At 38.0% G+C, this 72,089-nt stretch overlaps 1 protein-coding gene and 1 pseudogene across 7 annotated transcripts; one reads left to right on the top strand and one right to left on the bottom strand.

Annotated features, from left to right (window-relative positions):
* Positions 1-8,599: 8,599 nt before the first annotated feature.
* LOC307184874 (small ribosomal subunit protein eS7-like) lies at positions 8,600-16,135 on the top strand (annotated as a pseudogene). The gene is made up of 4 exons: positions 8,600-8,791; positions 9,448-9,603; positions 10,589-10,681; positions 14,490-16,135. The product of its transcript is annotated as a small ribosomal subunit protein eS7-like (transcript).
* Positions 16,136-35,347: 19,212 nt separating this feature from the next.
* On the bottom strand, positions 35,348-64,270 carry ISOC1 (isochorismatase domain containing 1). Of its 6 annotated transcripts, XR_013827623.1 has the most exons (8): positions 63,524-64,270; positions 53,524-53,643; positions 53,221-53,424; positions 51,500-51,616; positions 45,920-46,027; positions 43,663-43,757; positions 42,212-42,329; positions 35,348-35,363 (listed from the first exon to the last, which is right to left on the bottom strand). XR_013827623.1 is itself a non-coding variant. In XM_079916982.1 (6 exons), the coding sequence occupies exons 1-6, from the start codon at positions 63,824-63,826 to the stop codon at positions 43,740-43,742; spliced, it is 870 nt and encodes a 289-aa protein (XP_079773108.1). In that variant the 5' UTR covers positions 63,827-64,270; the 3' UTR covers positions 43,568-43,739. The 6 variants fall into 6 exon arrangements, 4 of the variants coding, with proteins under 4 accessions (XP_079773108.1, XP_079773109.1, XP_079773107.1 ...); XR_013827624.1 differs by lacking the exon at positions 35,348-35,363 and having other exon boundaries at positions 41,244-42,329; XM_079916982.1 differs by lacking the exons at positions 35,348-35,363; positions 42,212-42,329 and having other exon boundaries at positions 43,568-43,757.
* Positions 64,271-72,089: the final 7,819 nt, after the last annotated feature.

Below are 72,089 nucleotides of genomic sequence, written 5' to 3'. Positions count from 1 at the left end.
CTGCATCGGCAGGCAGACTCTCAACCACTGTGCCACCAGGGAAGCCCAGGCAAACTTTTCTTGAAACACAATTATGCCCGTTTGTGTATTGACTATGGCAGCTTTCATACTAAAATGGCAAAGTTGAGTACTTGTAAATATCTGATCTGCAAAATTAAAAATGTTTACTGATTTTGTCCTTTACAAAAAAATCTTGCTGACTGCTAATCTAGAACTAGAGTAATCCAGGAATATCTTTTTTCATTTTTATGCCATTTTTGAGTAGTGACAGATTTTTGAGGAATGATAGATTTTTGACTTAAGTCTTTATTATAAATCTTATCCTTTATTGTTCACCTATATTAACTTTGAATTAAAACTTTTCTGATATTAATATTATGATCCATACTTTAGTTTTGGTTGCATTTAACTGATATGTTTTTGCCCATCCTAACTTTCATCCTTTCTAATTCAGGTGTCAATGCCCTTTGGCCAAAGAGACTAGGAATTCATGTATAGTTGAACAAAGTTAGTTTTATAATGTGTTATAATGAAGGAGACCACACATCGGGGAACCATGGAGTGTCTCAGTAAAAGGGTGTTATAGGATTTGCGTTTGTGTTAGGTGGTTTGGAAGAGGGATCAAGGAAGTATGGCTTGGTTAAGGATTAGATGATGTCATGAAGTGGAGAAAATTTTATGGTTATATCTTAAAATTTTTTTTATCTGCAAAATAGGAAGAATGAAACAAGAGTAACCTATAATTGGTGAAGCAGCAATAGTTACTCATATTAACCATGGGAGGGATATGTCTGAGCATTTTTGTGGTTTTGGCAATGTTTTCTTTTTCATCTGTGTTCAGACATGACTATACAATAATTTTGTTTTGATCTTGATCCATATGGTGACAGAGTGACTTTGTGATGCTGGTGCTCTGTGAAACTGTTACATTCAATAGGAGAATATCATGGACTACTTGTGAGAACCAGACCAGATCCTCCTAACAACACTAAGGCCTAGATGATATACAAAAGAAGGCAATCAAGAATTCTTTATTCAAACCATTCTTCCAAAAATGGTAAATGAAGACATTTCCAAATAACCAGACAGATAATTCATCGTTAGCAAACCTGCTTTACACAAAATACTAAAGGTAATCTTTGAGGCATAAAGGAAGTGTCATCAGACAGTAAGTTAAATCCATGGAGAAATAAAGAATACTAGGAAAGGTAATTACTTAGATAAATATAAGAGAAAGTAAGAATATTTTTTTCTTCTTTTGACTAATGTAAGGATAAAAGATTATTATAAAACTATATTTTATAACTTCTATCATATAATATTTAAGGGTAAATATATATGACAATAACATCACAAAGGATAAATGAGGGAAGGGAACTATACTAGAGCAAAATTCATTTTATTGCAATTAAGTTAGGAATAATCTGAAGATTATTTTTAATTAAGATGTTATAATCCCTAGGGAAAAAGCCATTGAGAAACTAACTCAAAAAAAAAAAAAAGTGATACTCCAGCAAAGATCTACTTAAAGCAAAATAAAGTAGTAAAGGAGGAAAAGTAAATAGCAAAGTGACTGACATTAATCCAACTATATCAATAATTACACTAAATGTAAATGGGTTAAACACTCCAATCAAAAGGCAGAGATTGGTAAATTGAGACCAAATAGATATGTAATACAACTGTACTCTATCCACAAGAGATAAACTTTAGATTGAATGGCACAAAGTGACTTAAAGTGAAAGAATGGGGAAAGCTGTACCAGGCAAACAGTAATCATAAGAGAGTTCGAATGACCATATCAGTGTCAGAAGAAAATATACATTAGACCAAAGAATGATAAAATGGTCAATTCAACAGAAAAATAAGGACTATCAAAACATGAGTACCGGGCTTCCCTGGTGGCGCAGTGGTTGAGAGTCCGCCTGCCGATGCAGGGGACACGGGTTCGTGCCCTGATCCGGGAAGATCCCACATGCCGCGGAGCGGCTGGGCCCGTGAGCCATGGCCGCTGAGCCTGCGCGTCCGGAGCCTGTGCTCCGCAACGGGAGAGGCCACAACAGTGAGAGGCCCGCGTAACGCAAAAAAAAAAAAAAAAACATGAGTACCGAACATCATATCCCCAAAATACATCTAGTAAAAAAAATGACAAAATTGAAGGGAGAAGTACAGATCTCAACAATAAAGATCGGACATTTCAATACTACATTCTCAATAATAAAAAGAGGAACTAGACAGAAAATCAGCAAAGATACAGAAGATTTGAATAACACTATCAACCAACCTGACATAACTGACATCTCTAGAATACTCCATCCACCACAAAAAACACACATCCTTCTCAGGTGTAGATACAACATTCTCCAGAACAAACTATACACCAAGCCATAAAACATGCTTCAGTAAATTTAAAAGAATTAAAATCATGCAAAGTACATGATTATAAATCAATAACAGAAAGAAATTCAGGAAATTCACAAATATTAGAAATTAAACAACATACCTCTAAATGACCCAGTATGTTTCTGTTGATACAAAATACACAGAAAAGGCAACTTTATAAAGATAGAATGTAGATTAGTGATTGTCAGGAGCTGGGAATGAAAACCAGTATTTACTGCAAATGGACATCAGGCAACTTTTTAGGTGATGGAAACGTCAAACTAGATTGTGGCTATGGTTGCATACCTAGATAAAAGTACAAAACAAGCCATTGAATTCTAAGACCTAAATGGGACCATTTTATGGTATGTAAGCCCATATAGTATATAACACTTCTAAATAGTTGATAGGTCAGAGAAGAAATCAAAAGGGCAATTACAAAGTATTTTTCTCTGAATGAAAATGAAAAGACAACATACCAAAATTGGTGACATGCTGCTAAAGCTGTTTTTCATGAAGACTTTATAGCAGTAAATGCTTATGTTAGATAAGAAAAAGGTCTTAAATATCAATGACTTAAGTTTCCAACTGAAGACTAGAAGAAGTCAATTAAAACCAAATTAGGAAGATAAAAAATTATCAGAGGGGAAAAAAAAATCAATGAAATAGAAAACAAAGAAAAAATAGAGAAAAATCAACTAAACCAAAAGCTGGTTTTTTGAAAAGTTCAATAAAATTTATAAACATTTGACCAGACTGAGCAAGAAAGGCATTTACCAATATCAGAAATGAGATATAGCATCAATATAGATTTACAGATATTAAGAGCAAAGGAAAAGTTTATGAAAAACTTCATGGAAATAAACTCAAAAACTTAGATGAAATGGACATATTCCTTGAAATATATAGGCAAACAAAGCTCACTAAAGATGAAATAGATAACTTGATTAGCCTTATATATACTGAAGAAATGTAACTTGTAATTAAAAACCTTCCTACATTGAAAATTCCACATCCGGTTTGCTTCAAAAGTGAATTCTACTAAACATTTAGGAAAAAATTAATTCCAATTCTACACAAGAATATTTCAAAAAATTGAAGAGGAGAGAATGCTTTCCAACTTATTCTGTGAGGTCCTGATACTAACATCAGAAAAAGACACTGAAAGAAAAAGAAGACTAATATCCCTCATGAACATATATGCAAAGGTTCTAAAATTTTCAACAGATCAAGCTATATGAAAAAGGTTAAGAATCATGACCAAGGGAAGTTTTTCTCAGGAACATCAGGTTGATTTAACATTCCAAAAAAAAAGAAAAAAAAAATCAATGAATGCAATTCATAGTATTTGTTAATTAAAAAGAAAAAATCATATGATCACCTCAATCGATGCACAAAAACTATTTTCCCAACTCCAACATCTATTCTAAACTTTTTAAGTCTCAGAAAATTAGAAATAGAGGCAAACTTTTATAAACTGATAAAGCACATCTATAAAACATCTATATCCAACATTGTAATTAACGATGAAAGAGTGAATGTATTCTCATAAGTGAAAGAGTCCCCAGCTGCCAAAGCTGGGAAAATGTGAGCAATCAAAATACATAATGTAGTATTACAATGATAACCCAAATTATAAAATAAAAACATGAGTCTATACTGATAAAATAAAGGCTTATATAAATAAATAAATAGGGGACAAGAGACAAATCTCCCTTACAGGAGATTTCCAAGTAATTTATATAGACACTCTCCCCTTAAAGAAGGTGAAGCATAAACTCACACTTAAGTACAGGCTATACTTGGTGACTTGCTTCTAGAGTACAGAATGGAAAGAGGGAAAAAGTGACTTTTCAGGGCAGAAAAACTAGCCAGATGATCAGAATCGTTACCGTAAGTGATAAATCATTTTGATATTATAAATTTAAAACTACTTCACTTCTTGGTTATACTCTGAAAAACCCTTAACCCTAGTCTAACCATGAGAAAACCACCAGACAAACCAAAACAAGATACTGTTTAAAATATCCAACTAGTACTCCTCAAAAAAGTCCAGGTTATCAATAAACAAGAAAAGTTTGAGGAACAGTTATAGCCCAAAAGAGTCTAAAGAGACATAACAACTAAATGTAATGTGATATTCTGGATTGGATCCTAGAAACATATATTATGGGAAAACTAATGAATTTCAAATAAAGTATGAAGTTCAGTCAATAACGAAAAACAAGGCACAAATTACTGATAGAGGCAACAATAAACTGAAGTGTAAAAGTAAGATGCTAAGAGAAAGAAATCAGATACAGAAGAATATATCCTGCATCATTCTGTTTATATGAAATCCTAGAAAAGTTATAGCTACAGAGACAGAAAGCACAATATTGATTGCCAGTGGCCAGAAGTGAGGAGAGGATTGACTGCAAAGGGACACTAAAGAATTTTTAGTGTCATGGAAATGTTCTACACAGGAACCACTACCATAGTGGTTACTAGAATGCATACATTTTGCAAAATTGGTGACTTTTTATAAATTAGATCTTAATAGTGCTATTTTCAATAGCTTTTTTATTGTCTTTAAGGCCTTTGGTTTTACTCAGGGTCACAGCCACCTCCAAAATGATAATACCAACACAGTGTTGTAAGCATGCTGGTAAAAGTAAGTGTGGCATATAACTCTGATATTGAGGATAATTGCCCAAAACAGCTATGGGGATAGGATCTTAGAGAAGTCTTCCTAGAGCCTCTGGAAGGAATTTTACTGTTTCATCTTTTTGCATGTTTTATGGGTGGTCAACTTGTTCCAGAGAGACATTCCATTCTCTTTACAAGGAAAACCTGGGGAAACTAAGTTTTTCTAAAGAACACAATAATTTAACAGAAAATGAGGTACCTGCTATTTGACATTACTGTACATGCCTCAGCCAGATACTAAATTAGTTATAATGTGTTAGTATCCGAATTATTAGTCAACTCATGTTGACTATGGGCCTGGGCAAAAGTTCTGCACAGGAAGGGGAAATTGCTCTTCCACGTTCATGTAAACAGAATTTGGCTTGCTGTGATGCTTATAAGTTTATCACTTTCCCAAATGTTCTATCAGATCCAAGGATAGTCTTTCTTAGCATATACTTATGTGATTTTTCTTTTTCCTTTTTTTTCTACTACCTTCAATCACCCTATAGCAGCTGGTTTCAATGAACACTTTCAAAGTCAGCAGACGATTCCCAACTGAAATGTCCAGCCTTGATCTTGGACCCTTCTGCTTGTTGTTGTGTGTTTTCTTACAGCCTCTTTCTCATGAGAATAAATATATTTGCTTTCCTCACACATAAAGAAACTGTCTCTTATTTTTGCCAAAGATACAACCATCCCCCTAATTCCCTAGGCTCAAGTTATTGGAATAACTTTTTAATCCTCTCTCTCCCTTGATCTCACCAAGTCTTTCCAAATGCTTTACTCAAATGTAACCTCATATGACCTCATATCCACACTCTTCAGATGACCTTCCTTCTGTTGCCTCCACCCCTTCTCTGTTCTAAAACACCTATACAAACTCCTATAACACCTTTTAAGTATCTTTTCACGGACATCTCTTTCTATACAAGAATCTACACTTCCCTTTGTCCGCTATAATAAATACAAACTTAAGTGTCCAGCATGCAGCGCCTTATATCAACTGCTCTTCTATATATTTTACACATCTCAAAAAACTCTGTTTGCTTCCCCATTTAGAGTTTACTGTACACTAATTTCCACATAGATTCTCACAATAACTCTATGAAACAGATGCACTATTATCACCTACATTTTACAGATGAAGAATCAAAAAATCAGAGTACCTTGCCAAAGGTCACTCAGTTTGTAAGTGGTAGAGTTATTACTTTATGTCAGATCATTCTGACCCAAAGACTGTAGTCTTAACTATTATACCCTATCACCTTCACATCAAATACCTGTCTCTGTAAGTATCATTTACGTCCACCTAGACTCTCTTCTCTCCTTCAATCTTGCCCAGGTTGGCTTTAATCTAAACCACCACCCAGTCGTGCATTTCCTTTCATGGTTCGTCTCCTGCCTTGTACTATATCTGTTTACTCTTGCTGATAGGTGATCTTCAACTCAACTATAGAAATTTCAACTTTGAGAATTATGTATGTCTTATACAGCCTGGATCCCCAGCATCTAGTAAATTTCCTTGTCTACTGATGGAGATCAGTAAGCATCTGTCGAAAAAAAAAAAAAGTTCTTCATTTTTGGAAGTCTCTGGATTCTGTAATCCTTTCAGTGGTTAGTACACTTCTCTGCACACAGTAAAGGTAAGTGCTGGCTCATTATGCTCCTTATACTTTAAATATGTTAACACATATTTCCTTGAAGTTATTTGCGTTCTCTTGGACTTTTCCTCTTTAGTTCACGCATTTACAAAGGTTAGGAAAGCAGTGGGTGTGCAAAGAAGGATTCAGAGGCTAGAGCTACTCTTCCTCAGACCCAACAAAATGGGTTTTGAGATCTTATCCCACATGGAAATGAACAGAAAAATGGTCAAAAAATAGTTGAACATATGACCAATGGGAAATCATTTTACATTCATGTTGGACCTTTTTAGGACTACCTTTGTTACTAGTAAGAACACATCTTAAAATTAATGCCTGGAAAATAAAGAAAAAACAGACAAAAAAATGAGAAATGATATTTGCATTTACACAGCATCCTACCTTTCCCTTAATGATTTTTACAATCAGTTTCTATTCCTAACCTTAAAACAGCAGAAGCCAAGGCAGTTGTTATTATACTAATTTTATTTATAGTGTTATTTAAACACTATGAGATTTATTTTTGCAAAGTGATGAGGCCAATAAGTAATACCACTGGGACCAGGACTTGGATTTTCTGGATCACAATCCACTATTCTGACATATTTGAATTTTGCTGCATTCGCAGCCAATAATTCAGTCACTTCGTGATCAGGGGTATATTTGTTAAACAGTGCTACCACCTGCTGGTAAGTTTTCCAATAATTCACAGTATAGCAAACCTAAAACAGGAAACAAATAAAAGGATAACCAATATAGCAATAGTTTACAATTACATTTACCTGCCACATTCTAACTGTACTTCGTAACTGTGCTATCATATCTGCTTAGGCGCTCCTTTACAGGTAGCCAATGAATCTTCCAACCTTAAATGTCCAAACATTTCTTTTCTCAAGATCTTATAATTACATTAATTTTGTCTACTTCTTAGAATATGCATATTTGGGAGAACATTTTACTAAACTCTTATACAATACGATAACAAACTTGGTGCCTACCAATAATGTAAGTCAGTAATACCCAAATCTGGGTACATAAAATCATCATCTGGTGAGGAGTGAGGGCTATTATGGTAGCAAAGGCCTGTCTCCCTACATAAAAAAATAGTAAGCCAAAAAATACCACCGCATTCCTGAAGGGATTGCGGAGATCAGTGCCATTATTGAGGACTTGAAAGATGCAGGAGTGGTGATTCCCACCACATCCCCACTCAACAGTCCTATTTTGGCCTGTGCAAAAGAAAGATGGATTTTGAAAAATGACAGTGGATTACCGTAAGCTTAACTGTGACAGTGAATCCAATTGCAGCTGCTGTACCAGATGTGGTTTCATTGCTTGAACAAATTAACACATTCCTTGGTATCAAGTATTCAGCTATTGACCTGGCAAATACCCTTTTCTCCATAAGGTCCACCAGGAGCAGACTTTTTTTTTTCAGCTGGCCAGGCTGGCATTATACCTTGACTGTCATATCTCAAGAGTATATCACAACTCTCTAGGCCTATATAATAACTTAGCCCAGAGATGTTGATCACTTTTCCTTCTATAAGATATCATACTGGTCCATTACATCAATGACATTACGCTGATTGGAACTAGTGAGCAAGAAATAACTAGTTTAGCCTAGGCATTATCTGATCCACCAAGCTACACAGTTGGGCATGCATAGAAACACTCCATAATCAAATGAAAGTGGTATATACTTGATTGGCCTCAAGCAGGCACACGGTTTTTCACTTTGCTTGGAAGGAGAAATGGCCAGATGTATGATTATAAGCTGGCTCATGGGTTGTGGTCAACGGTTTGGCTAGTCAGTCAGGGATTTGGAAGAAACATGATTGGAAAATTTATGAGGAGGAAATCTGGGGAAGAAGTACAGGGGTTGACCCCTCTGATTGGGCCAAAACATGAAGATATTTGTATCCCATGTAATTGTTCAGCAAAGGGTGACCTCAGCAGAGGAGAATTTTAATATTCAAGTGGATAAGATGAACTGTTTTGTGAATACCAGGCAGTCTCTTTCCCCAGCCACCCCTGTCATTGCCAAATGGGCTCATGAACAAAGTGGCCATGATGACAGGGACAGAGCTTATGCATGGGTTCAGCAATATGGCCTTCCATACACTGAGGCCAATCGGGCTATGACCACCACTGAGTGCCTCATCTGCTAGCAAGAGAGACCAATTCTGAGTCCCTAATATGGCACCAACTCCCTAGTAGTAGGTGGATTACACTGGACCACTTCCATTATGCAAGGGGCAGTGTTTTATGCTTATGGGAATAGACACTTACTCTGGGTACGAATTTGCCTTCCCTGCACTCAATGTTTCTTCCAAAACTACCATCATCCATAGACTTAAAGAATGGTTTATCCATCATCATGGTATTCCACACAGCATTGTTTCAGATCAAGAAAATCACTTCACAGCAAAAGAAGGGCAGCAATGGGCCAGTGCTCATGGAATTTATTGGTCTTACCATATTTCTCACCACACTGAAGCAGCTGGCTTGATTGAATGGTGTAATGGTCTTTTGAAGACTTAGTTACAGTGCCAGTAAGGTGGTGATACCTCACAGGGCTGTAGCAAGGTTCTGCAGAAGGCTGTACATGCTCTAAATCAACATCCTGTATATGGTGCTCTTTCTCCCGAAGCCAGGATTCACAGGTCCAGGAGTCAAGGAGTAGAAATGGCAATGGATCCACTCAATATTATCCCTGGTACCTCTAGCAAAATTTTTGCTTTGTGTTCTTCAGGCTATATACTCTGCTGGACTGGGGATTTTAGTTCCAGAGGAAGGAATGCTTACACCAGGAGATGATTCCACTGACCTTGAAGTTAATAATGCCAACACCCCACTGGCCACTTTGGGCTCCTCATGCTTCCAAATCACCAAAGAAGGGCGTTTCAGTGTAAGCTCGGGTAACTGATCTCATACCAAGAGGAAATTGGACTACTACTTTACAATGGCAGCAAGGAAGAGTAAGTCTTGAATATAGGCAATCTCTTAGGGTGTTACTTAATATTATCATATCGTGTGATTAAAGTCAATAGAAAACTACACTAACCAAATCCAGGCAGGACTACTAATGGTCCAGACCCTTCAGGAATGAAGGTTTGGGTCACTCCACCGGTTAAAGAACCATGACCAATTGAGGTGCTTGGTGAAGAAAAGGGGATAGAGAATGGATAGTGGATAAAGGTAGTTATAATTACTAGCTAAAACCATGTGGCCAGTTGCAGAAATTAGGCCTGTTTCTATACCACTCAAATATACACACACATAGGCATGCTTGTTCTCTTTCCCCTCTTATTTTCTTATAATGTAAGGTAAAATATATTGACTTTACAACATATATTTAAGTATTGTTAATTTAACATCATAGTATAAGTTATAGACTATCAAAGAGAAGACTAACCATCACTCAAGAACTCTACCTCCTTTACCGGAAAAGCAGTCAGTGCATTTTCAATTGTACACAGGAGAGTTGTAGCACAACAGGCAAAATTATGATCTTATTTTCACGAATTGCATCTTAAGTATGGTTTAAGGAGATGAGTATGGGTGCAAAGTTAACAAAAGGTGTAGTTGGGTTGGGTAATTTTATGTGTCAACATGAGTGAGGCATGGATGCCTGGATTATATCTTACTGGGGGAGTGTTTTGAGTAGATTTCTGGTTGACATTGGTACCTGAATCAGTGAACCCAATGAAGTAGAAGGCCCTGTACAATATGGTTGGGCATCATCCAATCTGCTGAGGGCTGACTAAAACAGAATGTGGAGGAAGGAGAAATTTGCCTCTTTGTTTCCTGCCTCACAAGTTGAGCTGGGACAGCTCATCTCATCTTCTCCAGCATCAGTCTGAATTCACATCATCATCTCCTCTTATTCTCAGGCTTTCAGACTTCGACTCAATCACACTACCAGCTTCCCTGGTGCTCCATCTTGCAGATGGCATCTCGTGGTACTTCTCAGCCTCCATAACCATGTGAGCCAATTTCTCATAATAAATCACCACGTACCCACATATATACCTATCCTATTGGTTCTGTTTCTCTGGAGAACCCTAACACTAGGTTTATCTCCTGAACATTCTAATTCATGTCTGGATTAGAATCAGGAAAAAATGTCTTTTAATGAGCACCCCAAGTGATTGTCATGATGAGGAAAGTTGCAAAGCTCTGACTTAAGCAAACAATTCATCTTGGGCTCTAACCATAATTGGCTCAGAGAGTCTAATAAGGTGAAATAACCCTTCTAAAACTCAGCTCTTCATAAGAGAAATATGCAGACTGTAGTAAATTCCAACCACTAGATAGAACCTTCCTTTGTGGACAAAATCTTTGCAGAATAAAATATTCTGGATAGCCATAAAATTGATCTACGGAAGGCACGCCCATGTGATAACTGAATTTTCACATATTGGATAATTTGTTTTATTTAGTCAGCAATATTGAACTTACAATTAATTATCCGACTAGACCATGAAGAGTTGTGAAATAAATATGTTAACCTTAAAAAATAATTGGAGAAAAGAAAAAAAGACTGTCAACATCAGTAGGTTTGGGAAAGTAAGAATTAAAAGTGTTTTCCAACTGCTAGATGTTTTGTCATAATCCTTTACCTGCTCACAGAGTGTAACTGCACAATGTCAGAGGAGAAAGATAATAACCAGGAGAAACTCAAGAGATTCTTGGCTGTAACTGCATTAGTTAACAGCCTCCATATGCTGCAAATCAAATGCCCCACAACTATTAGGAGAAAAATCAGTGAAAAATTAGCCTTACTAGGAAAATGTTGGACGTTTAAATGAACAATGTTAGAAGGAAGTAGAGGCTGGTGTAGGACAGGCTGACTTGGGAAAAGCTTGTGAAGCCATTAGGTGACTTACATATTCTTTATCTCATCATTAACTTGTAAAACCAAGTCAGTCAGCCCTCCATATCCATGGGTTCTGCATCCTTGGATTCAAACAACCATGGATTGAAAATTGTGAGATACAGATCAAGACAGAAGGATGGACTGCACTGGCAAAACACAAAATCCTTGCAAGTGAAAACATCTGTGACTCATTCAATGAAAGGACAATACAGAAGCTCTGAGAATTTTGCTCCACACACCTTTATCCTCAGACTCACCAGCACTTAGTGTTACAAGGAGAGCTAAACCTTCCAAGTGGTAAACAGGCAGATTGTCCAGGAATGGGCTGCTTAGGACTGAGGTAGGTAGTTAGGGCTTTTGCCAGCTCATGTTTGAGGTCTTTTGATTCATAGGTATGTTTTCATCTGGTCATTTAAAAAAATCCTCTTCTTCAATCCTCCCTTATGTTGGATATTTCTAGCTGGTGTTATAAGACTGCAAAGCTGCCTTCAGTCTAATCACGTTTACCTATGAAAGAATGTGAGCTGTGAGTAACAAACCAGAACTGGTAGTCTCACATAGCAAATAATCCAATAATTTTTCCTGCTTACTGAAACTCCACTGATTTGCTCTATCCAAATTGACAACGGAGTGTGTACTCCACATTGAAAACTAGCTATGTTACAGCTAGAACATCAAACTATCTGCCCTGTCTGGATGGGATTTGTTCCTTGGGTGCATCACACCAAATTCATTAAAATTCAAGAAAAATAGTTTCTAGTGGAACCACAGGAAAAAAAAAAATCTCTTGATCTTTTATTCTATACACCTTCCACAGGTGCCCTATATCACATTGAATAGCAATAAATTTGACTGGATCAGAAACCTAGGAATCTTTCTTTATTCTTCTATTTTCTCTTTCAACTCCAAAGTGCAATCTATTTCCAAGATTCTCATTTTTTGCTCCCAAATATTTTTGAATCTGCTCAGTTTTCTCCATATCCATGACATCAACTAGCCTAAAGTGCTGTTATAGTAGACTATGATTAATAAAATAGCCTACAAAATCTTCCTGCATCTAAACTTGCCCTTCTGTAGTTAATCCTCTATTCTGTAGTCAAAGTGATCTTTCTAGAAGACAAACAAATATCGATCATATTTTATGTTCTGCTTGAACTCCCTCATACCTTTACTATTTCCCTTAGGAGCTTGTTATTTAAAGTGTGGTCCATGAGCCTGCAGCGTCAGCAATACCTAAGAGCTTAGGAGAAATGCAGAGTAGCAAGGTCCATTACAAACCTAGTGAATAAGGCTCTCTACACTGTAAAATTTCTGTACTATAAAATTTCTGTATGGTTTAGATGCACGTTAAAGTTTAAGAACCACTATGTCAGGATAAAATCCAAACTCATGGCTCACAAAGCTTTTGATGAACTACCCAGAAATTAGCTTTCCTGACACTTCTCTTGACAACCCCCATCCATCCAACCTATAAAGATGCTATGTGGTCTCTTGCATCTAGATTTTCAAATGTCGGTTTACTTTTCCTGAATACTCTTTTCCACACTGCCCCAACTTCTTCCTTGCTAACTCCTATTCATTTTAATTATTCTCCCAATAAATTTTTCCTTATAAACTGAGATATGTATTTCAACTAGGTATTTTAATGACACTCTATACTTCCTTACAATAGAACTTCTCTCACTATTGTAATAGACTATATCCTCCAGAATACTGTAAGCACTCTAGAAATAGAAAACTAGCTTAATATGTCAGTTCTTGTATATCCAACACCAAAAGTTAGCACATACTAAGTGTACAATATTTAGTAAGTAAATGTTGACAAAAAATATACCTGATAGCTTAGTTGTTTTTTTTCCCTATGCAGAACTATGCAGAAAAACTATGATTTTTTTTTTTTAACTCCCAGGAAAACTAATTCTAGAAACCTAGGCTGAATGTAGTAGAAGGATGTCTTCAGGTAGTCACTCGCATGCAGTTAGGGAAGAGGAGGCAATCTGGGAGGCAGTATCTCAGACGATAAATTCAAAGTCAGGTAACCTGTCAGGGAAGTTGTTAAGCTGAAAGTGGCAGTGAATACAGGAGATTCCGGTATGCATGAATGGGGAAGACACTAAGTAAATCAGATGGGAGCAAGATGGTTTGAAGTGGGGCAGAGATATTGAAAAATTCACTGAGTTGTAGAATATACAACACAGGTTTAAACTGTATGAGCCCACTCATATCAGATTTTTTTCCCCACTAAATACGTACTACAGTGCTATACAATCCATAGTTGGTTGAGTTTGAATTTGCAGGTGCAGAATCATGGATAGAGAGGGCTAACTGTAAAGTATGCAGAGGGTCAGCACCCCTAACTTCCTCACTGTTCAAGAATCAACTGTAGCTTGTGAGGAGAAGTCTGCAACCTTAGCAATAAATGCATGGTTCAAAGAGTAAAAAACCCAACTGTTCATAATGTTATGTTTTGTTCTCTTTCAAGGATATTACTTCCTCATCCCCCTGCTCAATCCTTTCATCTATAAGTAAATTCCACTACTAAATGCAGAGGAGGATTTCACACTCCAAGTGGTGACATTTTCCTTTTTAAAATCCTGTTATACTCTCTATAACTTCTATGTGGAAAATGAATTATTGGGTTTCCAGAGTAGAGGCTAGGAGACCAGTAAACCAGACAAGCAATTACAGGAGGCTGCACAGAGATTGTGGTAGTGAAGGTAGAGAGGATGGGTACACTTGAGTGATATTAAAGAGACAGGGTTGATTAAATGGATTATAAACTGAAATGTAACCTCATTAGCTGCCTTTTTAATAACTTAGTATCTGATTATATCTCACACATTGCTGAGGAAATTGTAAAAATAAAGAATTCTCTTCCTAGGTCAGTGTCCAATAAGGAGAATATGTTTAGTTAGAGTGTGAAGATAGTGAAGCCCAATGGTGAAAAGTGGGATGAGTTTTAGTCCAGCATCTCTCAGGGTCTCCTTGAGCTGAAAATGAATTCAGACCTTAAGTCCCAGATAAGAGAGCTGAATATAACAGCAGCCAGGGAAAGTAAGTTGATAGCGGTCAGAAAGCTATTATGATCATTGTTCCTGTTCCTCAACTGAAATCTTTCGAGAAAAACCAAGTCTGGTAAGTACTTGAATTGGAGAAAATGTTCAGTGAGAAATACATTATCTTTAAAGCCCAGAGGAGAATTCTGCCTAAGCCAACTCAAAACGGCTGTACAAAAAAATAAGCAAAAGCATCCTAGAAACCATACTCTGACAACCATGCACATGTGATCCTAGAGGACTTAGTCTTTCCAAGTGAAAGTTGGAAAGTTTCATCCAGTTTCATCCAGGTGAAACTGGATGCCAACTAACTCAAAGATTCATTTGGATAAAACACAGCAGAATAATGTGGAACACAAGGTTGAAACTTTTTCTGTTGTCTAAAAGGGCAACACAGGCAAGGATGTTAATTTTAAATACCCAGAGTCTCAGTTCTCAGTTGTAAACAAAAATGACTAAAATATTATTACAAAATATTTTAAAATAATGTAAATTTCATAGTTTAATTTAAAAGACATTCTAGAAATAAGAGAAGCTCCTTTTCAGAGGATGACTAAACTCCCAACAAGCTAAAGCAAAGCCACCCTATATAGGTTCTTATTCCAGAAGGTACCATCAAGTTCTTGTTATCTGAAACTACTTATTATCTAAGAGAATGAGTTGATAATACTTAGGTTACATCACTTTGCTTTACTGTTTTTAATATTGCCAAGAAGGCAGCAGTAGAGAGCAATAGAGAGATCTTATTAACACCTTCTTAACACCTCATTAATACCCTGTGCATTCAGCACAGACCAAAATCCAACTTTGGAAATAAGGAACAAGCCCTAAGTTAAGGCCTACTTTAAATCTACCCTAAAACAAATTAAAACCAAGTCTTGAAAGATCAGCAAGAAAGAAATATTTTGAAGATTGATGCCACAAGTAAGAGGAGATTAAGAAACACCCTGGGCTTTCCAGAGATTCTAACAATGCATAAAGTCAAACCTACACAAGTCCAATGTGATGAGTTAGTAAGTTACCTGCAGGTTAAAAGAAAAAAATATTCAAAATTTCTACAATGCTTTATGAATAATGTGCAGTACACATGAAAATTATACATACAAAGCCAGAAATATTGTTATACATAGTTAAGGAAAAAAGCAGTCAATAGACACCAACCCTAAAACGGCTAAGCTGGTGAATTCAGCAGACAAAAATTGAATACAGGTATAATAAATATGTTCAAAACACAAAAGGAAAATACAGTCAATATATGAACAGATAGGATATATGAGCTGAAAAATGAAAATTATAAATAGTATTATATCCATGAATGATTAAATATGACAGGAATTTCACTTCCTGCATAGCAGAAAACCCCACAAGATACATGGAACAAATGATTTAAACATTATACAAAAGACAGAAAATGATTCTTATTCCCTTAGAGAAAGGAAACAAAGTTAGGCATATAATTGCCAGAGTCTGCTGTTTGGAGGCATTTCTGTGTCACACCTCAGAGAGGGGCAACCCTGTCAAAGTCTTATTTTCACTGAGTATAGGGACAAAAATGAGAGTTCAGGGAGGCAAAACAACTAGACTGTGTGAGATAGAGTAGTGGAGAAAGGGAAATTACAGAGAAAGAGAGCACACACTCCAGAGATGCACAGAGAGAGGGGTTCCCTCAAATATTTGGCTGAATACTGATTTTCTCATGTATGAGACAAACTATCCAAGATTAGAAAAGTATGAAAAGCAATAGGTCAAACAATTTCTACAATACACACAGGGCTAAGTATAATTTATGATCCCAATAGTCAGAGTTTAAATAGCCAATGAGGCATTGGATATCCAATGGGGCTTCAATGACCTAAGTCTACACTAAATAATCTTAAAAGCAAGCCCCAGAAGTCTGAAATTCATATAAAACTTAATTTCAACATTCTTTAAAGGAATACAATTCAATTCAACCTTTAACAATATCCAGCATCCATTCAAAAATAACAAGATAAGCAAAAAAGCAGGAAAATATTACGTATACCTATAGAAAAAACATCCATAGACACAGAACATTAAGTGCCAGAAGTGATTGATATAGCAGTAAACATGTTTAAAAAAAGTTATGATAAAGATTATAAATCATCAAGGATTTAAAGGAAAACATGAACATAATGATTCAAGAACTGGAAGAGACTAAAATCAAACTTCTAAAGATGAAAAATAAAATACTTGACATAAAAAATACAATACATGGAATTAAGAACAGATTAGAAGACAGTAAAGAAAATATCGGTGAATGAAAGAAATAAGATAGGAAGTAAAACTGATCTTGATCTCAAATAACATGCTTGTCCACACAGAAAATCCTAATGAAACTATAAGAAAACCAACGAAATTACAAAGTGAATTTAACAACGTTATGGGATCCAAGATAAATATATATTAGCTACAAAATTAAGAAATAATTTTTAAAATGCAAAAATAACATCTAAAAGCATAAAATATTTAGGAATAAAATTAATGAAAGATGTGGAAGAACTGTACACTAAAAAGCTACAAAACACCATTCAGAGAAATTAAAGATCTTAAGAATTAGGAAAATGTACATTTTTTATTGGAAGATTAAATTTTGTTAAGGTATCAATTCTACTCAAATTTATCTGTGGATTTAATACAGTCCCCCCTCCAAACCCCTAATAAATGTAGCTCTAGACTAATGGAACAGAATTGAGAGTCCAGAAATAGATTCACAAACATTTATGCTCAACTGATTTTTGACATTTGTACTAACATAATTCCAAAGGGAAAAGCCATTCTTTTTCAGCAAATCATGTTGCAAAAACTATATTAAAAAAAAAAAAAGAAAAAGAACCACCTTGGCTTCTACCTCATGCCATAATACAACTTAATTTGAAATAGCTTAGAGACCAAACAAAAATTAAAACTACAATATTTTTAGAATCATGTATTAGAGGAAGTATTAGTGAACAGTGGTAAAGATTTCTTAGACAAGATACAAAAAAAATTAGCAATAAAATAAAAATAAAAAATTTGACTTCATCAAGATCCAAACCTTCAGCTCTTCAAAAAACACCATTAGAAAAACCATACACTAGAAGAAAATGTTTACAAGATATAGTCCACAACTCAAAAATAAGACAACCACTCTACTATTTAAAAATGGGTAACGGAATCTTAGATAGACTCTTCATGAATATATATGCATATGAAAGATGTTCAACATTGACAGTCATCAAGGAAATACAAATTAAAACCATATTGAGACAGCAGAAGATATTACCAGAAAGGCTAAAAACCCTAAGACTGATTATACCAAGTTTTGGAGGGAATGTAGAACAACCTGAAATCTCTTTGAATCAACCTGAATCTTATACTTTGTCAGAGTATAAAATGATAAAACCACTTTGGAAATTCATTCGAGGGTTTCTTTTAAACATACACTTACTATATGACCCAGAAATTCCATTCAGATAGCTATTTACTTAAAAGAAATAAAAACACGTGACCACACCAGGAGTTATATACACAAATAGTCATAGATATTTCCTGTCTCCAAACTGAAAACAATCTATATGCCCATGAGCATGTGAATGGATGAACTGAAAAGTTTGTATGAGTATTACTCAGTAACAAAACCAAAACATTCAACTATAAATCATGCAAAAATACAAATTTAAAAAGCATATTAGGCAAACAAAGCCAGATATAAAACAACATGTACTATATGATTCCAGTTATATGAATTTCTAAAACTAACAGTATTATATTAGTGATTGCTTGATGCTTGGGGCAGCAGGGAGAAAGACTAACTGCAAAGGAGATTGAGGAAACTTTCTGGAGGTAATGAAAATGTTGCCTTGATTGGAATGATGGTTACATTGGATACATATATTTTTCAAGACTCAACAAACTACACACATGTAATAGAATTCCTCAATGAAGTTTATTTGTAAGGAACTCTTAGTTTTTCTACTTTTACTGAAAATTAGCAAAAACATACACATATGGTACCAGGCCAACTTGGGTAGGTATCCATTTCCAAAAAGGAAAAGTTAAACAATTAGTCTGAAAGAGCAGTTACTTTATTGACTAACCACATCTTTCTTTCCAATCTTTTATTTCATTTAGAGTCCTCTGATGTAGATCACTATGTTCCCTAATAAATAAACATAATCAAGCGAAAAGAAGAAAAATTAACACATAAGAAATATTAACCATGTCTGTTATACTGCCTGAAATTGATACCCAATGATCTTATCTCATAATCAGCAATGCCACTGCTACAGTCTGAGTGTTTTTGTCCCTCCAAAATTTCTATAATGAAACCTTAATTCCCAACGTGATCGGCATTAGAAGATGAGGCCTTTGGGAGGTGATTAGGTCACAAGGGGAGACCCCTTATGAATGGAATTAGTGCCCTTATAAAAGAGGTCACAGAAATCTTCCTTGACCCTTCCACCACGTGAGGTTACAGCAAAGCAGGCCCTCACTAGATACCAAACCTGCTGCTGCCATAACCTTGGACTTCCCAGCCTCCAGAACTGTGAGAAAATGTTTATTATAAATCACCCTGTTTATAGTATTTTTTGTTTTTGGAGCCAAAATGAACACAGTCACAGACCTAATGTCACTTGGTTTCCAGTTAGGTGAACCTTAGCTTCTTCATATTGCCAGTTGTCATCAGAACTGACTAAAACATAATGTGGTTTATAGTAGCAAAAGGCAATAGTTCTAAAATAAATTCACCTTTTTTATGTAACCAGAGCATAACAATTCATAGTATCTCTTTATAGATTGAACATATTATAGTTTAAAACAGTACATTATTAACCATCATTGTAATTTCAAGAGCACCACTTGAAGCAGCCTTCCTCAAAGCAGATTGTGTCAAGAATTTTAGATTAAAAATATCAATACTGGCTAGGAAGTTTCCTTTGTGTGAATATTATTAAATTTCTTATTTTTCTCTAGAGCAGTGTACCTTACAGTTAGTGAAATTTCTCTTGATCCTGTCAAGTGTAAGCATTTATTTCCAGAAAAATACAATTCATATCTTTAATAGAAACACTCTGGGGGCTTTAAAGTAGGAAACAAAGTATTTGACTGAGGTCAATAAAAATATCACTGTTGAGTGAAAAATGAAGTCTATGAATTATCAATTCTGTATCATAAATCCATTTTTCTTATTAGCATGAAATATAAAGGAGCCAATATTATGTCACAAAAAATTACAGAATACTTAAATATTTATACTAGAATAGTAAAGTACAAATTTACGTAAGTATTTTAATAAGTCAAGTTACCATAGTGTTTTAAGTCTATGCCTAAGAAATTTTAAAGAAAAGTAACAGTCAAGAATGATGATGGGATTTTTTTCTTCAAAAAGCATTATCGTTATTAATGTATTCATTCAACAGATATCTGTTGATTGAACACCTACAATGCTCTAGGCACTGGTGTAGATGCTTAGGATTCAGCAGTGAAAAATACAGATAACGATCACTAACTGCATGGAGTTTATATGCTAGCATGGAGAGAAAGATGTGAATAACATGATAAATTAGTAAACTATCTGATATAATAGAAATTAATAAGTGCCTCGGAGAAAAAGAAAAAAAACAGAGTAAGAGATATCAAGAGTGACAGGGTTGTATGTATGAAATCCTCATACCCATCAACTAAATGTATTTTTCCATCACGCCAATATTTTAATAAGGTATTTTTAGTGCAAAACAGATTCTATGTTAAGAATGCAATATCCATAGGTGGCCTCTAACCCAAGATTTGTTACAGAATAAACATTCCTTTAAATTGCAAATTCCCTTGGAATTCCAATTGAATTAAATTTCATTGAGTTCTTCATACCTTGTATATCATGTGAAGTAGTCACAAAAACAGTTCAATTCAAAAATTACTGAACATCTATAATTTTTAGTTTTGTGAGCTTTTTTCATGTGCAACAGTTGAGTTAAAATTTTACCATCATTTATTTCTTTGCTCAAGAAATGAGAAAATCATCAGGACTTCCCTGGCAGTCCAGTGGTTAAGACTTCGCCTTCCAATGCAGGGGGTGTGGGTTCAATCCCTGGTCGGGGGGCTAAGTTCCCACATGCCTCACAGCCAAAAAAACGAATCATAAAACAGAAGCAATATTGTAACAAATTCAATAAAGACTTTAAAAATGGTCCACATCAAAAAAGAAAAAAAAAAAATGAGAAAATCATAAGATATTATCCAGTGCAAGGTTAAAAGAAAAAGATTAACCTTGCACTAGATAATACCTTATGATTATGATTTATAATGACTTAATGAGTATAATTTTTCTGATAATTATGATTTATCTCATGACACATTAGTTAATTCTTGCAAATTCAGAATGTCAAGAGATATAAAAGTTTATTACTTTAATTTTAACAGTACTTAGAACTTTTCTTCCTGCTTTGGTGAGATGTAATTGACATATAGCACTATATAAGTTTAAGGTGTACAGCATAACGATTTGACTTAAATACATCGTAAAATGACTACAGTAAGTTTAGTGAACATCCACTTTCTTATACAAACACAAAATTTAGTAGAAAATTTTTCCCTATGATGAGAATTCTTAGTATTTCTTCTAACTTTCATATATGATATACAGCAGTATCATATATATCATGTTGTACATTACAGCCCTATTACTTATTTGTCTTATAACTGGAGGTTTGTACCTCTTGACTACCTTCATCCAATTATCCCTCCCCAGCCCCTTGCCTCTGGTAACCACAAGCTGACCTCTTTTTCTATGAGTTTATTTTTGAACTATAATTGAGCTACAACACTATGTTAGTTCCTAGTACACAACAGAGCGATTTGATATTTCTAAACACTTCAAAATCATCACCACAGTAAATCTAGTTACCAACTGTCATCATACAAATATATTACATAATTATTGACTATATTCCACATAATATACATTTCATACCCATGACTCACTTAATTTGTAACTAAAAGTTTGTACATTTTAATTTCCCTCACCCATTTCTCTCCTCCCCCAACTCCTCGCCTCTGACAACTTATTTGTACTATATATCTGTGAGAATTTCTGTTTAGTTATGTTTGTTCATTTGTTTTGTTTTTCACGTTCTACATATTAGTGAAATAATACAGTATTTGTCTTTCTCTGACTTATTTTATTTAGCATATACCCTCTAGGTCCATCCACATTGTTGCAAATGGCAAGATTCCATTCTCTTTTACGGCTGAGTAATATAACATTGCATATATATATATATATATATATATATATGCAACCATATTTTCTTTATCAATTCATCCATTGATAGATACTTAGGTTGCCTCCATATCTTAGCAACTGTAAATAATGCTGCTATGAAAACTGAGGTGCCCCTATCTTTTTGAATAAATGTTTTCTTTGGATAAATACCCAGGAGTGAAACTGACGGATCATATGGTAGTTCTATTTTTAATTTTTTGAGGAAATTCCATACTGTTTTCCATAGTGGTTGCACCAATTTACATTCGAACCAACAGTATACTAGGGTTCCCTTTTCTCTACACCCTTGTAAACCCTTGTCTTTTTGATAATAGCCATTTGCATTCTCCCTGATAATTAATGAGGTTGAACATCTTTTCACGTTCCTGTTGGCTTTTTGTATGTCTTCTTTGGGAAAATGTCTATTTAGGTCCAATGCTCATTTTTTAATCAAATTGTTTTTTTGATGTTGAGCTGTACAAGTTCGTTGTATATTTTGGATATTAACCCCTTATCAGATATAGCGTTTGCAAGTATCTTCTTGCATTCAGTTTTATTTTTATAATTTTTTATTTAAAAATATTTTTATTTATTTATTTAGTTTTGGCTGCGTTGGGTTTTCATTGCTACACACAGGTTTTCTCTAGTTGTGGTGAGCCAGAGCTACTCTTTGTTGCGGTGTGCAGGCTTCTCATTGCGGTGGCTTCTCTTGTTGCAGAGCACAGGCTCTGAGGTGCGCAGGCTTCAGTAACTGTGACATGTGGGGGGCTGAGCAGTTGTGGCTCGTGGGTTTAGTTGCTCCATAGCATGTGGGATCTTCCCGGACCAGGGATCAAACCCAGGTGCCCTGTATTGGCAGGCGGATTCTTAACAACTGCGCCACCAGGGAAGTCCCTTGCATTCAGTTTCAAATCCTAAGTTATAAAGACTAAGTAAGCTTAATAAAATTAAAATGTTTCTAATATTTAATAATAGAAACATTTGGGAGAACAAAAAAAGGTCATGATTATATAAGACACACAGAACTTAAAGCTAGAGGCTTGGCATCTCCAAAAATAACCAGCTGAAAATGTGGCCCCCTCCCCCTTTGCTGCACCCAAACCTCCAACTCCACCCCACTCCAGGTCTTTATGCTTTTTGGTTTTAATTTTGCCTTCTTTTATACCTCTAGGTAATAATCAAACAGGAGAGTAATGACGGCAAATAGGCGATCAAAGTAAAGGACAATGAATTATAACAGGGCAGAAAGTTCTGTGTACCTACCAAACTTAGGGTCTACCTTTTGGAGTGAGGATCAAAATGTTATCATTCTTGAGAACTCAGTCACAGTAACACACTCATGTTCACCACACTTATATCACTTTTAACTTCACTGTAAATGGATATGAGGTTAACTTGTCAATTCATGTTAAATTTATTTTTTATACAGCAGGTTATTAGTTATCTATTTTATACATATTAGTGTATATATGTCAATCCCAATCTACCAATTCATCCCACCACCACCACAGCCCCCCCACCCTGCTTTCCCCCTTTGGTGTCCATACGTTTGTTCTCTACATCTGTGTCTCTATTTCTGCCCTGCAAACCGGTTCATCTGTACCATTTTTCTAGATTCCACATATATGCCTTAATATATGATATTTATTTTTCTCTTTCTGACTTACTTCACTCTGTATGACAGCTTCTTGATCCATCCACATCTCCACAAATGACCCAATTTCGTTCCTTTTCGTGGCTGAGTAATATTCCATTGTATATATGTACTACATCTTCTTTATCCATTCGTCTGTCGATGGGCATTTAGGTTGCTTCCATGACCTGGCTATTGTAAATAGTGCTGCAATGAACACTGGGGTGCACGTGTCTTTTTGAATTATGGTTTCCTCTGGGAATATGCCCAGTAGTGGGATTGCTAGGTCATATGGCAATTCTATTTTTAATTTTTTAAGGAATTCAAGTTAATTCAAGTTAAAAATGAGGTTTTTTTGCCAAAATAATGAGTTTTAACTATCCTTATGTTTATTTCAAGAATTTCTTTAAAAAAATATGATGTACTCTTGGCTGAACAGCAGACATTCATTGTCTTGTGCATGAAGTACAGAAGGTTTAAGACCACTGTATCCTCTACATCCTATGTCCAGTTTAGTAAGGAATTCCTGATGTACAAAATTAGTTCTTTACACTTGTACTGGGCAAGAAACTTAGGACAGAAACAAGACTAGTAATTGTTGGGTGAAGACAGTAAGAAATATGGTACTCTCCTTTCCTACTTCCCTAAGTTAGAGATGTCTGCTAAGAGATGGGCACAAATTTAGCTCAGATACAGGCTCCTGGTAGCTTTGGGTACCACTGCAAATGGATTTAACTGCACCTCTCTCACTATTTCCATGGAAATTTGTACCTCTGTAGTCTTTCTGTTGTACTTCATGGTTAGTTCTTCCTGTTTCTTCTACTAAAGTGTACTCAGCTTGAGCTCAAGGAGTCAAAATTGAGAGTGAGGTACAGAGACTTACCATATACCCCCTGCCCACACACATGCAGAGCCTCCCCCATTATCATCATCATTTATCAGAATGGTACTTTTTTTTAACCAAGGACAAATGTACAGTAACACATCATAATTGCAGAGTTGTAATTTACCTTAAGTTTCCCTCTTGGTGTTGTCTCTTTTATGGGTTTGCTAAGTAAATTACATGTATCTTAAATTACATATATCTATCATTATTATACCATACAGAGTATTTTCACAGCTCAAAAAATCCTCTGGTGCCAGAATGAAGACTACTTCTGGGATATCCACACCCACACAGTACTATTGCTTTCTCTAGGCAGCTCTTCACAGACTTTTAGGAGAGCTAAAATGTGTCTTATAATGGGAAGAGGGAGGAAGGTACAATTTGTATGTGCATCCATGTAAGTGCTCTGTATTTTGCTCTTTTCACTTCTGTGCTCTATGCTTGCACATACTGAGCTCAGCCCATTCTGGGGTTCTGTCGGGGAGTTTGGCTTTCACCTCCATTTCAATTTCCTCGTGGTCTTAGTCATTAGCAGACTTCCAGGTATGTACTTTCAGATTTTCAGAAAATTCTTACTCTCTAATTTCTCCATGATCAGCTACAATTCTCTTCACTTTTAAGATTTCATTCATTTTTGTGTTCCTTTATTGTCTCAGGAAGGAGAGAGGCAGGCATACGTGCACATTTTTGAATGAGCACCAAGGAGCTCCCTCTGAAATCATAACTTCCCACTGCTGATCTCAGGCTAGCTCGTTAGCCTCATGTTTCCATAGTTCTTTTTCTGTTGACCCACGTATGGCCAGTGTTTTCATATGCAGGGGTTTCTTAATGGTAGCAGTTGCGGGGTCAGATTCTTGGTTTCACACTTGGCTCTGGAACTATCTGATGCATCACTTCAGGAGAGTTGCTTCCAGTGTGTGCCTGAGCCAGGGCACAATCAAGATTATTACTGTCGTCTACCTCTCAGAGAAACCTGAGAATGATTTCATGCATTTTCACTGCCATAGCATTTCTAAAACAGTCTTCTGATTTTAAAATAACCTTCTCTGTCATAAAAACCATAAGCAGACACAGGAAAATGCCAGCAGGAAAAGGTAAACTGAGTACATTCCAATGTTCCATCAACACATCTTGAAAATTCTTCATCCTCACTGGTGAGTGATTCCTGAACGGCATCCAGAACGCTAGGCTTAGGGGCCAGTAAGAAAGAAAAACAGCAATATAACTTTCTAAATCCTGCCCCTTGGTAGAACTTATCCTCAGTGTTGATTTCATTATGATTTCTCTTTTTCTACCTCTCTGACTAAATGAGAACTTGATGAATCATTGCATAATTAAATAACCATGAAACAGCAGGATGTATACTCTGGGCGCTCTCAACAGGCAGGATGTGTTTTCACTTCATTTCGTTCACAGAGGAAAGGTGACTCAAAGGGGAAATTTTTTCTTCTTAATACATTTTTTTTAAACACACGATACATATATAGGGAGAAATAAAGGACTTGCTTCACAAACATCAACACTTATATTAACTTTCTAAACTTTTACAGACAACTAACCAAAGAAGTCCAGCCTTTAAACATCCCCTTATGTGTTTCCAGGATTTGGATTAACTAAATGAATCATTTCCATCTGGGTCTGGCCTCTGTCTCTGGCAGAGACACCAAAGGACTATTGCAGAAGGGATTGGTTATTGTCTTTGCTATTAGTCTCAGAAAATTAGTCAGAGCCAAAATATACTGATTTCCTTAATTCCCACGAGGATACCAACGTATACATACACATACACATACACACACACACACACACACACACGATCTAAAACTTTGTATTTTTTCAGTAGTTAATACTTTTAGGTAAAAAGTCTAGAATCCTATTATTCCTTATAATTCTTAAGCATTGTAAAAGGCACAGACCAGGCGCTCTGACAATTCTTGTCCCTGTTCCTTTCATGTGTGTCTCTAACTTCCACGACAAACGTCCTGCATTGGATTCAGCGTGTTAAGAACCATGGACGTGAACCCCTTGATGGCTCTGTATTTGGAGTCCCTGCCCTCTCAATGTGTTACTATACACACTAACATGACCTTACCTGCAATGTTTGTCCCTATAAGCCTTTAGAGTTTAGTTTACTTCAATGTCCAGAGAGCCTTACTCTGGTCATCTGCAAGCTTAAATAATAAATGAGACCATATCTGACATGAATTCTGAAGAGGCCCTCCTTTTTATGCTACTTCACCTGGAGATGTGCCTGCCTGGTTTTTTCAAATTATCTTTGTGGCAGTTATTTATAACAAATGGCTTCCCATTCTGCACTTTGAGTTTTTAAGAGCCATTATGGGTAGAATCTTGTTGATTTCTGAAGACAGATTACCACCACTGCTTCCTCACATTGCCCCTACTTCCTTTCTATTGAACTAGTTTATAAAATCACTTGTTTCCCTGGTAGTTTACTTTTACCGAAACCATTTAAATTCTTCACTAATTAATGAAAAGACAGGACCAGAAACTGGCAATACAAGGACAGAAATAGAAAAATCAATTTGGTTCTAAAAGTTATTTTAAGAAGGGTTTTCCTTAAAAAACTTAATTTCTCATTAACCCTGAAAAATTAGGAGCCTTGGATTGTCATTTAAACATTTTTCTGACATTGAATAAAGTAGGAAGACCTATTCCAACTTATTAAGAGAGTACATGCACTTACATACCTAAGCAATTCATTCCAGTGACTGGAATTTTGTTTATATAGAGTGAAAGAATACATAATTTCTAATAGCTTTATTTTAAATTTGCCTTCAGTTAAACAACTGATTAGACAAAAAGTCTGTCTATATGTAAGTTATGAGTTATAAGCACATATTTGAGATGGGTACCTTTAGAATACTACTAGCGATCAATACATTTTTAGAATGACCTGTAATTTTAAAACATTTAAATGCTGTATATTATTTGATATCTTATACCTAGGCAAGGTGCTGAAATTATATTTCTACATGAAAACAATTGGCTTTAATCGATTCTGCAGAAGATAAGCATCAGTCTTCTTAAAAGCAATAAGGAAACATAATTTTGGGGTTAAATTGAAAGAGTACTCCAAGCCTAAGTCAAAATTTTCCTACAAAATAGAAAAAAAGGTATGGAGGGAGACTTAGGAATGCCACTAAAGCGTACGATTAGCAGGATGAATAAGTCTGATGTACCCTGAACCTATGCATCAAATAGGCCTAAATTTCATGTGGTATTTTCGGTTTAAAAAATTCCAGTAAACACATTTTTATATGTGTTTATATATATATATATATTTTTTTTTTAATATTTATTTTTGGCTGCGTTGGGTCTTCGTTGCTGCGCGGGGGCTTTCTCTAGTTGCGGTGAGGAGGGGCTACTCTTCGTTGTGGTGCACAGGCTTCTCATTGCAATGGCTTCTCTTGTTGCGGAGCACGGGCTGTAGGCGCGCAGGCTTCAGTAGTTGTGGCTCGTGGGCTCTAGAGCGCAGGCTCAGTAGTTGTGGTGCATGGGCTCAGTTGCTCTGTGGCATGTGGGATCTTCCAGGACCAGGGACTGAACCTGTGTCCCTTGCATTGGCAGGCAGATTCCTATCCACTGAGCCACCAGGGAAGCCCTCATTCAATTTTTATTATGGTTGATGAGAAGTTTATAACCTCTATAATAACATGATTTCATCTATATGTTACTGCCTTCCCATCGATAACCAAGTTTCTCAAAAAACACACAATATTTGTGTGATCTAACAGTGGAGCAAGTTGTCAAAATACCTCTTCTCTTTAGAAGAATAGCAATTCCTTTTGTCCTTCAGTGGTTTAGAAGTGGTTCTCCTTTCTTGGATAAATAGACCACAGAGACTATCCTGTATGTAAGTGTGTCCCTCAAATTTCTCCCATTTGGTTTACAATCTGGAAGAGTGCTTTTGCAGGCATTCTGCTAAAATCACCCTAAAATAATCATATCGTTGGTTCACGAATTGGCCCCCCTACATGGAGGGCAAGGAGAGACCACTCCAGATTGGTAGGTGGCAGATCTAATAAGCAACTTACTTAGGAGGCTTGCTTGTACAAGCGTTCACCCACCAGGACCTTAGAAGTTTCTATATGGACCTTACCTGGGTTTAGCCTGGATGGTCTCCACACCTTACTCTCTCATGGTTACCTCCTAGTGACAGCTCTGCCTACGGGAACAGTGGGTTCAAGATTTCATAGGTTCAGCTCTCCGGTCAACTCAACTGGTGGTCACATCCTCTCAATGACCTCCTCCAAAACAGCTGCTGTTCCTAAAGCTGGCTTGTTAGCAATCTTTATTTTCCAGGTTTCTATCAGAGCGCATCTTGTTCTGACAACTACAAATAGCTTCTGTGACCTGATTGATTGTATATCCGTGGTCTTTGGCAGAAATGCAGCTTTGTCCATCGTGCACATATCCCATATGAAATTATTCCAGATGTGTTTACTGTCTACTTACTATCTTTTCAATGAATATAGTTTATTTTAGTAACAGAGGTCCAGGAAGGGAGCAAGGAAAGCAGGGTTTTGGCTCTGGCTTGGCACCTGTATTTGAAAGCTTAAACAAGGCACCTCACCTCCCTAAATTTGTTCCTCAACAGTAAAATACGAGTATTGACTAAACACTCTCCCTTTCTTAGTATAAATGCCATGGAACTTTTTCATCATGAAGGGTGGAACGTGTCTTCTTTGGTACATGTAATCAGCTTAAGCCCTACTATTGATGGAATACAAATTCTTTTATTACCATAGTATCTGTTCTACCTCATGGTGGCTGGATCTCCCCCTTCCCGAGACATCTAGCTACTTCTAGACTTTTTTCCACTGAGGTCTGTAGTCCAACAGTATATCTTTTGGAGAGAGAGAATATTACATTAAGGTGAGAGTTAGCCTCACTTAAGAAACGACTTCCTTTGAACACTTTGGGCTATCAAATTTGGCCTGTAATTTGAAGACTTTCCTTTTCATTCTTTCAAGCAATCTATTTTAACTTTAAAAAATTACATCAACTGATCAGCTCTTTGTCAAAAAAACCCCACACATCACACTGATTGACAGTTTGAGATTATACTCCAAAATGTAAGACGTCAGGTAAAAAAAATCCCAGAATAGTAAATCCTACTTGTTAAATAGTGGAAATATACGTGTTTGTACCTAAACTCTTTTGTCTAGTTGACTGGCTTTAATTAAACAACTCTCAAGTTTCAGAACGAGATGGAGGTTCACTTTATTTTTAAAGGATTAGAAGAGAAATCCTAACATTTCCAAGAAAGGCAACCTTTACAGTAGCTCAGGTTAGAGACCCAGGAACACTGCCACTCAAGAGGCAATACCATCAAGAGCAAAAGGGAGAGTACTTCTACTCCTACAAAACCTACATCCTAAAATGACTCACTTAACTTCTCTAACCCTCAGTTCTCACATCTGTCAAGTGGGGATATTATTAAATTCCATCCACGCATAGTTACTGAGAGGATAAAATGTGAACTTAGAACTATTAGACTCATGTTACACTCTATATAAATGCAAGGGCTGTAGTTAAAGCATACAGTTAAGAGCTGGGATGAGAATCGGGACATAGTTTTGATCCTGTTTAAGGCAAATCATCGACCCATCTGGGCATCAGATTCCTCATCTGTAAAAGAGGGAGCTACAATAGACGATGTGATTTCTCTATCAACTATGAAATTTTATGACAGAAGAATTGAAAGCTGGGTAAGTTTGTCATTTGATAAGTGTGTGAGGCGGGGTGAAATGAGTGTCTTAGTCTTACATAGCCTGCCAAAGTCAGGACTTAATCCAGTGGGCCTATTACATGCCAAGCAACATGCTAAGCTCTGAATTAAAAACATATTTAAAAACTTGTTAAAAGTGGCCTTCTCTTCCATTGCTCTTTCATCAATAAAGCTTAATAAAACAAACAAAACTCTTCGAGGGATAAAAAAAACAGTACATTTAAGTACACCAATATGTGACGAGTTTACATAACCAGTCTCTAGTGTTTCATTAGCGAATGCAGCTGTTTTCTTGCTTTTTTACCCCAGCACATTTTTTCAACATGATATGTATGTCTCCACTGTCCTATGTTTCCATGACACAAGACAACAAACACAATTCTGGCACAATAATTTAAATAGTCCATGCAAAAAGCCATTACTTGAAAGTAATCTCTATTTTTATAGCAATTTATAGGAAATATGGGAATGCTTATATATACATATTATCTACTGATGAATTTATATAAATTCATATTCATGTGTTTAATTTGCTTTAAGAAACTCTTAAGGGAAAATAGAACATGTACTCATATGAGACACATTTTAGTGTCTATGGTTAGTACGGTATTTTTATGACTCACATTAACAAAATGCTAAGGAAGGAGTATCAAAGGTCAAGGTGCTTTCACAGGGGGAAAGAAGACTATCATGGATTTTCATCTCAGGGCAAAACCCTTAGGCCCTGACAAATGTTTTCTGAACTCCTGCTAATATTCAACATCCTTCCTGAATTGCGTTTACTCGATGAAAACTTCTTTGCTGAAGTCCCAGGAAGAAGTAGAACATCTACTTCTATTTGAGAACTTAATGTCAGCAGCTAAGAAAGGCAAATTTGAGAGCACATGACAGAGCTTTGGTGGCCCTGGTACCAGAGGACAGGAGAAACAGACACTTCCCTAAACAGAACAATCAGGAAGCAGAGATGAGGGATCACCTCAGTCTACTTCACAATGTAATCCAACGTTAGGTCATGACCATGCTTTACGTATCATCATTTAAAGAAATTTTAAACACGTATCTTAAATTGGCAACGAAGGATCATTTGCATATATATTTAGGAGTCCCTCAACACTGAGAATTTTTTAATTTTCATGTATTCATTTTGATGCTAAATAAAAGGAAAATTTGTTTTGCTATTGAAAAGCCAAAAATTCTCTTTTGCAATAATACTTCCAATTGGAAGACATTTTCAGAGAATAATGTAACAGTTCCTCAGGTTAGTATTTGTCAAACAGAGGTATTTGGAAGCCTATTAACTCTGAAAGATTTTTCCCCTTGAGCATGGAGAGCTCAAGTCTGACTTGACAAAGACTAAATAGGGAGACCTACAGATAACAACTGTTGATGCTGAAGGTGACCTTGCCATTTCTATTCAGTCTGAAATAGATTCAGGGAAAAAACAAAACCCTCTGCAGGTAGACCTTCAAGAAATGCTCAGTGGACTTCCCTGGTGGCGCACTGGTTGAGAGTCCGCCTGCCGATGCAGGCGACGCGGGTTCTTTCCGCGGTCCGGGAGGATCCCACGTGCCGCGGAGTGGCTGGGCCCGTGAGCCATGGCCGCTGAGCCTGTGTGTCCGGAGCCTGTGCTCCGCAACGGGAGAGGCCACAACAGTGAGAGGCCCGCGTACCGCAAAAAAAAAAAAAAAAAAAAGAAATGCTCAGCGTAAAATTGTGCAGAGGACTTAGAAAGCCACTACAGTAATGGGAATATCAGAGAGTTAAGCTAAGGGGAAAAGCTTTTTTGGAGACAATAATTAAACATCCTAAAACTTACTGGGATACATGCTTCAAGCCCTATGGCACTTACTCTCAGTGTTTTCCTGTATGTGGCTACTGCCATCAGAACCACTTGATAAAAAAAAAAAAAACAGATGCTTGGCCCAGACCCAGACCTACTGAATCACAATTTCTTGGGCAGGGGCCTGAAAACCTGATTTATATTAAGCTCCCCAGGTCATTCGGATGCACAAAGAGATTAAGAACTACCACTCAGTTTTAAAAGGTACTTAGGAAATACCACCTACCCCTGCATAATCCCATTTCTTCCTCCCCACTATGGCTAAGACATAGAATATACTGAAAATGGCAACAATGTCAGATACAACTCAGGACTATGTAATGATCCAGGGGCATCAGTGATGAGAGAAATGTCTCTGTAGCTTCTTCATTAGTTTTCTCATTCTTGAAATTCTCAAAATGCTTTATTGTCAGAAGAAGTTTGGGAAAATGATGTTTAGAGAGCCTAATATTAGCTTGACAATGATGGTTATAAATAAACTTAATACGCAGTCATACATTCTTGTATACAGCTAAGGCCTCTGTGGCCCAGTTCAATACATAACATCTCAAAACACTTAAGACAGCAGAAAATTGTTTAGCCAAAATATTTGAACCTGATATTTAAAAAGAACAGATGTTCATCTTTTAACTAGAATGAATTAAGTAACATGTATTTCTGATTAAGTACACTCACTGAAGAAATTTGGAGAACACTGAAAAGCATAAAAAACAAATCAAAATACATTAAATATCAGCCTCAACTAGAATGTAAGTTCTATAAGCAGAAATTTTTGTTTCAGGCATTGCTGTATATACAGTACTTTGACTAGGTCCTGGCACTCAAACTGACTATTCAGTATTTTATATGGTTCAAAAGAAAATAACTATTGATATTTTGACAAATATCCATCCATGTCTCTTCTCTCATAAGCAAACATCCATTTATGTATCCCTCAATGTTTCACTCCCTAGGACTTACTAAAATTTAAAGAACATGTCTATACATATATTTTTAAATTTACCATCTTCCCTCTGGAAAGTTTTTATTATTACATACAAAACTGTACCAGACTGTCTTTCTGTTTGTTTGCTTCCTTTTCCAAGTACTGTGGATAGTAATTTCCTATTTTCACTTACTTTTTTTTTTTTTTTTTTTTGCGGTACGCGGGCCTCTCACTGTGTGGCCTCTCCCGTTGCGGAGCACAGGCTCCGGACGCACAGGCTCAGCAGCCATGGCTCACTGGCCCAGCCGCTCCGCGGCATGTGGGATCCTCCCGGACCAGGGCACGAACCTGCGTCGCCTGCATCGGCAGGCGGACTCTCAACCACTGTACCACCAGAGAAGCCCCACTTACATTTTTGATGATAATTTTTCATGCTGTGGTCATCTGCATTCTTTTTTGGTAAACACCTGGCAATTTCCTATTTGCCCATATTTCTAATATAAAAAAAAGAGCTAAAAAAAAGAGCTGCCAGTTTAAAAAAAAATTGCTAACAAGTCTTTACGTTAAAAAGTGTAAGTTCTTTTTAATTATGTGCTGCAGAATTTTCCAAAGTTGATGTTTGCTTTTTAATATTATAGAGTTGTAAGATTTCACTTATTTTGTGGTTACATTTCTTAGTATTTTATTACTTTTTTCAATGCTGAGATAAGCTTAAAGTAATAAAATGTGCCTATCTGCTCATTATGTATGGGGGATCATTAGTTTAGAGTTCAATTTGGTGAAGCTGTCTTTATTCTGGGAAATGGGACCTGACTTATGGCATCAAACTATGAATAAATGAGTAAAGTATGCTGCAACTTCAAAATTATGAGAAATTTGTGAAGAGTTGGTCATGTAGTGAGTTAATAATTGATGCAAGAAATACAAGTTATAAGCATGCATATTTGGAATACTTTTTACAATGTGGTACTTAAATGAGCTTATTATTATCATTCTCTCTTCCTTAAGATTGAATGAGGTAAGCTTAGAAAATGAGCATTGATCCTCTGGCCTTAGTGGGCATCTTTTCGGATCTCCCTTGTTAATGGATATTCTCAGTCTCTGACTCCTTTCTGACATTATGGATGACCTTTCCATGTAAGCCCAGGCTACCCTGTCAATTAGCTTCTGAGTGTGTTTCCTTGAGAGAATACAAACAGTATATTTAGAGGCTATAGGTATAACCTTATATTTCCCTGAACTTACCAGCTTACCTTTGTCCTCATTTTAGGACTGACAGTAAAATCGGCTATGAGAATGCAAATGAATTTAGTTAAATTTTATTTTTAAAGTACAAAAAGAATTCTCTCTGTGTTGCTTTGAAAATGACCTAGAAAGTAGGTCCAACTCAGGATAGTGAAAATTCACTTTGGTTTTAATATTTAGGTGAAATAATGCATACAAACTAATGATTTGTAATAAAATTTAAATAATTCTCTCAATATTACTCCTAAATTTCATATAAAGTTTGTTTTTAATAATCTGAGATCACAGAAATCACTAGAAATCACTGGGAAAAAATGCACTGTTGTATTATGACTTTGCCAAAAGTCTTTATCTGATTAAATTTATTATGTTTCCTAGCATTCCCTAAACTGACACAGTGTCTAACTCCATTTTTTTAAAAAGTAACATTTCTGAACACCTAAACCTAAAAATTGATTACTAGCAGGAATTACGGGTCTCACTTTTGAATTCTTTGATGAATTAGAAATTACCTTACGAGTAGATAAGTGCCTTAAGATGGGGCAGTTTCATATTATGTCTTTGTATCCTCAGAGTTCATCTGACATGCAGAACATACATACACATACAAATCACTGTTGAAAAATTAAATCTGCGGAGAGAAGGATGGCTGGAGACAGAACGCAACCAGGAGAAAGAAATATTAGCTCTGCCAGCCCTGTTTCAGTCATATTTTTGACTATTTATAATAAAGGAAAGTAAACAGATTGGAAAGCGCCACCAAATACCAACAATTAGGTCTGCAAAACTCTCAGCAAAGCTGTGGAGTTTTACTCAAGTCACTCACGTCCTCTCCCCTACACAACTGCCTTATTCAGCCCTCACTGCTTTCACGGTGCACAAGGAAGCACTGAATCCAAATATTCAAATGGATGCATTTATACAGAACACAAATAAGTAGTTCAAAATCCTCTCAGGAATTTGTATCAAATACTGTATACTTCTTATAGCTAAAGACAGTAGGCACGCCAATTAAAAAATGATTTTCTTTTATAAATTTGTATTTAACTAAACAGTAAGTAGTGACTCCTCATTTTTCATACCTTGGATCAGCTTTTCTTTATGTGAAGTCACCAGGTCTTTGAGCTTTGGTTAGCAAATAAACAATATCCCCTCAAAGCTCTGAGGAAATGTGAACAGCCTTGATGTGGCCTGGTTAGGAAGACATGAAAACCCACTGAACAAATCACTGGCGGAGGAGATGAGTTTGCATTTCAGTATCTCATCCGTAAAGGAAATTCGATGAGTTAATTTCTAAGGCTGGATTTACTGAAAAATTCTTAATTTCTAATTAAGGATTCACTATTTCTCAGTGTATTTCACCAACTAGGTTCAAAACAAATCACATACAAGATACACGCCTTTCCACAAACAAGAATAGAACAGAAAGCCGGGGGGAAATACTAAGAAACTTGTTATCAAAACAGACTCCAAAAGGAATGTCTGAAAATACTGGATCTCCTTTCACGGAGCTATTACCACTTTCTTCAAGTGATATTTAGATTACATGATCCATTTTTATAAAATGAAAGCCGAGATACCATCATAAGTTACATCCCACAAAGGCAGGGACTTCACTTTTCTGTAAATGAAGATTTATATGGAAGATAAATAATAAAACATGAGAGATGAGCTGCTCTGGATGAAGCAGTGTTGAGAGCCCTATTCCCATATCATGCCCCGAAGGGGCGCCATAGAGCTTCTAGTGCACGTGTTCCCGGACTAGGATCCAAGCGTGCTTGTACTGAGATATGGATGTTTCCAGCCCTCTGAGCAGCCAAAGCGTTTCAGTACGTTGCCTCTCCTGATCAAGCTTTATCAGTTTACCCTAAAGTACTCTAGAAATGTTAATTTTCTTTTTTACTTGCACTGTGATAGAAAGATTGAAAACCACTGTAGCACGACAGATAAATTAGCCAGTTAAACTTGAGTTAACAGGTGTGACCTGTTGCCACTGACAGAAGAACCCTAATATGGCTCTTAAAGTACCTATGATTGGGATTGCAGGCCCACCCACCTGAATTTGCTTGCCAGCCTGCCCCACAAGGCTGAATAAACTGAATCGCTCAATTCAACTGCTTACTTGGGCGGGGGGCGGGGGCGGGCACTTAATTTTTCTCAGAAGATCATTTGGCTTCTTGGGGTACCTCTAGCTCTTTATGATAAGCCATGCCATCTGCATAAGAAAAGGTAGCTATTTTTCTATTTTGTGATTGGAAGGCATGCAACTAGTTCATTAAGGGGGAAAAACATGCCTTAATTTGGGTAGAAGTTAAAGAAATTTGAGCCAAGGTCTTTGATATACACCACTTGAGGTGAATATCTTCCATCAGAAGACCTGCCCTGTCAGATTAGACTTTCAGAAGTATTCAGAGTTGAGACTGTGTTAAGTGCTTTATAAACATTACATGAAGTTCTCATAAGTAACAAGATCTTCTTTTTTAACAGTTGAAAAATCTGGAGTTCACAGGAGTGATGATAAAATTCAATTTATTCCAGGTGATCTCTAAGTCCTAACAGAAAAGACAACCTGGTTGGTTGAACCGTTCCAGTAGCTTACTGTGGGCCTGTGTGTGGGTGACTAAAAGCGCGTGCCCTTCACCCCGTCAGAATCCTGAGCTCTGTGAAAGTACATTAAATGTGGATGCAAGGTCTCCAGATGATTTTTGCTGTATAGACAGACTGAAAACCAAAGTGAAGGGCTGCCTGTTTACCAATGAAGGCAGACTAATTCTTAAGTCCATCTTCAAGAGTGGCAGATGAAGAGTTACTTAATATCAATGATCAGAAAACATTCAGACCTAGTTCAACTAACAGCTAACATTCAGCTAACAGTTTTGGAAGCAGGAAAAATTCTCCCAGTGCCTTTTTCAATATGAAGTAATTATCAGATGACTCCATACAAGAAAGATGTATTGGGTGAAGACAAGTTTCATAGAATTTCAAAGTGGGAAAAAAAAAACTGAATTACAGTTGTTTTTTTTCTAACCCTGGCATATTAGATTCACTTTGGGACAATTTTTTAAAATACTGATTCCAGGATTTTAACCAGAGATCAATTGAAACAGAATTTCCAATGACAGACGTGAATATTAGTACCTTTTTGAAACTCGCTGCTGATTTTTATGCATAGCCGTGATTTAAGAACCACTGTTCTAAGGCTTTAGAGTGAGGTTCAACCTGTCACTTGATTATTAGGCAATGCTTCTCTAACTTTAGCCTGCATAGAATCACCTGGAATTTTGGTAAACCACAGATTATGTCCTGGTAGTACTAGCATGGGGCTTGAGATTCTCTATTTCCCACAGGTATGATGGTGATGATTTGAGCGGCTCGTTGAGTAGCGAAGTCTCAGAGCACTGGTTCTCAAACTTGGCTGCACACGTATCAGGCCTACCCGTCCCATTTCATTTATTTGTATTGCTTGCCTCGCCCCGCGGGCAATCAGGTTTGAGCGCTCTGGGTTCCGCAATGCCTACTGCACATTAACCCCAGGTCACAGCACGACTAGCAACACCCCAGCAGAGCTGTCTTTAATCGATACATACCACGAATAATTGGTCTACTCAACAGAATTTTTTTAGACATTGCCCTGGTGTATGTATCGTGAGCTGTCCTTCCCCGCAGCTGATATTTAAGAATATTCAAGGCTACGCAGTTAGTGGGAGAGCCCATAAAACAGGGTTCATTCATACCAACTCCTAGCTCAAGGCTCTTAACCTCTCCGTGTAAGGATAACAGAAACAACCTGACAAGGTTATGAGTATTAGGGAAGTCACAGCATCTAAGTACCTGGCTCAGAGTAAGTGGTATCAAGCTCCTATTACTGCCCATTTTGTACGAAGCCCTTCACCTGTGTTGGGCATGACCAGTGCAGGTTGTGCAGCTCCTTTTAGACAACTAGATTGTAAGCTCCTTTAAGGAGTAAAATGTCCTAACGTGTTAAGGCAGGAAATGTTACAAATATTAAAACAAACCATAATATAGATTATATATTACAATATAATTGTATCTATTAAACCAAACTAACCAGGCAAAAGCCAAAGAAACAAACCCTGCCAGAAAGAATTAAAATGAAAAGGCTCCAGGCCCTGGATTTAAAAAGCCGTAACCCATCTGGGGAGAATTTGTTTTCCAGCATTCCCCAATTATGTCCAGGACCTCATCTTTGTACTAACCACCCTGTGTGACCTGTTTTGTCTCTCATTAGACTGAACTTCTTCAGAACAGCTCTCTCTTCTGGAGACATTCCCCGGCAGGGAGGCTTTCACTGGGTAGGTATTCAATAAAGCAGTACTGAAAGAACAGACAAACCCATATATATTCACTCCAGAAAACTCTTGGTAGCCAAGGTTTGCTTGCAGTCTATTTCTTATGTGTTAAAATACTTCAAAACCTGTGCTGCTGGTCTATCAGTGACAGAACGTGTTTGCTGGATGATGTTAATATAAATAAACCCCATGTACCGGAACATCTTTCCACATTCTAAGTAGCCAAAACAGAGTTTTGTGTACAATCTAAATTTTAACAGTGATAGCATGATTGGATTTTCCAGAACTATTTTTGCTATTTTGCAAGTTAATGTGGACTCAAATCATTTAACATCTTCCCAAGTATCTTTCATTTAAAAATTTACTAGTTCTTTCGAGTAGAATTTTTCAAGGGGTGAAAAGTAGATGCTTAACCTATTTTTGAGAAGTTTCGACCAACAAAGCTGATCTTAATGTAGTAATCTTCAGCAAAATTTGTGAATTCACAGAATTTATTCCAGAATCTAAAATAAAAAATCTATAAAATGTGTTTCACAAGATTAAGTAATGAGCTCTCATTCATTTGTTCTTGAAAAAAAATCTCAAACAATGCATTCAATCTAAAATCTCTGAGCTGGTCCAGACATTCCATAAAGATGATAATTTTTTTAATGAATGCCCTTATGCCTTATATAATCATTGGAATTTTTTTGTTTATCAAAGAAAATGAGGTAACATTTCTTGTTCACGCTTTTATAATTGTGTTTGCGTTAAGGTATGTCACTTAAAATTATAAAGGGCATCCTTGTTTGAACCAATACAATGATTCATCTTCTCTCCTAAGAATCCATTTAACACTTGAGCGGAATCAGCCATTCTGTGCTTGTGTTGCTTGATTTTGTAAAAATTCTGAGGCTTACTTTTTGCCTTAGGCAACCTGTTCAGTCTTATTTTAAATGAAGGTTTTCAGCAAAGTATAACCCTAATATCTAGATGAAAGAGTAGATATTTTTTGTCATCTCATCCAACTCCATTTCCTATACAAGAGAACCTAGAGATGTCTCAGAAAGGCTTGTTGAAGGCTGCTGCAGAGAGCTAGGACAAGAACCAGAGCCCTGCCTCACTACCCTTTCCACTAAAGTTCACCACACCTGTCTGCTGGGAGGTAAGTCCTCCTCAGAGCTCTTGTACTCCTCCAGGTCTTGCTAGGTGTGCCATGTCTTCAAGGCCCTGAACACTTCTACCCAGCCCACTTCTCAGTCTTGTTTATGCAGCCGGTAACCTTGAGTAATGAGGTAACAGCTTTTTATGGACAAAGAACAGGCTTGCTTACTTTTTGCTATAAAAGTTCAGTGTAAACCCACTGAGTGCATGGCATCCATCTGGTACATACTGCATCGCCCCTGTGGGACTTAGGTGTAAAGGGAACCAATGCACACAGGCTACTGCTCACACTGCTTGCATAATTAAGTCCTTTGTCTCTGATCCAGGAATGTCATGTCTTCTGCTAGCATCCATGAAACAGTAGCATGGTCATTATCTTATAAGAAGTGTACAATCAAATCCCAAGACTGCCACTGATTTTAGCTTGAAAATTCATGTCTACAGGTTATTATAGCAAATGATTTAACTAGATTTATTCAGAACATATGAGATTGGTCAACATGGAAAGAGAACAAGGGCGACCATATAAGTGTGTTCCCATTCCTCTTAATTCTAAAAAGCTTTTATGCTAATTTTGGTTCTAATCACGTCACTGAAGACTTTTTACTCAAAGCTAACTAAAATATTCAGGTATTTAAAAGAGATGGATTTAGTTTTAGCTAAGTATAGTTATTTTGTAATTAAAATATGCAGAAAGTAATTTGTCAAAGTCAATATTCGCCATAGACAAATTAAGCTTCTATTTATCGCTGGAAGATTTGAATACAGAGGTTGGGCAAATTGACAAATTTTCTGACTAATTACTTTTTTGAATGCATAGCTAAATCAATTTAGTTAATATTTAAAGGAAGACTAAAGACAGCAAGAGGGTTGGCATATAATGGAACTCACCTTTCTCAATGAGCTCTCTAAAGAATATTTTAAAATGTTTAGTCTTCAAAAAAAGCTATTTATAGCAAACAGAGCATAAAGTTGTCTATATAGAAATTTTTTAAAAACTTGGAAATAAAGAATCCCCACTTGCCACCCATGCCTCACACATCATTACTTGCTCACAGAGGCTTCCCTCGCACAATGACTGGCTCTCGTGATGGCCAGAGGGAGTACAGCATAGTAGTTATGGCAGTTACAGCAGTTTCTAAATTCTAGGTTAAAATCTCAGCCTTCTCACTTCCAACCAGATGGATGACCTTGGGCAAGTTACTTATTCACTTAGTTCTTCAGTTACATTATATGATTGTTATGAGGATCGAGTTACTTAATATGACAAACGCTCAAATGTTAAATTTGATTCACTTTAAAAATCTGAAGGATACAATTTAGAACGGCAATGAACCTTACACATGGTACAGTTCAGTCCAATCTCTTCATTGTACAAATGAGACATTTGTCCCCAGTGTTAAAGCTATTAAGAATGAAGCTGGGTCTACCATTTCAAAGCTTTCCATTACACAATGCATCACATAACCAGTGGCTCTTTCTCCAGTATTTAAAGGCAATCCCCCATTCTTCTCTCTCCTGCCAATTCCCTCCACCAACAACTCCAACCATTTTTTTTTTAATATGAAAAGAAAGGTATGTGATAGATAAACACACACAATGTTACATCTACACCGTGCTGTCTACCTGCAGGAATGAATTGCTGGAATCCAATATGGACATCATAGGACACAGTATTTAAGTTTTGCCAAATTCTCCAAAAGAAAAAAGCACTTATTGGCATACAAACAATACAACCAAAAAGATGCTAACATTTGGGTAACGGCTAACAATTTACACCTGCCTTCTTTGTATGTTTCACGTATTATTTCTAGGTCTTAATTTCTTGGAAAAATTCCCACATTTCCGACATTTAAAAGCATTCCACATTTTTAGTTGGGGCTGCCAAACAGGCTATTTTGTGAAAGCACAATATGCATCTTCCAGAAGTCCAATTCAAAGCTGCATGTATTCAAAATACGTTAACAGTGAGCATTTGTGTATTAACCATAGGTTCTGAGACACATCACCTTTCATTTCTTGCATTTACTGTCTCAAGTGGGAGGAACAATTCAGCAAGGAAACAGCTGTGAGAACAATGAACAAATCTGAAGCCAAGGGACTTCTACAGTTTAGTGAAATATACTGTGCAACTAACAATTATATCAAGAAACGAAGCCTCATCTATGACAGGTATGCTCTAAGTTGACTATTTTCTGCAATAAAAATGACAAAAAGCTAACCTTACAATGAAAAATGCTACATAATTAATACAACAGACATACACTTTCCCTCCCATCCCACTTTTCTGGAAATAAATTACTAGAAGCTAGATTTATTGTCTTGATGGCATCCCACTTATTTTCTTCCTCTTTTTCTTCATATAAACATGATTGCAAATCATAAAAAACCACAAAAAACAAAAAAAGCAAGTACATTAATTTTCTATTGCTGTGTAATGAATTATCACTAATTTAGCCGCTTAAGAGACGTTTACTACCTCATAGTTCTGGAGGTCAGAAGTCCCGGCACAGCATGGGGACCATCTCGGCTCAGGGTCTCACAAGGCAGAAATCAAGGCATTGGGGGTCCCGCCCGCATTCTTACCTGGGGGCTCTGGGGGAAAACTTGCTTCCAGACTCACTGAGGTTCTTTGCTAAATTGAGTTCCTTGTGCTTGTACAACTTAGGAGCCTGTTTCCTTGCTGGCCTCCCAAATCCTCAGCCTTGTAGTAAGCAACAGAGAATCTTCTAAGTCAGCAACAGGGAATCTCCCTCCCACGAAATCCCTCCCACAGACTGAATCTCTTTTGCCAGGAACAGCCCAGTCCCTTTTAAGAGCTCACCTGATTCAATCAAGAACACAAAGGCAGTCTCCCTATCTTAAGGTGAACTGATTTGAAGCCTTAATTACTTGAGCAAACACTTTACAGCTGAACAGAGATTAGTATTTGCCTGTCAGGGGCAAAGTGTGTGTACACCAGAGTGGGAACCTTGGGGTCCAGTTCAAAATTCTGTTTCCTACAACAGGGAAATCAAGATTACAGTCTCTTTAACCGGAATTAATAGGCTATTTTACTTGACCACCATTTTGGACTTTAATCTCTTCTAAAAATAAATTTTCAATAAGATGTCTGCTATTCAGGCTTAAAAGATAAAGAAAAGCAACATGGTAATAAGAATTCTAAAAGCCAACTGCAATTATTTCATAACCATATCAAAGTAATCGATGTATCTCATTACGGTAGCCTAGTGATTTTTAAATTTTTTAATCATGGGTTAAACAGTGACAATAATGCTCCATGGAGGATCAAGGAAGCATGAGTGATGTAAGAATATTGATTTGTAGTTATCTGAGGATAAAAATAATGGTAATTTTCATATTATCAGCCATTCTCCCGAATTAGTTCAAAACCATCTGGAAAGAAGTAAGGCTAGACTGAAGATGGGGCACAGGGAAAGTTCTCGGCGCTGGAAGCAGCCCTTTAGCTTTGCGAATGTAAACAGTGTAGTGTTTTATAGATTCTAAAATGGATCCTTTTTACTGTTCTCCCCCCTTTCCTTCTGATAATCTCTAGCGTTATCAACTAATGTAAGGAAGCCCAGGGCAACGTGTTACGTAATGTAGTTGTCATCTTACTGAGCCTTTCCTCACCTCTGCAACTAGAAACATCTATCTCTGGGTCTCACTAGCCACACTTGTGAAAGAAAACCGTTGTAGAATTTTACAGCTGAAATGGACCTGAGATCGTGATCTTTAAAGTTCCACCCAGATCTAAAGTCATATTTACCCAAATATCAACTTTTAAAAAGAGAAAATATTCTTCCTAATTAGAGAAATGTGGTAATTAAATGGATGTTATAGGGTATTTGGTTTCCTGGTTAGAATAACTTTTATTACTTTTAATTTCAGATAAACTTTCTGCATATGTTTTAGCATTTCAATAAACGATGTGTCTTGATCTTGTTTCTAACCCCCTTGCAATTCAAGACACTGGACTATTCTTTTGCTTATGTTCTCAAGGTCTTTATTTACATCAGTTAAAAGAATTTTGTTACCTTACAAAATTGGAGACACTTCCAATTCAAAGACTAATGTATTAAAATCAATTCAGGTTTCCTATAATTAGGCCTCATCACCTTGCTTGCATGATCTGCAAAAAAGAAGGGAGAACGCAGAATTCACAAGTATATTACTCTAAACTTTGTTGTACTGACATTCCTGAACCTTTGACATAATTCAATTCACTTTTACTGAAAGGTTATGATATATCTGATTTTGTATCAGACCCTAAGCTTCCTTGGGGCATCTTTCTATCCTCAGCACATGTTTAGAACTTAGTAGGTTCTCAAAATGAGTTTCCAGAATGAGTATAGAATAAATGCACAGGTCCTGCTTTCAAGAAGCTTAGAATCTAGTGGGAAAGACAGATTTTAGCCCAGTGAAACCCATTTCAGATTTCTAACCTACTGAACTGGAAGATAATAAATTTGCATTGTTTTAAACCTCAGAGTTTGTGGTAATTTAATATGGTAGCCATAGGAAACTGACTCAAGTTCAGAGAATTGTTTCAGCTGTGAAAAGGCTTCATTGGGGTGGTGTTTCATGAGAGGAAGGGCCAGGACTCAGTGGAGGAAAACAGGTGATGTTAGATAAATCCTTGCTACTCATAAAGTATGGTTGGTCTCTTCTGAGCAGGGCTGGTAGAAACTGGCTTTTTTTTTTTTTTTTTTTTTTGGAAATGCAAAATGTCAGGCACAGAAGCCAGACCTATTGAACCAGAGTCAGCATTTTAACAAGATCCCCCAGGTGATGTGTATTCATATTAGAGTTTGAGAAGCACTAGGTTACATTTATTAAAAACTATTTTAAAATGTGTAGAAATCTTTGATTCTTTTTTGACACACAAGTTTGCTGGGAAAAAAATTTAAACATAACCCTAAGAAGAATGCTAGATTGCTGTTTGTTACACTGACCAGAAAAAAAAAAAAAAAAAAATTTCTACTGCTCTTAAATAAGAAGGCCCTTCAATAAAATCCATTTACCCCCATGGACAAAACATTTTCATTCTTCAAAAATTTCCATGAATTGAAAGATTACAAATGTCAAAAATTTTACACCTTTAAATAAATATTAGAATCCCTGGAAGAGTACTCAAAGAGCCATGCTGTGGCAGACAAAAGAACTTCATTCACATAATACGTTTTCTTTAATTACTTTAATATAAAAGACACCAATGTTTCATATTTCACATAATATTTTTTAAAAAGTTTTAAAACCCTATAATAAGTATTTAATGAAAATAAATTTATTGAATGGTAGTAATGACTGCAAAAGCAATACTACCAAATGATTACTGAGGCCTTTTGCATTAACAGTAATTGGAAGGTAGGTGGAAAAAATTTCAAACAAGAATATGGATGTTTTAAAACTACATTTTATCCAGCCTTTACCTTTTTGCTAAATCTTGTGCTTATTAGATGTATTCAAGATGGTTATAAAGCTATTCAGCTAAAGTAATACTTCAAAGATGTTAGAACAGCCCTCCATTAATGATATGGTGTTGCAAATCCTCCCATCTGTTTACAAAATTAAAACAAGCAATGAGCGAATGAGTCTTTCTGGGTAAAAGATTCAGTTAAAAAAGAGAACATTAACAGAGAATTAGTGATGGTGAGCAGAATAAGAAAATTAGCATAATTAAGAAAGATATGTAATTATTCAACATAAGTTTGTCTGGTTAAACCAGTGCAACATAATAAATAACTTGACTGCATCGTGAGCGAAAGGGGTAACACGATCCAGAGTCCTGTTTTTAAATTCTCGTTTAATAATCCTATTTCAATCAACCTGTAAAGTAAAAGCACTGAATCCACATTAACATTGTAACATACATCTTACAATAAGACAAAAGTCAAACTATTACTGGGAGATCTTTGTCTTTAACTGTGCACAATTTAAGAAAATTTCACAAGAGTGTGCACTTTTGAAAGTATGATCAGTGTATATGGTATAGAGAAAACAGGCACCTCCATTATAATTTTTTTAATAAATAAAAGCACATTAACATAAGAAGAAGGTAAGCAGCACCTAAAACCTTTGACATCTGTAACTAAATGCTGGTACCCAAACGGTCTAATTGGTTAAGTTTTACTAAGAGGCGCAAAAAAGAGCCAATTTTTGACTTAACGTTTTAATTCTACTAGAGCCATGAGCTTGTCCGGGCTTACAGTCCTGTCACCTGATGGTGAGTAGCACACCCGTTCTTCACATGTCTTATACTTTGGAAAGCAGACCCGACTCTGGAGCACTCGCCTTAATTAGATTCTGAATTTCCTTGAATTTTGGATGATCTTTATCAGCCACCAGCTGTAGCAGAACAGCTTCACTTGTAGTCACTATGATCCCAGTTCGAGCAAGACGCTTTAAAAAAAAAAAAAAAGACAAATCAAGAAATTAAGCATGAGAATGAACACTGTATTAAAACAGCAAAAAGCATGCCAGGACACAATGATTAGTGTCCTCTATCAAAACCATGGCCCTTAGCCATACCATCAAATTCAGACATGAGGAGAGATTTCAAACTAGCCACACCACAAACCCTTTATGATGGTTCTCAATATTAGTAATAAGGACTAGGAACAAGTAAAAGAGAATAGGCAGCCAATATTCTCACTTGCCAATATTCTCACTTATATGCACCAGGGACAGAGGGAAATCAAGGCTAAGGACTGTAAAACAATGATTCTTAAGTTCTTTTTTTCCTCTCTCCAAATATCTGACATTAAACTGCATGCCCTTCCCGTAAGTAAGAAATGCTGGTGGTAGAGGAGCCTCATGTGAGGGTTAAGAATGTGCCACTGGACGACAACAGAACCACTACCATTGCCACCATTGTAAGCTTTTTAGAATCATAAACGGGAGTATAAAATTTAAGGTTGTATAGAGTTTCATTGACAGGTGAAAGAACATCCTTGCCAAATTGTTCCAGTGGAATCATAATAAAGAGCTAAGGACAGAAATCTCAAGGAAGGGAGGAGGGAAAGGGAAGGAGGAGGGCAAAGTAGAGAAAGTGGAGAAAAGGGTGGGAGAGGGGAATGGGAGGAGAATTCTAGAGCAGAGATCCATTTTCTGGATGTATTTATCAGAAACCTCAGGGAAAAAAACAGACCAACTGTTTGTTACTCCAAGCAACATTCACTGTAAGAGCCTTAGAAGATGAGGTGGTTAGACACGATTCCTATGCAAGTTAGAGGAAAAGACGTGGATCAGTGTCTCGTCATAAAGGGAGTCACCTGAATAAACAGGACATCCCAATGGAGCCAAAGTAAACCCTTCAAATGGCTGCAGATCCAGAGACCCAACCTTCCCACTGGCAGACTCGTCCTTTTTATCCCCAAGGATGCAGAAGGGAGTGTAAGCCATAGCCTACTTATCAGATAGCAAGCTTGGACCTCAAACACCAGCACAGGAGTGTGCAGAGCAGGCTGACCACAGCTCTGGAGAAATGAAAAAACAGCAGAAGGTTACATAGGAAAGAGGAAGAAATAAGTGAGGCTGCTAGTGTCCTTTACGTTGGGACAAATCCCAGAGGATGAGTCAGCACTGAGTTCTTTAAAGACGTCTGGAGACTAATTTCCTCCTCCTTGCTTTTCAGTCAACTCCTGACTATCGTATCAAACCCTCAGAAATCTCAAAGGACTGTGTGCTTGCTTCAGACAGCAGGGCAGGGAATAAGACTAGCTGCAGCTCGGTGCCGTGAATGTCCAGCCATCCAAATGCAGCTCTCTCCCTGGCTGCCTGCCTTCCTTACTGCTCCCTGTTGAATCAACGGACTTTCAATCAGTCAGTCTGAATCTGAATCATACTTTCAATGTCTGTGAAAGTGCCTTCTATATTCCAAAGTGCAAACAAAGGTCAGTTCTCAGTAATCTTTCTAGTTCCTTCATGAGGCAGGAAGGACAGAAAACTGTTTCCAGGTCTGAGGAAGAAATGTGATGACCCAGGAAGAAGGCAGCTTTTTTCCATAGTGCTTTCCTGACCAGACTAGAGCAGCACCGGATCCACCCTAAGCCAGCAACCCTCAGGGATGCTGTGAGTCCGTACACTGTGGCAGGGGCAAGCTGGGACACTAGAGGCACACAAAAAAACTTTAGTAAACAGAAACATAAAATTATTTAACTTCAAGACGGAGATATACCCAATATTGATTGCATTCGAAAGTAATCCAGCCAAGAACCTGTGTTAGGGGAAGGCGTGGCTCACGCCTTTGCTAAGATTGCAAAGTCTTTAGATCAGACTAACAGATCTTCCCACGGTGCCTTCCCAGCCCCAACCCAGAAGGGTACCTGAGCAGAAAGAGAACAGCAGCACTTTTTCCAGACACCGGCAGGTTCCTGCCCACCACCTTGAGCTATGAGTACACCTACAATACTGGTCCCACACTCACTTTATCTCCTGGCTTTAGATGGGGCAATTAAAACTCCAGCTGTTTAATGCAAATGGGTACACGGTTTAATAGGCTTCCTGAGTTCTTCCCTTACACTTGCAAAACCAGTCCAACTAGGCCAAAGGAAAGGTTACTCTGACCCACAAACCTAAAAATGCAAGAACACAAAGCCAAGATGGTCTCAGAGAGGGTGGGGAAAAAAAAGACTAAACCCATTGAATTCCCAAGTAACACTAACAACTCCCCAGAAGTACAAGGACATCAAGCTCATGAGACGGTTTTAGTCTATTTTATCTCACATTTACTCGACAATTGTAAGTTGAAAGAAAAATGCCTGACAGATGGTAGGTGCTCAAAAAATTTTGTGGAATAAAGCACACACCACAGATCCTGGCAGAGAAGTTTTAATAACGGTAACTATAAATATTATTAGTACAATGGTCTTAACAGGCAATATGGGGAGTCTCAGGAATGACCTCAAGTAGTTGCGTTCTCAAGGAAAAAAAGAAGGGGAGCAGACCAGATCTCTATTCCACTTTCATAGTCACAGAAGAAAAAAGGAGACTTAACATTTCTCCCAAGGACTGAGGGACTAGAGCACCTCCATACCAAATTAAGACTAAGAGGAAAAATCTGAAATGTGGCACACATCTTCCCCCATCACCACCTGACCTGCTTCTTCTCTCCCTTTCAACCTCAGCACCGTAAGCCAAGGCAATGCTGGCTGCTCCAGGCTCTTCCAAACCCCCCCCAGACCATATTCCTTCCTTCCCTCCTCAGAACTTCTCAGGACTAGTCCATTCTGGGTCTTGGAAGCTGATATATGCTTATACTTTTCTGATCAGTTAAACCTCATGAAGACAACAAAAACAAATAATAGCTACAGTAAAAATAAAAGCAACAGCTAACATTTGAGTGTTTACCATATCAGACACTGTACTAAGTGCTATCAATACATTATTTCATTGATTCTTCACAAAAATCCTCCCACGTAATGACTATTATTTCTATTTCACAGTCAACAAAAAATTAATCCATCAATCTAAGAAAGAAACAGATGAACCTATTTGCAAGGCAGGAATAGAGACACAGACTTAGAGAACGGACATGTGGACACAGGGGTGGAAGGTGAGGGTGGGATGAATTGGGAGATTAGGATTGATATATATACACTACCATGCATAAAATAGATAGCTAGTGGGAACATGCTATAAAGCACAGGAAGCTCAGCTCGGTGCTTTGTGACGACCTAGGTGGGTGGGAGGGAGGTCCAAGAGAGAGGGGACATAGGTATACATATAGCTGACTCACTTCATTGTACAGCAGAAACTAACACAACATTGTAAAGCAATTATACTCCAATTAAAAAAAAGGAAGAAATGGAAAATTTTATTCAAGCCAAAGTGAGGATTATAACCTGGGAACAGCCCCTCAGAAAGCTCTGAGAACTGGTCCACCCGTTAGAAGTCAAAGCACAGTTACATAAATTGAGACAGAGGGCTGTACATTAAATGACCTATTATTGACAGTTTACATAATCCAGATCTAAGTGCCATTGTCGTGGGTCATGTGACCCTTTAGAAGATCAAGAAGGAATGTTATCTTTTAAGGGGTTGTCTGCTCTTTATGGTTGAGCAGGTATTTCTGCTGATGGGAGGTTTGGTCGATGCACACTTTAGATACACAATGCACAGTAGGGAGGAGAGAGGAGGCCAAAGGGCAAAGAAAATGTTTTCATGTTTAAATTTTTCTTGTCTTGTCATAAAAATATGAATTTTATTTCACATCACCAATGAGAAATCTGAGGCAAAGATATTAGGTAATTTGTCCAAGGACACTAATTTACAAAATGCCGGAACCTGAATTCAAACCCATATTACCCCTCCACTGTTTAGACTCCTCCTAATCAGTAAGATTACAGACTACCTCCAAAAGAATGAGGCTCAGATGGTAAAATGGCTGTTTTTATTCTGAGTCTTGGTAGAACACAGAACTGCCAACAATCAAAATTTTCTGTAATAAATGGCATAATAAAGACATCTAAAAAACGAATGTAGGACAAAAGTTCTTGAAATCGCTTTACAAGCAAGGAAAATTTTTGGTTTTGTATGTTCTTAGTTTTTCGCTTCCTTGGAAACACTTCAAGTTCTGGACCTCAGCATTACCATAAAGGTATTCAAAGAAGAAAAGAGCTGCCTGCCGAGGTAGTACGGATCTGACAGTGGAAGTGTTTAAACTCAGATTACTAAGGAAATTTGAAAAGTGGAAGCTAACTATGACTGTAAGAACAGCTTAAAGATCTCTGCTGAGAGGGGGAGAAGCAACACTTAGTATCTAACCAACCAGAGAACCCAGTAGTCCAAGTGGACTTGAAAATAGTTGAATAAAATAAATAAAACCATTTCCACCTATAATCGCAAAATAGGACTCACTGCTCAGGAATAAGAGAAAGGATGGCCAACCAGGGCCTTAAAACCACTGCTGCTGACAGCTACCCGCCTGCTTCTACATCAGCCCTCCCCACTGACTTGAGTCTCCTTTCTTTCCTCTCTTTCTTATTTGCCCAACTCACCACCCTAGGGAACATTTTAGGCTAGAGAGGTGATTGAGCAATCCTACAGAGAAAGTGGTTCACAGGTCAGCTTATGCATGGAACACTGGAGGGTCTCAAAAAAAAATCTACATTTCCCATTCTCAATAAAAATAATCAGTTAAAAATTCAGCAATTCAATCCAGATTGACATTACTTTAAAGCTATTATAGAATTAGAATTAAACATGAAAGAGAGAGATGCATAATGCGGAGTGAAGGTTCAAAGGATTAATTGTGGGAGTTTGTTTTTCAACAGTCTCGGAATAGGCAATGCTTACGTAAGGCTACTGTTATGCAACACTGATGAAAGTCATTAACTCCCTGACTCTGAAGTATATCTTGACACTCCACACAGAGAGCCATTAAACACTGTGTGTGAGTGGTGCCCACAGTCAGAGACACACCTCCTATCCCCAGAAATTCAAGTCTGAGGAAATCTAACAAGTGGCTGAACCAGGCTTCGGCCCACCATACCCTAGGTGTTGGCTAGACCCTGGACGAGTTAAGCCTAGGTGAACTGTTGTTAATTTGCAAATCTTTCAGTAGTTCAGAGTAAGCTTACTGGAATACCTCTTAGTTGATGTGCAAAACTAGCAAAGTTACGAAAGAAGATGTAAAGGAGCATTTGGCATCACTAGACATCTAGAAATAAAGACAGAAGATGTAAAACAGGATATGATGGAGAGACCTCAGAGGTTTGTCGTGCGTAGTAGAAACCCCGGAAATCAGCCTGATGGTTGTCAGACCAAGCTCAAATTTAAGAGGTAAATCTTCCACTGCTGTTACATATTTGATACTCTCCAAATTTACTTGGAAGCCTTGGCTAATGATTTATTTTAAAGCAGGACAATTACCTCAAGAGCAAACATCCTGTCCATCATGCTTCTCGACGACGTGGCATCAGCAACAATATGAACCTCAATACCTCTGCCAACGAGCTCCAGAGCTGTCTGTTGGATGCACACATGGGTCTAGTAGGAAAGTAAAAACCATATGTAATAACGTGGTAAACTACCAGTATTTTACAAATGTGCAGCAACACGGTAGAGCAGAAAGAGCACTACAGGTCTAATGGCCTTGTCCACATCTAGTTTTGCCTCCAACTCACTAGCGATCTTGAGCATAAACAGCATTTCTGGCTTTGGCTGCCTCTTTGTTAAGTCAGGGACTGCATTACATCAATGTTCTTTGTACTGGGAACCTTGAACATATTCTTAGAGCTCTGTGAGCACTTTTTTTAAAGATTTTCATCTATGTCATCTGGACGACCTTCATATGGCTGACTACTACCACTCAGTTTTGATGCCACTCGCAGTTGGGTTTATTTCTGTATTCACACCACGTGCCTAACACAAAGAACGCGTTTGCAGTACTGCCAATTGAGATAATGGTGGGAAAACTGAGTTGTGGTAAGGCACCCAGTAGTATAATGGTAAGCCAAGTTAAAAATAACTTGTAGCACAGGCAAAAAATACCCAGTATACATCACCAGAAAATGAATTATACAGATTCCATCTTTGTAAGTATGAACTTGTAACAATTCATCAGCAGAGAATAAAGGGTAAAAACATGCTCCAACAATAAGTGGATTATATAACCAATGAAAGCAGATTTTAATAATGCCAACCAACCTTATCTTCATATGACAAGAGGGCTGTGGAGAATTATCAACTGACAACTCATTAAAATTAGCACTGGAGGACTGCTCAAAGATGATTTTGATTAGACATGAGGTCTAATGATGAACAAGCAAGAAAAGTGCAAAAGTCAGCATTTGGTGTGACATTTATACAAATAGGCTTCCTTTATTTTATCATTATTTAAGTCAAAATACAGAAATTTTTATATCTAAACCTGAGGCTATTAAAACCTACTACTCTGAAACCTACTATCAAAACATCATGGATGTCTTTAATATTATTTGGATTTCACTGTTTTCATAATTTTAAAATTTTAGTGCAAGAGGTGTTTAAAAGCTATGAATAAATACTTATATTCTGTTTCTACATGTCAAAAAACAAACCAAACAAAAAATCATTTTAATCAGCATTAGGAATCCATGAGTATTTTTTTTCCTTTAAAAAAATAGGTACACATGATTCAAATGTGAAGGACAATGAACTACATGACTTCTAAGGTTTTTCTAAAACAAAAACATGACCAAGGTGAGCTCCTATAACACACAAATAAACATACTGTCTTTGGTGAAAATGTGTTCCAAAAGTTGGGGTTCAAAGTAAAGGCCCAAGAATCTATCAACCTAGATTCAAATGCAGCTTCATCTAACTTTAACTAACTCTATGACCTTGGGCAAGACACATAGCACCTGTGTTTGAGTTTTCTCACCTACAATATGAGACCAAAAGTACTTAGCTCAGAGGATTGCTGTGAGAGTTCAACAAATTAATATATATAAAGTGTTTAGATCAGTGCCATGCAAGTAGTCAACACTTAAAAACTGGTAGCTATTTTCTATCAGATACCTACATGGTATTCTATATACAAAATTACATTCTGGAAATAACAAGTTTTCTACAAATGATATCGTGTCCAAAACAGAACAAGAGGTACTCACTTCTACTCCAAATAACACAACACTCCTGACTCCAGGAATCTCTGCTAATGCTGCTTCTACTTCTGGTAATACCATTGAAAACTTGGTCTTTGGAAGTACCAGTTTTACACCCGTTAAATCAATTTCTTGAACGGTGCTACCAAGACCTTTAGGGTACTGTTCTGTTACAATAACTGGAATTCCTAAAATCCGGGCCCCTTGTAACTGGAGGAAAACAAACACACAAAGATAAGTAGCAATATACATATGTTTGCGTATGAATCATGCTTTAGCAAATTGGAAAAAATGAACAAGCAAGCATACCAATCTCTGTCCCACACTAATAATATCTCCAAAATACTTGATGGCTGGTCTGAACCTTTCCTGCATATCACAGCAGAAAAACACAGTGCTTGAAGGTGTAAGATTTCCCAGGGTAGTAAGCTGAAGAAAAAAGAAAAAAAGAATGATTTAGCATTTGTTATACAATGACATTTATTTTCAGCTGGAGGTCAGTAAAGAGAGAAAAACATTCCTACTGTTTGACCCATTAAATCCATTTCTACAACTATTGTCTAAGAGAAATGATATGAATAACAGGAAAAAAAATTATGCCCAAAGATGTCCACTGAATTGCTTTTAATAGTGAAAATTAGAAATAAACCAAGAACCAACAATACAAAAATGATTTCACAAATTTTAACACATTCACATGACAAACATTTTTTAGCCTATTAAAATAACGTATGTCTATGTTTTCAAAAAATGTGCACCATCTAAGAAGAAATGCCATAATCTAACGTTAATTTTAAACACAGAGCACAGTTCAATAGTATTTCAATAATGTAAAAATATGAATAAAAAGTAGAAGCAAATACATGAAAATATGAACACGTGGTTATATAGTTAGGGATGCTGATAACATTTTTTCTTAATACCTTTCTTTTATTTTTCAAATGCTATTTTAAAACATTTGCTAAATGTTATTTAAAAAGATGTATTACTTTTATAATAAAAAAACAGTAAAAAACTTAAATCTGTTGATGGCATTGCTTACAAGAACAAAGAATAAAATTTAAATAATCTGTAGCAAAGATTATGGAACAAAAAACTAAAAAAAAGAAACAAATCTAGATATACTGCTATCATCAACACAGAAATATTAAGTTGGTATTCTCAAGAATAACTTCTTAGACTTCAAATAAAATGCAATGAAATGATGTCAAGCACATCACCACTGTCAAACGGAAAGACATAAATTTGACATCTGAATTCTTACACATATTTATCACAATCAGGAAAGTCAATGAATTAAGATGAAAACTGGGTATTAGATTACCATGCTTTACATTAATTGCTGTAGTTGGTCTATTATAACAACTTGGGCCCAATATGGATCTACCAAAAAGGGAAAAATCACTGTTGAATACAAGAATTTAATTCTTAAAAGTCCATGGTACTTTTCTTTCTACCTTCTGAAATGAGAGAAAGCTCTGGAAAGGATACAGTCTGATCATGAATGAACCCATGCCACTACTCTTACTAGGCACCCTGTAAGTCTCCCCTCTAATTAACCTAAACCACCCACAGACAATAATTACTCATAATTTTATAGAGGAACCTGAGTCCTGATTACATGGTGGTGGCTTCACCACCGGGCTGGCCCTGACTCTGCCTTAGTATCTGTGCACATGGCATACTCCCAAGAAACAATTACTACAAGAATTAAATGAATCATCAAAAGGAATCTTTTATCCTTAACAGTATGACTGTTCTAGTCAGTTTGCACTTTTATTTATCTGTGTCCTGGTCTGAAGGACTCCAGCACCTTAATCTCCCTCTGGTATTAACTCTATAAGTGTGCACTGATTAACCATGCGCAGTCCAACACCAAGTTCATGTCAGAATGCGAGTGCCATCTTTAATTCTAACACTATGTGGAGGGTTTTCCTACTCTGCCAATAAACTATGTTTAAAATAAATATTCAGGCTCCTTCCTTACTTAAATTTTTAATGCAAGTACCATGCTTCCATTTTGGTCATTATCAAAAGCAATGAGTCTGATGTATAGGTAAGTACTTAGGGTACTTGGTTGAAAACCAGTCACTATGACCATGTATCTTAAATTTCAGTAAACATTAAACCTTGGCTCAAAAGGCTTAAAATCCATATATATATATTCTTTTAGAAATTTGAACCAGGGGTCCCTAGTCATCCACCATGTGTTGAGGGGACACTATGAAAAGCAGTTTAGCTGTAACTGTCTTGTTTCAAGTAACTGTTAAGGCACCTTAGCCATCTTGCCATTCTACCACATGGGAATACCAGCAAGCAGGCAAAATAAAACTCCCAGGCATTTGCCCAAGTATGCTGGATGGCCATGCACGAACACACAGCCGACACTTGCTTCGATCTCCAGCTTTCAGATCTTATCTCAGACTGTACTGACTAACTCTGTATACACTCCTAACAAGTTTGGTTGTCTGGATTATAAATTAACACAGGATTGGAAACAGCAAATCTGAAAGGGAACTGCTGAAGATAGGCAAACGGATAGCAACAAGAAATGACAGCTGAGGAAGAAACGATTAAAAATACAATAAAAGCAGATCAAAACTCAACTAGTTCTCATTCTAGACTCCAGTGAAGGAGTAACAAGCTGTATATAAGTTATAAATTGGGACAAAATCATTTTATCACACTCATTAAGAAAATAAGTTACATAATATTTTAGGACTACCATATAAAATGGTCAAAATACAAAAAATTGGGATATTTAAAGGAATAAAACCTTACCTACTCAGAAATCCTAGAATATTCAGACTTGTGGTCTCCTGGGGTTCCTGTTACCTGGTGCTTCCCTATACCTCATTTCAGCTGTGAGGTATCTGTTCTAGGCAGGGGACCACATCAGACGTATGTCATATTAGACACAGATTGAGGAGGTCAGAAAATGCAGCCCTGAAATCGTTAGCACCCTGCAAATCCTTTCTAGTAGAGGAATTCATCATCTATAAACCTTCAGTTAAAGAAAGAAACCATAGAGACAAGCGGGTGAGGCATATTTTTATGCAGAAATGACTGGTTATAATTTCATGAAACAAAAATGCCTTAGACATTCTCCTCTCCAGGAGTTGACATCCCCTTGAATATGACCTGCCCTTAGTAATTTGCTTCTTTAGAGTATAGAGGGAGGGTAATGGTGAACAGGGCCACAGCCAGGTGATCAAGATTGAGGTAATCCATGGTGACAGTATTCAGCTTTGATATATGATGAGAATGACCTTCATGATCTTCCTCTCAAAATCTCACAACCCGGGATGAAGCATGAGGAAAACATCAGATAAACCCAAAATGAGGTCATTCTACAAAAATATCTAATCAGGACTTCCCTGGTGGCGCAGTGGTTGGGAGTCCGCCTGCCCATGCAGGGGACACGGGTTCGTGCCCCGGTCTGGGAGGATCCCACATGCCGTGGAGCGGCTGGGCCCGTGGGCCGTGGCCGCTGAGTCTGCGCGTCCGGAGCCTGTGCTCCGCAGCGGGAGAAGCCGCAGCGGAGAGAGGCCCGCGTATCGGAAAAAAAAAAAAAAAGGAATAAAAAATATCTAATCAGTACTCCTTAAAACTGTCAAGGTCATTAAAAACAATGAAACTCTGAGAAACTGCCATAACCCACAGGAGTCCAAGGAGACATGACAACTAAACGTAATCGGTATCCTGAATTGGATCCTGGGACAGAAAGAGGACATTAGGGAAAAGCTAGTGAAATCTGACTAAAGTGTGGCGCTCAGCTTATAGTAATGTACCAATGTTGGTTCCTTAGCTGTGACAAATATGCCACAGTAATGTAAGATGTTAGCAAGAAGGGAAACTAGGTCAGGTATAAAGGAGCTAGCTCTCTGTACTATCCTTTGCAACTTGGTTGTAAATCAACACTATTCTAAAATTAAAAGTTTATGAAAAAGAAAAAAGGTCTCCCTATGCCATAGTAGTAGGGGGAAAAGATGCTACTTTATGAATAAACTCCATATCTTACAAGACAGAAAAAGGAGGATTTGAGGCTACCAAAACAAAAAACAAACAAATAAAAAACTACTGAGAAACTCTAACCAAACCCCCCATCCACCCCAAATCCACATGAATTTCAGTAATTGTTAAATTACACACTGACTCTATAATTCAGGGACTTCGTAACTTGACTCAGAAATTCCTCTTAAACCAAAACCTTGTACATAACTAAAGTGCTGCTCATTGTCAAACATGCAACTGCAAGATAGCAAATTAAAAGTGACCTTGACCAAGTGCCATCACGAGTAAAAGCGAAGCAATTACAGATCAACACATATTCAAGAAGTATGAAGAAATCACATATAAAAGTAAATATGTGTATACACACACACCTTCATATATTTATACACATAAATCCCTACACATACACATATACATAAAAAATACGTATTTCAATATACATACTTCAACACAAAAAGCTGATCACAACCAATGGCTTCCTCAAGCAACAGTTTAAGAGATAAATGTCAAGTATAAATTTTTTGTCCACTTTCTTAAGAACTGTCTTAGCTGGCATTCAACCTTAGATTTCATATTCAAAAGACTCTTCATCCCCAAGTCTCATTATTACCACAGTCATAACAGTATTTACCCTCCTTCACTTCCACATGTGCTCTGACCATTTTCTAACAATGGCTGCTACATCTGCAAGGAATCTGCTCCTCCCTTGCTCGGTTACTCAGGACAGGCACATACACAGTGGCTGGCCTTGCTTAGTGATACATGGTGCCCCACTTCTGTTCTCTCCATAAACGTAATGCATGGTGAGTGTTGTATGTTGAATGGTGTGCTCTAAAATTTATATGTTGAATTCCTAACCACCAGTACTGTACCTCAGAAAGTGGCCTTATTTGGAAATAGTCACTGAAAACATAATTAGTTAAGATGACGTCATACTGGAGTAGAGTGGGTGCCTAATCCAACATGAGTGGCATCCTTATCAAAAGGGGAAATCTGGGCACAGAGAAGGCCATGTGAACATGAAGGGAGAGATCAAGGTGACATGTCTACAAGCCACACAATGCCAAAGACTCCCAACAAACCACCAAAAGCCAGGAGGGAGGCATGGAACGGCTTCTTCACAGCGCTCAGAAGGAACCAAACCTGATCTAAACCCTCCAGAATTATGAGAAAATAAATTTCTGTTGTATAAGCCACTCAGTCTGTAGTATTATACTTTGTTACAGCAGCAAACTAGCGAACGACTACAGTGAGTAAACTGTACATCTTTAGGAATGATTAAAGTTTGGAATTGTAAATGTGATGTTTTCAAAATTTTAGTAGTCTGTTATAGTCACAATATAGGCATGATGTGCTTGGGAGAGGGGTCTAGAAGGGGATATGAGGTATCATTATTTCACTGAGAAGTGTTTCCAAGGAAACCCGATTACCACAGGCATAGTAAGGCTTTGTTCCAATACTGACTCAAAACAGAGGTCTGTGACATGACTCTCCCAGGTTACAAGAATGCCTACACAGGACAGCCCAGGCGCATTAGAATCTGAGTCCAAATGTCAATTTCACTAATTTCAATTACATGAAATGCAGCAAATCATTAACATCTCCAAACAGCTGCTTCTTAATCTGTAACAAAGTAATAAAAATAGTGTCTACCTCACAGGGCTATTTCAAGGATTAAATCAGCTTCATGTAAATCAATCAATAAATGTATTAGGTTATTGTGTATCCCTCCTATAGGAAACATACGCTCTGAAGGTCAGCACATGTTAAAAATAGTTCTTCTGTAATGAGGTTAAAATACCACTTACTACTAAAATCCCTTATGAAAACAATAAATATATAGAAAGAAATACTGATATTGCCTAACTTATGTTAACCTAGTCTACAGAATTAAGAAATGATTCATAAAGTGGATTTCTAAATGTCACCAAAAGACTGACAATTACATGATCTGCTCCTGGCAAAACGGTTTGGGGCTTTTTAATTTAGACTACAAAAGAATATTTATTTCACTCTTATTTTACAACCTACTCACCTGCTGTAAGCACTAATGTCACTTGCACTGAGGTTACAACTCCAGCGAGCTTTCTAACTGCCTAAGGGAAGCCAGCCAACTCCATCAATTTCAGTGTTAAGGATGACGGATTTCTTTAGACTGTACCTGAGGTTGGAGTGAAGGTGAAGCTGGCCAGATCCCAGGAACACAGTGATATCTGAATCTACTTTGGATTCCCCTTGGCAAACTAAATGACAGAAAAAAGTTCCAAACACAGTTTGGAAATTGTGTTTAGCTCCCACTCAAACACAGTTTATTTATAGGTAGCCTCTAATGTATCCACAAGGGGCAAAATGTGTACAATGCTTTGGGCAGTAATCTGCAATGTTAAATTCTTAAAAAGTGGGCGGGCAGACAATATCATACCCTCAGGATCCAGCTGTTTTCTCCAGTGCCCCTGACACTGTGTGCCTCCCAAGATAGTTCCTGCCTGCTTCTCTAACTCAAGAGTTCCGAGCATTAGCTTATCTACCTGCTCCTCCTACACGCTCCACAGTAAAGGTTCTGAAATCAAAAATCACCACCTTCGGGCTTCCCTGTTGGCGCAGTGGTTGGGAGTCCGCCTGCCGATGCAGGGGACATGGGTTCGTGTCCCGGTCTGGGAGGATCCCACATGCCGCGGAGCGGCTGGGCCCGTGAGCCATGGCCGCTAAGCCTGCGCGTCCGGAGCCTGTGCTCCGTAACGGGAGAGGCCGCAACGGTGAGTAGGCCCGCGTACCGCAAAAGAAAAAAAAAAAAAATCACCACCTTCCAACTAGCAAGCCCAAGGGAGACCCAAGTCCTTTCCCCTTTCTTTCCAAACCCTGCCTTCTCTCCCTTCCCACCATGTACTCTGGGGTCTCTTCTAGCTATAAAACATCTACACCTCTGTTTAAAATAATCATAGTACTAATAAACTTCCAAGAAGTAAAACCTGGAGCAGAATCCCTTCCAAATTAACTACCTCAGGAAAAAGTCGAAATAACCTTCCCAGGGAAGCCCTTATCTTCTGCCCAGACGAAGCTGCCAGAGGCTTCCCTCCTACATACCGAAGTAAAATCCTCTCGCTGCTGTCATTCTTACTATGTCCTTTTCTTCCTCTCTTCTACTTGGGCTCTGCCCAAGTGTCCAGGGTTGAATTCTCCGTTAGTTAAAACTTGGGAAATACCTTGTGAAAAATTAACACTTATAAGTCATGAAAATGACCTAAATTCCCACTGTATAATCCTCTCATTTACATTTCTTCCCCTGCGTCTCAAAATTCCTTAGACTTCAAGCATTTTGACAAGGCTGAAGACTCATAACCGTGCTTGAAACATGAGCTGTCTTCAGCTACCTGAGCTGTCGGCAGACACTCGGTCACTTGGACAGAATATTTCAGAAAAGAAGACACTAAAAAGTTACCAGAGCCTAATACTGGCAATGGGGGTCTTAAAGATCAATCCCCACAGAACCACTAACCAACCACCAGCGCAGACAGTGTGGCACAAGCAGCCACTGTGTTTTACAAGGTCACTAGCAACGTCAGTCAGAACAAGCGTGAAAGCAAACTCGGACCCCTGTGTAAATTAAGAATACATTCTAGAATATTTTGTATGTTAGCCAGGGCCACAGAGGCTATGAGGCCTATTCTTGGAGAAATAATAAGTGGCATTATTTAAGCTGTGGATTACATGTGGCCAAACATGCTCTTCATCCCTGCCTCTGGGAGAAGGGGCCTATACCCAGAGCATGGCCTCACTGACAGGCCACCTTGAGTCTTGCTGAGTGACAGGCATCTGTTCCACAGAAACAACGAATAGCATCAAAACAAATGCTGTTACAAGCTCAAGTTTGCGGCTTGTTTTCCATTCTGCTTGCTATTTTCATTAAGCATGAAAAGAGAACATAAATGCTACGGCCAGCTGTAGGACCTTCACACGCTTTACCATGGAACCTCAGGCAATTTCCTACATGTTCTGCTCTTTGGTAAAACGAAGGAGTTAGATTACTAGGTACGGAACAAGAATTGGGTCTTACCCATGTTTACATTCACTGGGCCAGGCACTTACAGCTGCCACTCAAATGTGGAGTGAACTCTACATTCTCATCCAGCCAGAAAATGTCTATGTCTCTAGGATTACACAGCCAGGTTCCAAAAAAATACAGTAAAACGGTCATGAAAAGAAGTATCTTCCCTTTTTCTTCTGAGAATATCCATACACATACACACACACACATATATATCTCTCTTCATATAAATAGGTATCAGAATAAGTATATGGATATATATGGTATGTGTGTATATTCCTCCACATTACCTATTTTTAAGCTGGGGGAGGCACCTGGCTGAAGAAGTCAAGCTATTGTGATTACTAAAATGAAAGAATATAAAAATATTTTTAAATACTTTAAAATATATAAAGTATCCTATAACAGATGCTTAAGAATTATTGGACTATTTAGTGGGGAAAAAATAACATTTTTAAAAGAATGGAACAGAGTAATGATATTATCATTATTATTTTAAACATCACCACAAAAAAATAACTATATTTTATCTCCAATACCAAGCAAAAGACTTCAAAAGCCACATGTGACCTGAATTATATGCCTTTTGAGAATGTACAAGACATTTCAGGTATATACAAATATTTCATTAACTTCTAAACTGATAAGTTAAAAAGAGTTCTCAGATCCAGGCTTTAAATTTTTCAAAATAAGAAATCCCATTGTTGGGGGAGGGGGAAGTCTTAAAGACTTGGGGAGGGTGCTAGTTTGGCATAACATCTTCTTAGGTGACAGCCCACTCTCCCTCCCAACCACTACAGGAAATGCATCACAAAGAAGTCTGCATCCTCAGTAAAGCTCCAGATCTCTTCAGCTAGTATTTGGATTCTCCCCTTTATTAATGGATTTGTCAAAGGTGCATCCAGCTTCTTCCATATTTTGGCAGTAATAATCTAAACAGACTGACAAGGAAGGCTGCAGAGAGGTGTCAGCCATGAAAACTCTTGAAGGCATAAAAATGGGTGGTAGTAAACACGTACCAACCACAACTCTCCCAAGAGCAGGGCAAATTCTAGGGTATCAGACGCCAACTGTCTCCCTTTTGGCTCTCCAAGGGTTGACCACAGAATCTCACAGCCTTTGCCCTCTGGTTAAAGTATCTGCTTTGGAAGCTTCTGGCCTTCCTCTGCTATCACTTGCTGGAGTAATAGCAAACAAGACCAATTCCACAGACAACTACAAGTGAAAAACAAACAAACAAAAAAACCACCAAAAACTACAGAACAGTCCTCAGAAAATGACACCTGAATATTAAAATGCCTTCTAATCCTGGATCCCACATTTCAGTTGGGTCTTCCAAAGAAATGGCTTACCGGTTTCTCAACCAAAAAAAATGGTGGTGGTGTAGTACCTAAAATACACCTTTTGTTCTTGCTTTTCAACAGGATAAATCTTCCGGTGAATCCTCTGAGCTGAGCATAAAAAGAACACAGGAGGCAGATCTGCGCAGTATTAGAGCACAGCTTTTTAAAAATATTAAAAAGGCATAAAATAATCCTCAAGTATGACAACTTTTTCTGCCAGCACGACCAGGAAAGAATGGTCTAGCTAAAGTTGGGTATTTAAGAAGGTGCTGCAGTGCTGAGTCAAACGACTTTTTCAAGGTAGGCAACGTATATATATGTAATCAACAGATTCAGTTGACAGTTACTTGGAAGAGGCTAAACAAGGTTATTTCACTTAAGGTTAGGAAAGACTTAAGATCAAAGGAGCAGAAAACTGGGGAAGAGGATGGGTGAAAGGATAGGACTCCTGAAGTTTGTGTTTCCGCAAGTGGTAAACACAACTCCGGGAACAAACCCTGAGGCCGATACTCCCCCACAATCTCCTTTCCCCGGTTCTGCATCAACCCAAATAAAAACACAGCTTACTCTGCACAGCCCTTCGGTTACGCAGGAGGCTAGGACTCGCTCCCGGCACACAAAGCGGATGCGGGCGGCTGAGGACCACACACGTGGGGGCGTTCGCGCGCGCCGCCAATAGCCGGGAGGCCCACGCCCCGTCCTCGGCCGAGGACAGCCGGTGACCGTCACCTTCGGACAAGCGCTTTCGCTGGGCCATCCCGGAGGCTTGCGACAGCGGCACGGCCCTTCCCAGTGGGCGCGGTGCGCAGGGCCCGCCGCCGCGGGGCACCTGAGGAGCGCCGCGGGGACGGGGACGCACGGGGACCGGGAGCTGCGGCTCGGCGCGCGGCCCTCCCGCGAGACCCACCTGGATCTGCAGCGGCACGAGGCGCACCTTGCAGCGCTCGCTCACCGTGAAGCCCTTGGGCAGGTCCACGTACTGGCCCCACTCCTCCGCGAAGAGCTGCACCACGAATTTGCGGTGCATGTCTATCTGGTCGCCGTACAGACTGAGGAACTTCTGGATGAGCAGCTCGTAGCCCGCGCCGTGCGGCACGGCTGAGGGCCGCGCGAAGACCGAGAAGCAGAAAAGCACGGGGACCGTGCCCGACGGCGCCCCCAAGCCACCGCCGCTGGGGAGCGCCGGGACCGCGGGCTCCGCCGCCGCCATGTTCCCCGAGCGTCTGCTAGCTCCGAAACCGCGAGGCGCAGACACCGCCAGCAGCCGCGGCCCCGCCTCCTCGCGCCGCCTGTCGCTTGCTCTGGAAGGCGAGGGGGCGGGTCCTGGCGGCCGCGGCTCCCGCGCCCTCCTCCATGCCCGGCGGAGGGCGGACCCTGCGGAGGGCCTGGCTGTGGGGCCGGCGCTCGGGCGAGCGCGCCCTCCAACTTCCGGCGGCGCGCGGCCCCTCCGGCGGGCCGCGAGGGGCCCGGTCGCCTCACAGACCCTCGACCTGCCTGGGCTGCCCGGTGCTCTAGTCCTCAGAGATGTGTGGCCCGCCTTCCTCCCCGCTCCGCCCACCGTCGAGCGGTGTGCTCCGGAAGTTTGGGCCTGTGCTTGGGGACACGGGGCTGCCCGGCTAAAACTGCTGGGAGGCGTTACCTGTCGCTCTTGTTCAGAGGCAGGCAGTACTTGAGGACGGCGGCAGTAATCTTAAAACCAATCGGGCAGGCTGATCGATGCTAAGAAGAGTGGTGGGAGTCGATGCTTCCTTAGGAGGGCCATCCGAGACTCAGAATTTCATGTTTTTCCACCCCATGAAACACAGTTATCTCTCTAGTCGTGGATTTGAGGTCTTACCCTCCCTTTATCTCAACCCAATTTCCAGGAGAACTTGGATGGGGAATTGCAAAAAATATAAAGGGTAAAAAGAGTAAAAATCAGGACTTTATATTCAAACTGAGGATTCTGTTTTTGAGCGAGTAAAAGCAATCACCCTCAAATAACTTTTGACTTATGAACACTGTAAGGCACTATAATTAGCTGGAATTAGAAAAGTATACATTATGAACAAAGTTTCCTTAAACAGAAGGTCCTGGGAAGATAGGCTTATGACTCTAAACGTACAATTAGATTTTAGATATTAGGGGTTTCTTCTTTTATAAAGAAAGAAATGTCAGGGTTTCTCAATTGGCATTGCTGACATTTAGAGTGGATACTATTTCATTCTAAGTGACGGGGGTGGCTATCTTGTGTATCTGTAGGATGTTTAGCAGCATCCCTGCCTCTACCCACTAGATGCCAGTATCACCATGCACCTCCCTAATTTTGACAATCAAAAATGTTTCCAGACATTGCCAAATATCCCCCAGGGGGCAAATTTGCCCCCATTTGAGAACCATTGCTTTAAAATAATGCCAATACCATCCTTTGGCCTTTACTGCTCACTTGTATCCAACCTACTGAAAATAGTCTGTTTTCTGTCTTCTCATCAAACTTGAAGATTCCATTTAAAACTGTTGTCTGAACCCATCAAACCAAAATGATATTTTTGCAGATATCATTCCACTGAAAGTCTTCTGTAGGCAGATGTGCAAATCTGTGCTAAGAGAAAGTTACTTTCTCTAGACTAACTAATTACAAAAAGGTACCTATTCTAGGGTGACTAATTATAAAAGTGTTCCTTCTACTCACTAATGCCTTCTGGGACAGAGCAGATTGGAGATTGGAAATTGGTCTGGACCTCAGTCCCCCTCAACAAGCACCTCTGCATCTGCACAGTCTCTTCTGATGGCCCCGAGTCAACATACTTATTCCACTCTCAGATTTTGTAAATGGTTTCTTTACTGAAAGTCAGAAACGTAATTTCCATATCCATTGTACTACCTGAGATTGGCCTTTGGCCATTTAATAGTGCAGTCTCTGTGGTAATAACACATCAAATAACATTAATAAAACAGGTATTTGATGGACATATTCACATTTATTGAGTACCAATTGTGTCAAGCAGTGCATCACTATGCTAGAAAAGCGCCATGAGTGCACCTTTCACTGATAATTTACTGTTCTCAGGAAGCTAATTATTAGAGTATTAAGTTTTATAAATGTTGTTGGAAAGAGTCAATGAATAAGAATCCATAAGCAGATATTCTAATGACAAGAAGAAAATAACTATCCTAATTGACAAATCATTACAGGTAAAATGCCCAAAATGATCTCATATAGGACTCTAAGGACGTTTATTAGTTGAATTTAAGCACTTACTTTCAGAATTTAAATTCAAAGCAATTCAAGAAGTTAGTTTATACAGTATTGATTAATATGCTAATGCACTGCAGAAACAAACTTCAAAATCTCAGTGGTTTAATACAACAAAGGCTTATTTCTTACTCCCCCTAATTAGCAGTAACATTTTTTTTTTTTTTTTTTTTTTTTTTGCGGTACGCAGGCCTCTCACTGTTGTGGCCTCTCCCATTGCGGAGCACAGGCTCCGGACACTCAGGCTCAGTGGCCATGGCTCACAGGCCTAGCCACTCCATGGCATGTGGGATCCTCCCGGACCGGGGCACGAACCTGTGTCCCCTGCATCGGCAGGCGGACTCTCAACCACTGCGCCACCAGGGAAGCCCAGCAGTAACATTTGACAAGCTGATTACTCCTTCCATTTTGAATCATATTCTTTACTTCATCTCCTAGATACCACTCTCTTTTATTTCTACTTCATTTTTAAGTTCTTTTCCCACGTTCTCCTCATTTCCCAGACCTCTAAACATTTGAGTACACCAGGGCTTAGTCCTCACACCCCTTCTTTAAGACCCATGGCTTTAAATACCACCCACAGACTTTTGACTGCCAAATTTATGTCATGCAAGACCTCACTCCTGAATGCCAGACTCATATACAAGTGCCTATTCGATATCCCCACTTGGATCTCTAACAGATTTCTCACATTTAATTTGGTTTTGCACCCTCTCCAAACATTCTCCTGCCTGTGTTAGCATGTAAGCAAATGTCAACCTCATTTTAGTCACTAAGTACAATAACCATGAGCTTATCCTTTATTCCTCTTTCTCTCTCCCTCCAATCTATCAACAAGACCTGATCATCAAAATCCAAAACTTCTCATCCATACCAGTGCTATCACCCAAGGCCAAACCACCAGCATCCCTCATCTGACTAAAACACTATCCTCTTGGACTGTGCCTATTTGTTGATTTTTGTACCCCGAAAGGCCACTTACCACATTGCAATCAGAGTAGTACTTTAAAATCGTGATTTCACAGTACATCACTCATCTGTTCAAAATTCTCCAGTACATAGAAACAGACCTCAAGAAAATCCAGATGTTGGAATTAAGAGAAAAGAGCTTTAAGGTAGTTATTATATAACTATATTTAAGAATGTGAAGGATATTTATAAGAATGAACAGAGAATATCAGCAGATATTGCTGCATATCAGCAGAGAAATGAAAATGACAAAAAATAAACAAATGAATGTTTTAACACTAAAAAGTACAATATTTGGGAAAAAATTCACTGGACAGTCTAAACATCAGATTATAAGTTACAGAAGAAACGATTAATGAAATTGCAAAAAAGATTTATAGAGTTTATCCAAGGTGAAGAACACAAGGAGATTTTAAAAATATGAAGATAGCCTTAGAGATCTGTAGGACACTATCAAGTGGTCTAATGTATGTGTAATTGGACTCCAAGAAGGAGAATCAAGACATAGTGGGACAGAAAGAATATCTGATGAAATACTGGCCCAAAATAGCACTTCTTATTAAGTCCTCAGCATGCTAACATTTATCTCACAGTTTGGTATCAAGGAAACGCACATGTGACATTTGGTGTGAGGAATGATTCAAGAAAGTCACCGTGAATGGGATTTGAAAGCTGTCAAGCTAGTAATGAATACCTTACCATTTCCAGAGAGTGGAACACAGATAGTTCCTGGCAACTGTTAAAACTTCACCAAGAGTGAACTTGGATCATATTCCAGTGGAAAGAAGTGCCTTAGCTTTATCAACCATTCGAAAAATATGGGGGAAATAATAATTATAGAGATATAGGAATAATAATTATAGAGATAAAGAAAACTTGTGACAGTTACAAGTCTTTATTGATGCTCTAGAAAAAGATGATAGAAAGATAATTGCCAATTAAAAGATAAGTGTGAAATCCAGAATGCCTTTTTTGGTAGCATTGAAAGAGGCTCTCTGTTCCTACAGTGAGCAGATAGAGAATGCTGAGGGCAAGGACTAGCATTCCCCAATATTTTGAAGACAGTGCAGAGGTTTTTCCTCAGCAAGACATGAACTCTCCCAGGATTTTCCCTCCACCTTCCCTCCCTCCTGGTACCTAGGCCCATACATAGGCTTAAGCAACAGCAAAACCAGACCATAGATGTACTGGGCCTGATAAGGAAGGAAAGGAATGATATCTCAAAGGAATTGTAGAATCTAACCAGCAGGAGCTGAGACCATGCATGGCACTGGAGTATGAGGGTGCATGATCAAGGAGGTGGAGCATAAGTTTATCAATTAAGAAACTTCCAGCATACAGAACTTAACACCCTCGTAAAGCTTTTGGGAGATAGACCAGACCCAGTGCTTCTAGGGCAGCTCCTCCATGGACCACACATTTACATTTCTCAGTCCAAAACTATGGTAGCTGTCTTTCCCTCTGAAGAGATATAAAGTGCCTGGACATCCTGCAGAACATCACACTCATCTACTATATTGATAACATCACGCTAATTGGAGAAGATAAGGAAGAAGTAATTATTCATGGCAGGGTTTGGTGAGACCAAAGAGCTCCAGAGGGGAGAGAGAAACTCTCAGAAGTTTCAACGACCAATCACATTCGTAAAATTTTAGGGTCCAGTATCTAGGGCATTCTAAGACACCCCCGTCAAAGTCCAGGACAAATTACTGCTTCTTGCACTTGCTATTCCCACCGTGAAGAGGGAAGCACACAGCCTAGGAGACCTCTTTAGTACATCATAGAGACAGCATATTCCACAACTGAGCATAAGCCAAGACTCATGCTGCACAACATGAAATGCTGCCAGCTTTGAGTGGGGCCGAGAGTAGTAGAAATGGCTTTGCAGTAGGTCCCAGCAGTGGTACAAGCAGCCCTGCCTCTCAGACCATACAACCTGACAAATCCTATGTTACTGGACATACTAATGGTACAAAAGGATGCTGTTAGATTTATGGTAAACCCCAGTGCAAGAATCACAATGCAGACACCATAAGTTTTGGAACAAAGCCATGCCACCTGCAGCAGAAATTTATATTCTGATAGGACATAAAGTAACCATGCAGATGGAACTGCCCATCCTGAGTTGATTTCTGTCAGATCCACCAAAACCTAAGGTTAAGAAAGCCAAGAGGAAACCCATAGAAAGCTGGAAGTGATTTTTATGGGATCAATAATAAGCAAGAATGGACAGAACAACTGAACTACATGAGCAGCTAGTCTAAACACCCACGTCATCCACCAGTGTTTCACCAGTGCCTGTCCCTCAGGTCAGATAGGGAATTCACTATCACTAGCTGATGGGGTATAAAAAGTTTGAGCTTGGTTCACAAATGGATTGGCTTAGTATGTTGGTATAAGCCTTGGAAGTCAGGAATGAGGGGAAATCCTCCCATTGGGCAAAACTTTGAGCAGCAAGCTGGTCATCTACTTCGCATGGAAAGAGAAGTTGCCTGAGCTGAGCTTAGAAAAAACAGAGAATCATGGGCACTGCAAATGGCTTGGCAAGCTAGTCAGGAACCTGGAAGAAGAAAGATTGGAAAATCAGGAACAAAGAGATCTGGGATAGACACATGAATGTGTTCATATGGGAATAAGCACCAAGTGTGACAATTTTCATATTGTATGGTAATGCTCACTAAGAGGAGCCTCTAGAAGAGAGATACTATCCCACCAGGTAGACAACCAGAATATATAAAGGATTCCTATTAATCAATGATAAAAAGACAGCCCAATTAAAATGGGAGAAAAAGACTGGAACAGAGCCTTCATAAAAAAAGATAAATGTCCAAAAAGTACATGAAAAAGTGCTTAATGTCACAAGTTGTAAAGCAAGTAAACATTAAATCAACAACAACAAAAAATACTACTTCACCCCACTAAAATAGCCAAAATTAAAAAGACAATGACAACAATATAGAGCTAAAATTTTTATACACTGTAGTGGGTATGTAAATGGCACAGCCATTTTGGAAACATTGATAAGGAAGCTTTTTACATAGGTAAATATGTACCTGGCCTTTAATCACAAAATCTCAATCCTCACTATTTATGCAAGAGACATGACAACATATATCCACAAAAGGGCTTATACATCAACATTCATGGAAGCTCCATTCACAATTTCCCCAAACTGGAAATAACCCAGATATCAATGAGATCTGAGAAACAGATGGTGATATATTTATACAATGGAATACTACACAGAAATAAAAAAGAATGAATATCTGATACCCTAAGAATGTGGTTGAATCTAAAAACAAAAACAAAAAACAAAACCAGGAAGCCAGACACCAAAACCAGGAAGCCAGACACCAAATGTGATTCCATTCAAATGAAGTTCAAAAAGAGATAAAATTAATCTCTGGTGATAGAAGTCAGAACAACGATTCCCTGCGGCAAGAAGTGGAATGACTGGAAGGGGTGACAGTATTTTCTGGGATAATGGAAATATTCTGTATTTTATCTGTGTACTTAAGATCTGTGCATTTTACTGTATGGGAATTTTTATCTTAAAATAATTTAAAATAAAAAGTACAGGGCTTCCCTGGTGGCGCAGTGGTTGAGAGTCCGCCTGCCGATGCAGGGGACACGGGTTCATGCCCCGGTATAGGAAGATCCCACATGCCATGGAGTGGCTGGGCCCGTGAGCCATGGCCGCTGAGCCTGCGCGTCTGGAGCCTGTGCTCCTCAATGGGAGAGGCCACAACAGTGAGAGGCCCGCATACCGCAAAAAAAAATAAAAATAAAAAGTACAGTTCAATGTCTTATTTCTCTGATTCTAATTTCTGTCACTCACCCTCTTCTCCAGCCCCATTGACCCCCTGACGGTCTCAATCTTTGTACTTGCTGCTCTTTCTGCCTGAAAACTATTCTCCCAGACAGCCACGCTCACTGAGCTTTATATGAGTCTATATGAGTTTTTGCTCCCTCATTTAATTTAGTTCTGTGTTCAAATAAGGACCTCATATCAAAGCCATCTACCCTTGCTATCTTATATAAAATAGATCACTTACTGTGATCACAATCTATACCCATTTCCTACTTCATTTTTTTCTTCTCTTTCTTAACACTTACCACCATTTGCATAGATTGTGAGAGCAGAGACTTACTTGTGTTGTTCCATGCTGTATCACAACCCAGCACACAGTAGGCTCTCTACAAATATTTGGTGAAGGGTTGTTACACTGAATTTGTCTTCAAGCTTACCATACTTCAAATCCAAGGTATATTTAGTCAAAGGGGATTTGTTTCTAGGTGACTGCTCTGTCTGCATTGTAAATGAATCCTGAGACAACTATTATTGGATTATTGGATTTCTCAGCAGGCTCCAAACAAGATTTTCTGACTCCATTTGTGTTTTCTGGAAAGTTTGTGGTAAGGAAAGCAAAGAAAATCAAATATCAAAACAGCTTTTATACTCTCGTCTCTGGAGAATTCTGACAATTTTCTGCAAAGGAATGGGAAGCGTATCAAGATGTCATTTTATACATAGATAGATTATGGTACAGTCAAATGATTTGAAGAGCTACCGGATAAATTTTAGGACCAGAGGAGACCTTAGAGATCACTTAGTAGAGACATCTACCAGAACCTTATTGCTAGGATTTATTATTATTATTTGATCACAACATCACCAAAGATCTTACAGTTAATTGCTGGTGCATCCAGCTGTGAGTGTCACTCATAATCTCATTCAAACTCACATTAATATAAAATTGAATTGTTTGAATTTTTCATCAATTCATCAATTTATTCAATCAGTGAATAAGACTGAAGGGAGTTCGGGCTTCTTGTAGGACCAGAGACAGTTGTTCTATTGAGAATGAAATTTGGTTAAACATACAGGCAGGTTAATAATTTTGGAATAATAAAATGAGGGAGTTGCTTAATTATATTTTCTTTTGTATTATTTACAACAAGGTCTTAAATGTCTATTATCCTTATTTCTTGGTATAATTTAGATATATATTACTATATTAAAGGCAGTCATAATTTTGGCCTGGTCAGGTATTCCTAACTCTGTCTTTCCTTATTTTCTTTTCAAAGAACATACTTTCAGAGTCACATTTCTATTTTAAAACATTCACCTTACCATGATCATATTTTGAAGACAGAAAGGTGTTTATAATTTATTCTACTTTGTATTTTAGAATGTCCACAAATCCCATCAGGAAGTTTCTGTGCATTACTGAGTCTGGCTCATTTTTCAATAAAGGGGTTCCTAGAG

Source organism: Stenella coeruleoalba (assembly GCF_951394435.1).
Source record: "Stenella coeruleoalba genome assembly, chromosome: 3".
NCBI lineage: Eukaryota > Metazoa > Chordata > Mammalia > Artiodactyla > Delphinidae > Stenella > Stenella coeruleoalba.
Note: the sequence above shows the minus strand (reverse complement) of the source record. Positions and strands in the feature narration are given on the sequence as shown.

Bases quoted from the DNA above. Each gene is read 5' to 3' on its own strand.
- ISOC1 (XM_079916981.1), bottom strand. From the start codon at position 63,826: ATGGCGGCGGCGGAGCCCGCGGTCCCGGCGCTCCCCAGCGGCGGTGGC. The intron at 53,644-63,523 runs GTGGGTCTCGCG...TTTTTTCTTCAG, and splicing joins TCGTGCCGCTGCAGATCCAG to CTTACTACCCTGGGAAATCT. The intron at 51,617-53,220 runs GTGAGTACCTCT...CTTTCCTACTAG, and splicing joins TTGTGTTATTTGGAGTAGAA to ACCCATGTGTGCATCCAACA.